We start from the raw sequence: 72,089 nt of genomic DNA, 5'->3' as shown, positions 1-72,089 counted from the left end.
TTCTGATCCAATCTCAACAGTGATCCTCATCCTCATTTATCGATTTACTCAATACCAGTGCTTCAATATTTAGTATTACTTAATACTGCTAGTATATTTATTGTACGACCACTTCTAACAATGAACCTGACAAATAAATAATTTACCAGAATTCCACTTCTATTCCTTAGCCCAATATCAAATTTGTTTCAATTTTGTACTTTGCACACACTAATTATATAATCGCAGCATCATTGCTATACCAACGTCAAATTTAATAACATTCAGTACATTTCGTATTTCTCAATAAGTCAGCCAGCCCTCAGCCTAATTTTGGAACTGGTATGCATTTTAAAAAATCCTTATCTAAACACCAACACCATACCTCATACAACAATTCGAAATTCCACCTTCATCCCTTCAAGCAACGCCAAACTGGTACCAAATTCAGTACTTATAATATGTATAAGTTAAAAAAATACTGCATTTTATCGAAAACTAAATCCCAAACGCAATTTAGTATTTTTCGTATACATAATACCGAATTTCACAATTTCAGCTCTACTAATTTACACAATAAAAAATTGAATCAAATTCTTCACTTATTGTACGTATATCCACTACCACATCTCTCTCCACATATCTCAACCTTACACATCAAGAGGGTCTTTAATACCTAATTTCCGAATTCCATCTCTATTCATAATACCATTAATACATTTCGTATGAAAGTACGAATTTCAATAACTGTCTCCAACAGTAATTCCAAATTTCAGGATTCTACTCTATCCGTCCATCCAAAATTAAATTGTACCAAATTTAGTACTTGTCGTAACCATAAGTACGAACTTCCAAAACTATCTCAGTCCTACACTCCAACAGTAATTTAAATTTCAGGATTCCGTCTCTCTCCGTTCACCCAAATCCAAATTGAACCAAATTTAGTACCATTTAGTACTATTCGTACCCATAAGTACGAATTTCCAAAACTTCCTTAAGCCTACACCCCAACAATAACATTAACTCGAAATTTCTGGATTCCTGCTCTATCCGTTCACCAAAATATGAATTGTACCAAATTTAGTAACATTTAGTACATTCCGTACCCATAAGTACGAATTTCCAAAACTACCTCAATCCTACACTCCATAAGTAATCTTAATTATAAATTTCAGGATTCCAGCTATATCTGTTCACCCAAATCCAAAACTTACCAAACTTAGTACCATTTAGTACTTTCCGTACCCATAAGTACGAACTTCCGAAACTACCTCAATCCTACACTCCATAAGTAATCTTAATTCCAAATTTCAGGATTCCAGCTCTATCTGTTCACCCAAATCCAAATTGTACCAAATTTAGTACATTTAGTACTTTCCGTACCCATAAGTATGAATTTCCAAAACTAACTCAATCCTACAGTCCAACAGTAATCTTAATTCCAAATTTCAGGATTCCAGCTCTATTCTTTCAACCAAATCTAAATTATACCAAAGTTAGTACCATTTAGTACTTTCCGTACCCATAAGTACGAATTTCCAAAACTACCTCAATCTTACACCACATAAGTAACCTTAATTATAAATTTCAGGATTCCAGCTCTACGAGAGCAGTTCGGAAACTTCTTAGCCTAGCACAAAAAGCGCGGTATAAACAGAAAAAAAGTTAAGTGTTTTGGAAACTTCCATCTCTGTTATGAACACATGTTAAATTTTGTTTCGATCTGGCAACTCTTTCATATAGAAACAGGTGTTCAAAAAAGACGCATCCGCAATTTTTATACCCTACACCACTATGTGGGGAGGGTATTATAAGTTGGTTTTGGCCAAAAAGTTTGTAACGCATCGAAATAATGGTCCTAGACCCATACTTATATATACCAAAATGAATGTCTCGACGAGCTGAGTCGATCTGGCTATGTGTGTCCGTCCGTCAGTCCGTCCGTCTGTCCGTCTGTCCGTCTGTCCATCTAAACCTTGTAATCACGCTACAGGTCGCAATTTTGATCGGATCGTCACCAAATTTTGGGTGTTGATGAGGGTCCCGGAGGGGAAGAAGCCTATTGAAAAATCGATTAGTTGTCAATGAGAGCCGTAAATTTTCTGAGCGACATTTTTGCAGAACAGTTCGAAGCTCAAACGTCATCTTGTGGTACTTTTATAGCGCCTCTTAAAATAAAGGACGAAAAGGACATTGAAGGAAGCTAGTTAGAATGTCGAAGCGCTCTACAAAAATAATCGTCATTCGATTTGACTGAAGACATGTCATCTCAAAAATAATCTAAAGCAACAGTGAACACAGAGATAACGCTAATTCCTGATGGCTGCAGGGTTTCTAGCAAAAACTTAATCATGCCATAACGCGGAAGTTCTACTCACGACGGATCTGTCCTTCGGGGTTCTTAATATACTTACCAAGGCCTTTCTTCCCCAAGAGGAATCTTCTGTGGCCCAGACTTTCATCTCCATTTTGTTTCACAGTGTAATTTAAAGTCAATTATGAATCTTTCCCTACGGGGAACCTGTAACCCCTATTGGGCGCGTCTCCAGGTGGGGGATAGGGGAATGCTTCCCAGATATGTGTGGTAAGACGGAAATCAAATACGTCTCGCGGACCAGGAAATAGTTGCGTCTGTCTTCAGTTGAAGCGGCAGCAAACTGCATGAGGAGCAGCTGAAAACTCGATGGAAAACTATAAACCCTTCAGAAGGCAACGGGGAACCAATTAATTAATTGCCCTTGAAAATCATACAATATGAACAACGCAAACCAAAACACATGGCCCTCAGTCTCCGGCCAAACGAGGTTGCTAAGAATCTCCGGAGGTAAAAACAACCAAAAACTAAACATTGGAATGTCCGAAGTTTATACCAAGTCGGTAAATTAAACAACGCAATCAATGAAATGAATCGACTTCATATTGATAAACTAGGTGTGAGTGAAACCGGTGGACAGAATGCGGCTATGTTCAATCCCAAAATGTAGTAGTATACCACTAAGGAAACATGGAAGGTATACATAGGAGAGGTGTAGGCATTATTGTCAAAAGAAGCAACGTAGACTGTGTGATTAGATCTATCCCAATCAGTGTGACCAGATGTGTTGCAGCTAAATCTGCTTCAAAATAATGCCAGAAAATGCTAAAATTATTATTAAAATGCCAAAAAATAATGCTAAATTTAAAAACGTCGTTTTTAATAATACTAGCAAAATGCCCGCTACTTCGTATGCGAAAAAGGAATAATATTCAAATAAACAATATTTAATATGGTGAACACTGAAAAGTTTTATGTACTAATACCTATTTCAATTGATATTTAATTTCTTTCAAGTACTGTTCGTACACGTTTTGTTCGAATCTCAAAAAAAGACCTCTAGACTTCAACAGCGGTCTACATTTTAAATGTCAGTCTATGTTTTATTAGAACGGTGTGGGTATTTTGAAAATTTTATCCACATTTTTCAACCGAATTTTGGAATTTGTGATATCAAAATGTAGAAAACCCATAAATTCCCGGGTCAGGCAACATCAAATTTTCGACGATGGTAAAATACCCCACAGTAATGTTGGCGACATTTCCTGAGTATTTCAGCCATGTAAAACTTCTCTACAAGTGGTGTCGTAAAGGTGGATTTTAATAAACATTCTGATCCAATCTCAACAGTGATCCTCATCCTCATTTATCGATTTACTCAATACCAGTGCTTCAATATTTAGTATTACTTAATACTGCTAGTATATTTATTGTACGACCACTTCTAACAATGAACCTGACAAATAAATAATTTACCAGAATTCCACTTCTATTCCTTAGCCCAATATCAAATTTGTTTCAATTTTGTACTTTGCACACACTAATTATATAATCGCAGCATCATTGCTATACCAACGTCAAATTTAATAACATTCAGTACATTTCGTATTTCTCAATAAGTCAGCCAGCCCTCAGCCTAATTTTGGAACTGGTATGCATTTTAAAAAATCCTTATCTAAACACCAACACCATACCTCATACAACAATTCGAAATTCCACCTTCATCCCTTCAAGGAATGCCAAACTGGTACCAAATTCAGTACTTATAATATGTATAAGTAAAAAAAAAACTACCGCCTTTTATCCAAAACTAAATCCCAACCGCAATTTAGTATTTTTCGTATACATAATACCGAATTTCACAATTTCAGCTCTACTAATTTACACAATAAAAAATTAAATCAAATTCTTCACTTATTGTACGTATATCTACAACCACATCTCTCTCCACATATCTAAACCCTACACATCAAGAGGGTCTATAATACCAAATTTCCGAATTCCATCTCTATACATAATACCATTAATACTTTTCGTATGAAAGTACGAATTTCAATAACTATCTCCAACAGTAATTCCAAATTTTAGGATTCTACCCTATCCGTCCATCCAAAACTAAATTGTACCAAATTTAGTACTTGTCGTAACCATAAGTACGAACTTCCAAAACTATCTCAGTCCTACACTCCAACAGTAATTTAAATTTCAGGATTCCAGCTCTCTCCGTTCACCCAAATCCAAATTGAACCAAATGTAGTACCATTTAGAACTTTTCGTACCCATAAGTACGAATTTCCAAAACTTCCTTAGCCCTACACTCCAACAATAACATTAACTCGAAATTTCTGGATTCCTGCTCTATCCATTCAGCAAAATATAAATTGTACCAAATTTAGTACCATTTAGTACATTCCGTACCCATAAGTACGAATTTTCAAAACTACCTCTATCCTATACTCCATAAGTAATCTTAATTATAAATTTCAGGATTCCAGCTCTATCTGTTCAACCAAATCCAAAATGTACCAAACTTAGTACCATTTAGTACTTTCCGTACCCATAAGTACGAACTTCCGAAACTACCTCAATCCTATACTCCATAAGTAATTTTAATTTCAAATTTCAGGATTCCAGCTCTATCTGTTCACCCAAATCCAAATTGTACCAAATTTAGTACATTTAGTACTTTCCGTACCCATAAGTACGAATTTCCAAAACTACCTCAATCTTACACCACATAAGTAACCTTAATTATAAATTTCAGGATTCCAGCTCTACGAGAGCAGTTCGGAAACTTCTTAGCCTAGCACAAAAAGCGCGGTATAAACAGAAAAAAAGTTAAGTGTTTTGGAAACTTCCATCTCTGTTATGAACACATGTTAAATTTTGTTTCGATCTGGCAACTCTTTCATATAGAAACAGGTGTTCAAAAAAGACGCATTTTTTTACAATGGAAAAATAAGAAATGCGTGCTGTCATTAAATATTTACATAAAAAAGGTTTATCTGGATAACAAATTCATAATGATATGGTGAATGTGTTAGGTGAAAGTGCTCCTTCATATGCAACAGTAAAAAATTGGGTTGCTGAATTTAAAGGTGGTCGTACAAGCATTGAAGATGAACCACGTAGTGGACGTCCAAAAACAGCAACAACAACAGAAATTGTAGCCAAAGTGCATGATATGGTATTAAATGATCGACGAATAAAAGTGCGTGAAATTGTTAATATCATGGGCATCTCAAATGATCGAGTCCATTTAATTTTGCATGAAGAACTACAGCTGAAAAAGCTTTCTGCAAGATGGGTGCCGCATTTGTGTACAGTCGATCAAAAACGCGTAAGAATGAACATTTCTCAAGCTTGTTTGGATCGTTTTAAGCGAAATAAAATGGATTTTAAGCGTCGTTTCATAACTGTTGTTGAGACATGGATCCACCACTATACTCCAGAGACAAAAGAACAATCCAAACAATGGACTGAACCTGGAGGAAGTGCCCCAAAGAAGGCAAAAACAATTCAATCGGCTGGTAAGGTTATGGCAACGGTTTTTTGGGACTTCAAAGGTATTTTATTGATTTACTATCTGCAAAAGGGTAAAACAATAAATTCAGATAACACAATGGCTAAATTCAATTCACACAATGGCTAAAATCAACGAATTAAAGTACAAGTTGCTTGACCACCCACCTTATTCTCCTGATTTAGCTCCCAGTGACTTTTACTTGTTCCCAAATCTAAAAAAAATCCTTGCTGGCAGCGTTTTACCTCAAAAGAATAGCAATTAGAGTTGTAAACCACTATTTTGAAGACCTTGAGGAAAACTATTTTAATCAAGGGATAGAATTGCTAGAAAAGCGTTGGACTAAGTGTATTGAAGTTTCAGGAGATTATATTAAAAAATAAAAATATTTTTGAAAAACTAACTATTCTCTTTCATTGATAGGCTAAGAAGTTTCCGAACCGCCCTCGTATCTGTTCACCCAAATCCAAATTGTACCAAATTTAGTACATTTAGTACTTTCCGTACCCATAAGTATGAATTTCCATAACCTTTATTCCAGATTTCAGGATTCCAGCTCTATGTGTGCATCCAAATCCAAATTGAGTACCATTTAGTACTTTTCGTACCCCCTAAGTACGAATTTCCAAAACTTGTTCAATCGTACTCCCCAATAGAAATCTTAATTCAAAATTTCAGGATTGCAGCTCTGTCCGTTTACCTAAATTTAAATTGTACCAAATTTAGTACCATTGTACCAAATTTAGTACTTTTCGTACCCATAGGTACGAATTTCCATGGCTAACTCAATACTACAATCCAACAATAATCTTACTTCCAAATTTCAGGATTCCAGCTCTATCCGTTTACCCAAATCTACCATATTTAGTACCTTTTAGTACTTTTCGTACCCTTTTAGGTCGCATTTCCAAAAACCCAGCCTTATCTCACCCCTACACACCGACAGCAACCCACAGTCAAAATTTCAGCTTTCTAGCTTTAGCGGTTTCGTCTGGGCGATGATATGTCAGTCACTCACTCACTAAGCGCTTTTATATATATAGATTATGATATATATTAGGAATACTTATAGGCGGAAAGGCTTTCGGAGGAGTGTTACCCCCTGAAACATACAAAAATACCATAGTAGCTCCATAACAACCCTGAATAGGTATATAACGCCTTCATATCTCCTATATTTATTCGTTAAAATATTAAAAACGTTTTAAAATAATTATGGCATTCCATTATATTTTATCGTAGTGGCAGCAAAGCGCACCGGGATCAGCTAGTTTCTATTAAAAATAATTTAAAACAAGTGAGGCAAGGCTATAGTCGGGTCGGGGCCGACTATGTGATACCCTACACCACTACCCCTGTTCATAAGCTTTTGACTAATAAAATTCAAAATTTTAAAATTGGGATAGCTTAGCGCCTCTGCTCTGAATGTCTTCATTAACACAGGTCAATTTTTTTTAAACGCATTTAAGTGCACCTACAGTACAACCCAAATAAAAAATGAAAAAGTGGGATGTATGCCAACCATCAATAGGCCTCTTTCTCTGTTAGACCCCCATCAACCCCCAACATTTCGTGAGGATCAGATCAAAATTTCGTAGTGTGATTGCACAAAAATGGAAAAAGGGATGCATTACTGACTATTGCGATATCTCTGTTGTTTGACCACCTATGACAACCTACTTCACATCGTTGTAAAGGTGATATTTTCTACTTTCCTTGCCAGGTTTTGCTTTCGATATACCTCCTACAGAAGGGAGATATTAACTTTGAAATAAAACGTTGGTCTTTTTCCAAATATTTTTTTTCACATTCTGACCCCTGAATAATATCCGACCATTATCAAAAATCAAAAGGTTTTTTCCTCTGTGGGACCCCCATTAACCCTCAAAATTTCGTGACGATCCGATCAAAATTGCGACCTGTAGCGTGATTTCCAAAAAAGTGGAAAAATGGGATGTTTTACCGACTATTGCGATATCTCCGTTATTTGGTCACCTGCGCCGACCTAGTTTACATCATTGTAAAGATGGGATATTCTACTTTTCATAGCCAGGCTTTGCTTTTGGAAAGTCCGCTACCAAAGCTGTGATATTCGTCATTATAATTAAAATCACAAAAATGAAAATTTGGGTTTTATTTGCGACTATTGTGATATCTTCGTTGTTTGATCATCTACGAGAACCTACTTTACATCATTAGAAAGGTGATATTTTCTACTTTTATTGTCAGGTTTTGCTTTTGGTATAACCCGTATAGAAGCTAAGATATTCGCTTTGGAAAAAAACGTTGTCTTTTTATCCACATAAGTTTTTTGCCCATTCCGACCCCTAAATATTATCCGACCATCACCAAAATCAATAGGCTTCTTCCCCTCCGGGACCCCATCAACATCCAAAATTTCGTGACGATCCGATCAAAATTGCGACCTGTAGCGTGATTACAAGGTTTGGATGGACAGCCGGACTGACGGACGGACACACATATCCAGATCGACTCAGCTCGTCGAGACATTCATTTTGGTATATATAAGTATGGGTCTACGACCATTGTTTCGATGCGTTACAAACTTTTTGGCCAAAATCAACTTATAATACCCTCCCCACATAGTGGTGTAGTGTATAAAAATTAAGTTTCAGTGTTTTATTTAGAAATGCACTTAAAACTAGAAAATAATTTGTCGCTTAGCCTCAATAAATATATTCTTTCCCATGATGGAATATCTCTAATAAAACGCTTGCCATTTAATTTTGCCACCATTTATAATTTAAATGCTAGCGTTTTATTTGAGAGATTCAATTATGAGAAGTGCATTTCTAAATAAAACACTGAAACTTAATTTTTATACCCTCCACCATAGGGTGGGGGTATATTAAGTTTGTCACTACGTTTGTAACTACTCGAAATAATCATTGTAGACCCCACAAACTATATATATTCTTAATCAGCGTGCAATTCTACATCGATATAGCCATGTCCGTCCGTCTGTGGAAATCACTCTAGCGTCCGAACGGATTGACGTAGATGGATGAAATTTTGGAAAAAATCTATTATATGTACGTAGGACATTTGGTATTGAAAGCGGGCTATGTAGGTCCACGCTTTCGTATAGCCCCCAAACAAAATGACACGTGACGCGTCGTCGTTTTAAGGAATTTTTAAGATACTTGTCCCATTTTACCACCGAATTGGTTGTAATTTGGTATTTTGTATCTCCAGAGGCTAAAAAACATTCCTATCAAAGTTGGTTTATATAGGTCCACGTTTTGGTATTACCCCCATATAACGCCCCATATAAAGTACGCGTCATTTTAATATATTTTGAATGTATTAGTCCCATTTGACAACAGAATCGGTTGTAACTTTGTATTTTGCATTTCCAGAGGCTAAGAAACATTTCTACTATAAGATGTTTATATAGGTTCACGTTTTGATATAGCCCCCATAGGACGATATCTTCCGATTTTCGGTATTTTGACGGTTTTGGCCTCATTATCACCCTAGGTGGCTGAAATTTGGTATTTAGTCTTCGTTTGGGGTATAAAACTTTCCCCCAGAAATTCGTAGGTATAGGTCCACGCCATCATATAGCCCCCTTAGAACATTACCTTCCGATTTTCGGTATTTTGAAAGTTGTGGCCACATTAATCCACCGATAAGGCTGAAATTTGTAGTGGAGGGTATAAAAAGTTCGGCCCGACCGAACTTAACGCTTTTCCTACTTGTTTTAAATTATTTTGTATTTTTAACTTTATAGAAAATACATTTTTTGAATTTTTTTAAATGTCTGAAATCGTATAGTACCGTTATATAAAGGCTATACCAAAACCTGGAGTTATGTCCATAATTTTTGGTGGGGAAGTTTCTGTACCATTGGAACCCCAAATGCTAAACTACAGCCTATTCGGGTTAAAAATGAAGACAAAATCCTTAAAACAAATCCCAAATGCCAAATGACAGCTAATTCGGTCAAAAATGAAGATAAAATACAAAAATATCTGAAATCGGGTGGCACCGCTATATGGGGGCTATAGGAAAAAATGGAACAATCTTTGTTTTAATTTCATATTCATGTATTGTCATCCAAATCTGAAAAGTGTGCGAAGTTTTAGTCCGATTGGTTAAGTGCTACTGTGTCGAAATTGAGTTACCAGATTTGAAATGCAATTTAAATAAACACATTTAAAACACTATAAAAATGGAAAAATATTGGTTTTGATTCCATATTCATGTATTGTCACCTAAATCTGAAAAGTGTGCAAAGTTTTAGTTCGATTGGTTAACTGCAACTGTGTTAAAAATGAGTTACCAGATTTGAACTAAATGGACACCAAAGCAAGTTAAATAAAACACTGTAAAATGTTATTTTAGAGAAAAACTTAATAATTTGTAAAAATAGCTTAAACATTTTTATACGACCAAACCATTTTGGTATTGGGGAGGTGGGGGGCAGTCCCCCTCTCCCCTGCGTACGTCCCTGATCTGATACACCACCCATCAGCAAATGTTGCGCCCCGGATCACCAAGGTATGAAAATGTCCGTTATTGATGTAGGAGGTCCAAATGCTTGGTCAACGTTGTCATGAAATCGTAACTTCTTATCAGTCATCTCTTATATCAACCACCATAAAATCTTGCTCCCCAGGAGTACCAAGATGTTTAAATGACAGTTATAGATGTAGGAGGGTCACAAGTATGTCGTGAACTTTGTATCACCCACCAGAAAATAATCACAACTATGGAAACAGAATTTCTTTTTGGAGTGTTTGAAACAGTTCATAGACCGAAAAGGTATGATATCAAATATTCTATCAGATATTATTCTAAAGAAATCCACGAACTTGAAACTAACATTTATCCCTTAGAATGTGTTTTACATGACAGCTTACTTTAATTGTGTACGTGAATGGTTGTGAACAAAAGTTTAACTAAGCGTGAAAGCATGAAGAAATGGACACATACTAAATATGTTGTTATTTTTGTCACTGTTTGTTGTTGGTATATGTGTTTTAGGTGAAACCATATTTAAGCTTATTTGTTTAGTTAGCAAATAATTATCTCTGTTCCGCTTATATGTCACACAACTGACCCTATAGACACGAATAAAAAAACAAAGAAAAAATGTCACATTAGGGTATTTTTTATGTTGTGATCATTTGAAGCGAAACATTCACCAAAGAGAAAGAAAAGTACATAGAGCATAACATATTGCTATTCTGCCAAAATATATAGGCATACAGTATTCCTTAAATGCATTCATAGTATGTCAATGAATAATTGAAAACAAAATAAATAAAATAAAACGAGTAAAAGAGAGCTATAGTCGGACGGGGCCCATCATGTTCTAGTTTTCCGCGGGATTTCTTTATATGATTGAGAAATCTCCTTTGTTCCTTCGGAAATGTTCTGGGAAAAAAGTATGTACGTATGATTGCCCCACATTTTATATAATATTTTTATTATTTCGTAATGGACAGATGGACCATTTTGGCTACATATACATACATATTTCTTCAAAAAATTAAAAATTTTAATTAAGAAAGAAAAAATACCAAACGTATTTAGAATTAGTTTTTGGTGACTTTATTCGATTCGATCAATGAAAGGGATCAATATTTCGAGGTATTACTTTACTTCTAATCAAAGGTGGCATAAAAACTTCAGAATCCCTTACAGCATCGTAATTTGCATCAATTAAACAAGAATTCCTCTATGATGATTTTAATACTTTTTATCAGGGTTGCGAAATTTTGTAGCATGGAAGGTAAACGTAGTTCTTTATAAACGAACCAAAACTATAAAGGAAAGCACACCGCCTGAAGCAACTTTAAATGAAAGTTGCTTATACCTAGGAAGTTTTTGCGTATTCTGCAACTACAATGTTCATAGAAAAAACATCAAATTTTAGGGCTCTTAGGTTTTCAGAATTGTGCATGGAAGCCACAAGTCCTATTGAAATGGGAATGGAGCAGTGAAAATTCACAATATTGAACTCTGTGACTTTTCCTAGGTTTTACCATTTTTGAGAAATTGAAGTTGAAATTGGGACAATGAACTGACTGTATCGTCTTTTCACAAAACAATGGTATGCACGGTGGGCCTTATCATAGAAGGTGCCTATACCTGAGAAGTGTTTTAAGATTCGGAATCTACAATGTTAATAGATGTGACAAATAATAAAACCAAAAAAATCGACTAAGGAATTTTTAAATAAATCGCGGCCAATGGCCACATCTTGGGAATCGCAAGTCCTATCGAAATGGTACTAAAGAAAATGTTGTAGCAGTGAAGATTCTCTACAACATTTTATTTAGTTCCATTACGACAGGACTTGTGGTTTCCATACAAAATCCTGAAAACCTAAAAAAGATTAAAAATGTGAAATTTGACAGCGATTTATTTAAAAATCCCTCCAGTATTTTTTTCTTGTTTTTGGATTTTTCTCATCTATGAACATTGTAGTTTTAGAATCCGCAAAAACTTCCCAGGTGTTAGCACCTTCCATTTAATGTTGGTTCAGGCATCACGGTGCGCCAGACAGTAGTTCTTTTATTTCACTGCTACATTGACATAATTTGCATCAAGTGAGAGGTCAAGAGTTGGTTTTCAAGGTTAGTTTTCGTAAGTTGTCCGAATATGCCTAAAGAATTTAAATTACTGATTAAAAAGTAAATTTGTATATTTTCCCACAAAACTATAACCTCGTGGAAACATTTGTCCGTATTGAACTATAACTGCGACCTCTAGCGTGATTACAACAACATAATTAGCATCAATGGAAAGGTCAAGCGTTCCTCTTCTAAATATAACTTACATGTGTTAAAATAGTTTCCAGAAATAAACATATAGTAATTTACCAATTTTCACACAAATGTTCTGGTCCATTTAACCCGCTAAATATTATGATGATAACGTTAAATTGCAAGCTACTTCTCTGTCGTAAAGCCAAACCTAACGGCTACAAAATTGGATAAAATTTTTGTTTTGGGCCATTTCACCCCCTTATTATTTGACGATCATATAGGGGTATATTCTGGTCTGAACCCGACCTCCATACAAAATTTCGTGAAGATTGCTCCATAATTACGGCATGTAGCGTGCGAAAAATTTTTAATGGATGGACAGACGGACGGACTAACGTCTCAAAATCGCTTTATCTAGTCGATATATGCATTTTGGTACACCTCATCATGCATTTTTCGAAAAACAGACTTATAATACCTTTTCCAAATTCTGGGCTTTCAGATAAGATTTATAGTTCTGATATATTATAGGACCTATAGTGAAATTTTGTAGCGAACATTTTTATGGAATATTCGGATCCGATTCGATCACGTTTTAAAGGGGATTTAAATCATTTTTGAAAAAGGGGCCAAAAAGACCCCTTAATTGACACGCTTGACGGTTAATTTTAACTAATAACTAAACACAAAACAAAAGTTGACTCACATTAACAAACTAAACGCACTAAAGCGACAACAACACTGTGAACTTAATATACGACACAACAGAGAATGGTTTGTAAACACAACAACCACTGACATACCCACCAATGTTGAGTGGCTATTGTCACTCGGACCAAAGTTCTCGCTACCAACTACAAAAATGTCATATCCTTATTCCCAAGTGTACCTGTTAATCTGGCAATAAATGCAATAAGAGAAAAGTGGACCATTATCAAAGAGCACACAACCATTCCCATTAACCTTTTCACCGACATTCTTGCAGTATGTATAAAGGATTCGCGGTATTTTACATACAATGACAAGATTTATGAGCAGCAAAGAGGGACACCAATGGGATCACCAATTTCACCTATAATCGCCGATATCGTCATGGAAAAATTACTTGACGAAAGTATGAACAAATTGACTGTCAAACCACGACTACTAACTAAATATGTAGATGACATTTTTTGCATCGTAAAGAAAGTGGAAATCAATAATACTCTTAATGCATTAAACGGATATAATAAACAATTGCGCTTCACTATGGAATGCGAATCCAAAAAACAACTCCCATACCTTGACTCAACAATACACAGACAAGGCAAAAAGTTATTGCTAGATTGGTACCAAAAACCTACTGCGTCCGGTAGAATAATCAATTTTCATTCGAAGCATCCCCGGCGCGTAAAGATAAATACTGCAACAAATTTTATTCGAAGGGTACTAAGTATCAGTGACAAAAATTTCCACCATAAAAATCTTAAAGTTGTCCGAAAAATTCTCAAAATAAACGATTTTCCTAACAAAACCATAGACAAACTAATAAAAGATGTGAAAAACAACAAAAACAGCAGTACCGAAACAAAAACCGAGAAATTTTACAAAAAATCCACATATGTACCTGGCTTCTCTGAACGATTTTCCAACTCGAATCTGTACGACAAAGACAAATATCAAATCGCACTAAAAAGTAACAACACTAATAATAAACAGCCTGATGAAAAATCAAATCTAGTTTACAAAATCAAGTGCAATGGTGACAATTCCAATATATGCCCAAAGGTGTATGTTGGAACAACGAAGACAAAACTGAAAACTAGGATAAGTGGTCACAAGTCTGATCAAAAGGCAAAGACTAGACCGTTAGAGCAAAAAACAGCAATCGCAGCGCATTGCGCCTTAACTGGGCATACGCCCAATTTTAAGGAGGTGGACATCCTGGCGCAGGAGACAAACTACAAAAGAAGATATATGTTAGAAATGTTGCACATTGTAAACGTCCCCGTAGAGTACAGAATGAACTATAAGACGGATACAGAACACTGTGCACAAATTTACCGAAGTCTGATTGAGAAACACCAAAAACATTAGTTGATATTCGCAATTTGAGAAGTGTGGAAGAAGAATTTGTTGTGTGAAATATCAATGTAATTATTGTTTTTCTAATTTTGTTTATATTTTTATATAACAAATGTTTTTGTTTTTTTTTTTTTTTTAAGTCAATCCCTGAGGATGATCATCAAAGATGATCGAAATATTGGATCAATAAAAATAAAAATAATAAAATAAAAACAAAAAAACCCATTTGTTTTTAATTTAATATGACCTCAAGCCAAAATAAATCTAAAGAAAATAATAACTAAAAGATTCCCCGCATTGTTGGCAGTAATATTGTCAAAGACACTATATGCCTAAAATGCAAGGATTTCACGTGTCTTCTATTTTTCGGTCCTATTTTTGGTGTTGTACAGTGTTATTAAGCTAGGACGCTAGATTTTTACACCCGAGTGTATTTTTGGCATAGACAGATCAAGTTCGAATATGGGCTACATAGGTCCATATTTTGGCAAAGCCCCCATATAACAGTACCTCCCGATTGTCGGCATTTTGTGGATTTTAGCTACAAGTTTTAACCGAACTAAAAAACTTTTTCGCCTATAATTTTTAAAATAGCTCCCGATTTTAGATATTCGGACGTTTTTAGCTACATCTTTAGACCGAATTATCTATGATTTTGCATTTAGAGTTCCTACTGGAATAGCCATATTTTAGAATAGCCACTACAAAACCCTACAGCTGCATTTGAGGTATTTTTAAGCCCTCCACCATACTTATACCCTTCACCACTATGTGGAAAGGGTATTATAAGTTTGTTTTGGGAAAAATTCATGTAACACCGCGAAATATCGTTCCTAGATTCCAGTATGGTATACCAATCTACATATCTCGACGAGATAAATCGATTTTGAGATGTTTGTCCGTCCGTCCGTCTGTCCATTATAAATTGTAATCAAACTCCAGGCCGGAATTATGAACCTATCGTCACGAAATTTTGCATGGAAGTCGGGTTCAGACCAGAATAGACACCTATTGTTATTGGTGATGATCGCGGGTGAAATGGACCAAAAACATAATTTTTATCTGATTTTGTAGCTGCTCTGTAGGTCTCAATAATAGTCCGATTGCCTCGACACTTTAACTAAGGTGAGAGTATATGACAAAGAAGAAACTTGCAATTTGAGACAGTGATCTGATAATATTTAGAGGGTTAAATGGACCACAACTTTTGTGTGATAATTGTGAAATTTTTTAATATACAGCTTATATATGTATTCCTGGAAGATACATTCCGCCCACGTAAATAACATGACCTTTCCATTGATGCCAATTATATTGATTTACGTGCCCAGATAACAGAGTTATAGCCTAATATATCGAGTTATTTGTCTGTAGTGCAATCGGATGCACGTTAGAGGTCGCAATTATAGATCAATAGTCACGAGATTTTGCACGATGTAGGAGTTTAGGTCGAAGAACATGCCTACAATTTTGGATGATGATTTCTTATTATCTAGCGGGTCCATATTTTACTTCCTGGAGGGCAAATACCAACCAAGTAGCCTACATATGGAAAAAAACTACTGACCTTTCCCCTGATACAAATTGCTATAATGTGTCTCCTGGGTAACTAACGGGGCTACTGCCTAATATATAACAGGTTTTGTGTAGAATACAACAGTTTCCTCCCATGCTTCAATTTGTCTTTATCATGATAGAGAAATTCCCAACATTATTGCATATTACGTGGAGCCATAGCATATTAATTTTCCAATTAAACTTTTTATACATATGTATATTGCAGCATGCGGTCGCCTGCCACCGTTTTATATCCTCAACCATAATACGGAGGGTATAATTGAATTTGTCATTCCGTTTGTAACCCATCGAAAAATTCATCGGAGACCTTATTAGTTATATATATTCTTGATCAGGGTAAAAGTCGATATAACCATGTTCGTCTGTCCGTCCGTCTGTTGAAATCAGGATACAGCTCGCAATTTTTAAGATAGAGCTTTGTATTTTGGTATAGAAGTTTCTATTACTCCTAGGATGTTTGTTATTGTAAATGGGTTATATCGGTCCACGTTTTGTTATAGCCCCCATATAACGGTACCACCCGGTATTTTTAAGGTTTTAGCTTCATTATCACACCGAAATCTTGAAATTTGGTCTTCGTTGGGGGTATACAACTTCCCCCAGAATTTTGTCGGTATAGGTCCACGCCTTCATATGGCCCCCATAGAACGGTACCTTCCGATTCGGTATTTTTAAGGTTGTGGCTTCAATATTCCTCCGAAATTTCTTACGTTGGGTATTTAGTGTTCCATTGGGATATAAAACTTTCCCCAGAATTTGTCGGTATAGGTCCACGCCTTCATATAGCCCCCATACAACGGTATCACCCGATTTTCGTTATTTTTTTAGGTTTTAGCTTCATTATCATACCGAAATGTTGAAATTTGGTATTTAGTCTTCATTTGGGGTATAAAACTTTCTCCTACAATTTTGTTGGTACATATAGTCCCCATAGAACCGTACCTCCCGATTTTCTTCATTTTGATCGTTGTGTCCTCAATATTCCGAAGAAATGGGGGAAATTTGATATTTAGTCTTCATTTGGTATTTAGTCTTTTCATACGAAATTTGTCGGTATAGGTCCACGCTTTCATATAGCCCCCATATAACAGTACCTCCCGATTTTCGGTATTTTGAAGGTTGTTGTCTCAATATTCCTCAGAATAATAATCGAAGTGGCTGAAATTTGGTATTTAGTGCTCGTTTGGGGCTATTTAACGTTCCCCTCTAATTTTGTCGGTATATGTCCACGTCTTTATACAGGTCCACGCCTTGAACGGTACCTCCCTATTTTCGGTATTTTGAATGTTGTTGCGTCAATATTCCACCGAATTGACTGAATTTTGGTGTTTAGTCTTCATTTGGGTTACAAAACTTTCCATATGGAATTTTTCGGTATAGGTATACCCCTTATTATAGCGTCATTTCGAGAAAAACACGTTTTTAGTTTCCATGTTACATACAAATCCCAATTATTTTTCCCCTTCCAACACTTATATCTCTGTCAATATTATTCCGATCGACTTGATACTTATACTTTAAAATAGGCCTGTAAAATGTTTTCGATTTTTTTCACCCCTTAAAGCAGTCGTATTTGGATGTAATTTGGAATTTAGGGTTCAAAGTGGTTAAAAATCGTATCCACCAAAAATCTCGGACATAGACAGACACACGTTTTGGTACGGGCCCGTATAACGCTACCACTGATTTCGAGTTTTTTATACATAGGCCCCCCATACAACGATGTCGCCCAATTTCTCATATACATATTTTCAAGTTTTTAGCTGACGGAATTATTTTACGGAATTTTAATTGTTTCATAGTGGCGTGTTATTCTTCGGATAGGTTACTAACCTAATGCCTAAACTAATGATTTTTATACCTTCCACCATAGTATGGAGGGTATATTAAGTTTGTTTTTCCGTTTGTAACGCATTGAAATACTCATTTGCGACCCTATAAAGTATATATATTCTTGATCAGGGTAAAGTTCTGAGTCGATCTGTTCCCATCCGTCCGTCCGTCTGTGGTAATCACTCTAGCATCCACAAAAATGGAGATAGAACGCTGAAATTTTGGGAAAATGCGTCTTTTGTTTGTTCGGCCCAAGTTTTGGTATAGCCCCCATATAACGGTACCCCCGATTTACGGTATTTTGACGTTTTTAGCTACATTTTTAGACCGATTTAGCTATAATTTGACATTTAGGGCTCTTAAGAGTCAATAAAATTATATAACAAAACTTGTGGACATAGGTCCACGTTTTGGTATAGCCCCCATATAACGGTACCCCCGATTTACGGTATTTTGACGTTTTTAGCTATATTTTCAGACCGATTTAGCTATAAATTGACATTTAGGGTTATTAAGTGTCAATAAACTTATATAAGAAAACTAGTGGAAATAGGTCCATGCTTTGGAATAGCCCCCATATAACGTTACCGCCCGATTTCAGGTATTTTGACGTTTTAAGTCACATTTCTAGACCGAGTTACCTATAATATGATATTTAGGGTTCTATGTGACCAAATAACTTATATTAGAAATAATTATGAACATAGGTACATGTTTTGGTATAGCCCCGTATAACGGTACCTCCAGATTTTCGGTATTTTGAGATTTTTACCTTCAATTTTTAACCGAATTAGCTGTAATTTGAACATTTGACATTTGGAGTTCTTAGTGGTCACCACACCTCTCCACCAAAATTGTCTGAAATTTTGGGAAAATGCGTCTTTTGTTTGCAGGCAGGTCAAGTTCTATGATGGGCTATATCGGTCCACGTTTTGGTATAGCCCCCATATAACGGTACCCCCGATTTACGGTATTTTGACGTTTTCAGCTACATTTTCAGACCGATGTAGCTATAATTTGACATTTAGGGTTCTTAAGTGTAAATAAACTTATATAAGAAAAGTTCTGGACATAGGTTCACGTTTTGGTATAGCCCCCATATAACGGTACCCCCGATTTATGGCATTTTGACGTTTTTAGTTACATTTACAGAACTATTTAGCTATAAATTGATATTTAGGGTTCTTAAATGTCAATAAACTTATATAACTAGTGGACATAGGTCCATGTTTTGGAATAGCCCCCATATAACGTTACCGCCCGATTTCAGGTATTTTGAGGTTTAAATTCACACTTCATGACCGAATTAGCTCTAATTTGATATTTAGGGTTCTTAGTGACCAAAAAACTTATATTCGAAATAATTATGAACGTAGGTCCATGTTTTGGTATAGCCCCTTATAACGGTACCTCGGTATAACGGATTTCGGTATCCCCATATAACGGATTTTCGGTTTTAACCGAATTATCTCTAATTTGAACATTTGAAATTCTTAGTGGTCACCACGCCTATCCACAAAAATTGTCAAGAAATGTCGATGTATTGATAAAGCTCCCATATAAAAGTACCTCCCGATTTTCAGTAATTTGATGATTTTAACTACAATATTAAACCAAACTAGCAGTAATTTGTCATTTGAAGTTCTTAGTGGTCACAACACCTCTCCATAAAAAATTGTCAACATAGGTCCATGTTTGGATATAGCTGCCATATAACGGTACCTCCCAATTTTCAGCAATTGGCAATTTTAGCTAAAATTTTTAACCGAACTAACTGTAATTTGACATTTGAAGGTTGTAGTGGTCACCACACATCTGTATCAACAATTTTCAACATAGCCCTAATATAACGATACTTCCCGATTTTCGGTACTTTGAGTATTTTACTTAAAATGTTTAAACAACGTAGGTACATGTTTTGGTATAGCCCCAAAACAAACCTCCCGATTTTCCTTACCTTAGCTTTATTTTTGGACGAACTTTCTGTAATTTGAAATTTAAAAGCCAACAAAAATTGTTCATTTAAGTTCATATTTTCGTATAGCCCACATACCTCCGAACTAACTGTTAATGACATTTGAAGTTCCCACGTTATGTACCGATTTTCCGTATTTTGAGAATTCCAGCTGCAATTTTTAACCGAATTAGGAGTTATTTGACATTAAAGGCTCTCATCAAAAACTGTCAACATAGCTATGCATAGGTCCATGTTTTATTATAACCCCTATATAACGGTACCTCCCAATTTCTAGCCCACCAAAAATTTTCAGCATACATAGTTAGATAAAGGCACCATAAAAAGGGCCTCCTGAATGGACCATTTTATGTACATTATCTGACATATTAACGTACCCACTTAAAGTTGGGGACAGGAATGAAAACTAATTATCCCATTTTAGTTCAGAATATTTTATGGTGGAGGGTATGAAAAGTTCGTCCCGGCCGAACTTAACAGTTTTTTACTTGTTTTTTTTTTAATTTTTGGGCATTCATTTTGATTTGGCTATACATTATCGTTGATTGTACATTTTATAATTAATTATAAATACATATTTTGAAAAATACATATTTTTAATTACGAGTATTTAATTTTTCGTAGTCAATGTAATTGCTCAGTTAGTCCCAATTTCGTTTGCAAAACTCTCATTTTCGAATAAATAAAATCCCAGTCAACGTAAGCCCCGATTAGATGACGTTTATTGTCTGCAGTGTCTTCAAATGCCGTACGTCCATGCAACATACGTCTATTATTGAAGACAAACACATCTCCAGGTGATGTTTTAAATTGAACAGCAGTATCATTGGCAATTTCCAGGAATTTATTATAAGCTTCATACCATATATCAACAGCTTCCAGTGGTACAGTAAAATGGCTATCACGTTTGATCGTATTGAAATTGATTCGATGATATCGACCATCAACATCCAAACTAAAACGTGAAACAGATATTTATTTATTATTGTTAATAAATATTTTAGTATATGTACTCACTTTATAACAGGTTCTCGCCAAATGTTATGGAATTCCAGATCTCCTTCTTTACCAATATCATGCCAATCAACAGGCGTTTTCAATAGCGCTTCATAATAATTGGGATAGTGTTGCCTAAGTTGATCGGCAACATAAAAACCATCAGTCAGAGTATTTTCTCCACCTTTTGTCGATTGTACCAAACAATGTAAAATATGTATGCCGGCAATATGTTCGTAGTAGGGTACATCAATGTGTAGTGGCAGTGGTACCATAAGATAAGCATAATTGGTAGGATTTTCTTTAGATTTAATTTCAAATTGATCACTACAGGTATATAGTTATTAAAAATTAATAATTAAGTTGTAATGATGTTTACCATACCCATATGTAGTTTTCTTAATTATTCCAATGCGTTTTCCTAGTTGCTGTACCACAGTTGTATCATGGGGAGCATTTTTCACGATATTAACACCATAAACAGCTAAACTGCGTAGCCATTCATATAATTCTAAAATGGAAGGAAACAAAATAATACTGTTAATTGTTGTTGTCAAGAGTGAATGTTTAACAAATAAGAACGATGTTAAATTCGGCCGGACTGATTTTTTATAACCTCAACCAGGAGTTGTATTGAAGCAAAGTGGACAGTTCGGTCACGTCAAGGCTTATTCCTAGCTTTCCTTAAAACAATGTTTTATTCGAATGAGACATCGAATTTTCTAACCATTCAAAATCCGAAATACAATGTTACAGTCATTCCATTTAAACGTAAATTCTGGAGGTATCTTAATATGGGATATACATGAACAAAAATATTTCATTTCATTTCATTTCATTTATTTCAAATAATATTACAAATTTTTGGATACAATTCATTAGGATTTAGAGTTCAAGAATACATCTTTTTCTTCTATGATATTAATAAAAAAATTAAAATATGTATACGTATTTAAGCATGACTTTTTGGAAGGAAAAAATTGGAAAAAACCTATTTGAAGACTTGAACAAAAATATGAACTTATATATGAACTCTCAAACAAACCAAGCACTGCCGTGTCTGCTTGCGCAAGTACCCAGGCATCGGAACCATACATCAGCACGGGTAGTATCAGTGTGTTTTAAAGCGTTATTTTTGTTTGGCGAGATGTGGCTTTGTTTTTAAACTGCTTATTGAAGCCAAAGTAGCATCTGTTGACCAATACAATTCATCTTTTTATTTCGCAACTGATGTCGTTTGTTGTGTTTTATAGGAACCAACTTCAACAGTTGGTCCGAGATCAATGGACGCATTGCGCGTCGACACCATCAACTTGGTCTTCCCGCCATTTACCGCCAGACCCACTTTAACAGATTCACCTTCGACCTTCATAAAGGTATCAGTTACTTCTTTTACCACTAGAAATCTTAAATTAAAAATTAGAGCCATTTTGGTATATGGTTGAAAAAACTAATTACTAAAAGTCAAATTTACTTATCTAACTGTTCACTTTAGTGATCAGTAAAAAGACTTTTAAATCGTGCGACATGTCTTAGTTAAAACAAGTAAAAAAGCGTTAAGTTCAGCCGGGCCGAACTTTTCATACCCTCCACCATAAAATATTCTGAACTAAAATGGAATAATAAGTTTTCATTCCTGTCCCCAACTTTAAGTGGGTACGTTAAAATGTCAGATAATGTACATAAAATGTTTCATTCGGTAGGCCCTTTTTATGGTGCCTATATCTAACTATGTATGTTGACAATTTTTGGTGGGCTAGAAATTGGGAGGTAGCGTTATATAGGGGTTATAAAAAAACATGGACCTATGTTGACAGTTTTTGATGGGAGCCTTTAATGTCAAATAACTCCTAATTCGGTTAAAAATTGTAGCTAGAATCCTCAAAATACCGAAGAATCCTCAAAATTTCATTAACAGCTAGTTCGGAGGTATGTGGGCTATACGAAAATATGAACTTAAATGAACAATTTTTGTTGGCTTTTAAATTTCAAATTACAGAAAGTTCGTCCAAAAAATAAGGCTAAGGTACGGAAAATTGGGAGGTTTGTTTTGGGGCTATACCAAAGCATGGACCTACGTTCGGTTAAACATTTTAAGTAATATCCTCAAAGTACCGAAAATCGGGAAGTATCGTTATATTGGGGCTATGTTGAAAGTTGTTAATGCAATTGTGTAATGACCACTTCAACCTTCAAATGTCAAATTACAGTTAGTTCGGTTAAACATTTTAGCTAAAATTGCCAATTTCTGAAAATTGGGAGGTACCGTTATATGGGAGCTATATCCGAACATGAACCTATGTTGACAATTTTTTTTACTGCTAGTTCGGTTTAATATTGTAGTTAAAATCATCAAATTACTGAAAATCCTGAGGAACTTTTATATGGGAACTTTATGAATACATCGACCTTTCTTGACAATTTTTGGTGGAGAGGTGTGGTGACCACTAAGGACTTCAAATGTCAAATGTTCAAATTACAGCTAATTCGGTTAAAACTTGTAGGTAAAAATTCAAAAATACCGAAAATCAGGAGGTACCGTTATATGGGGCTATACCAAAACATTTACCTATGTTCATAATTTTTTTGAATATAAGTTTTTTGGTCACTAAAAGCCCTAAATAACAAATTATAGCTAATTCGGTCTAGAAATGCGACTTAAATCGTCAAAATACCTGAAATCGGGCGGTAACGTTATATGGGGCTATTCCAAAACAGTGATCTATGTCTACTAGTTTTATTATATAAGTTTATTGACACTTAAGAACCCTAACTGCCAAATTATAGCTAAATCGGTCTGATAATTTAGCTAAAAACGTCAAAATACCGTAAATCGGGGGGTACCGTTATATGGGGGCTATACCAAAACGTGGACCGATATGGCCCATCATCGAACTTGACCTGCCTGCAAACAAAAGACGCATTTTCCCAAAATTTCGGCGTCCTATCTCCATTTTGTTGGATGCTAGAGTGATTACCACAGACGGACGGACGGACGTTCACAGATCGACTCAGAATTTTACCCTGATCAAGAATATATATACTTTATAGGGTCGATGCGTTACAAACGGAAAAACAAACTTAATATACCCTCCATACTATGTTGGAGGGTATAAAAATGTGTTAGTGAGGTCGTTTTAATGAGTAGTTTTGCTGGGCAAAGATCTCAAATTAGCCTAAATCGTGAGGCATAGTAATATGGTATGGTAATACCAAAATGTGGACAGACAGTGTTTGCAGGTCATGGGTCTCCTCCTTCACGTAATTCTACCCTGAATCTTTGAATGTGTTCGCAAATCTGGGATCGCCCCTTGCCCATTAACCCTTTGTAGACGGCAAGAGGTATTCGTAGTACTTCGTTGTGCTTTGTGAGAGGAGCTTCCTCGTACTCTTTGAAGTGTTGGAAACTCTTGCGGTTCATCCCCCGAGTCTTAACCAATTAATTGAACGTAATGTTTCTTCTTCTATTGAGGAACACCTCATTCACCTTGAGGTGATTGCTGTCGTGGATGAAAGCACACAATGTTGCCTATTCTGTACGTGTGCTCGTGAGCATACGGCATATCCGTTGCTGATCTACAATTCTATGTAGGACTGTTGTATTCCCATATCGAAGACTAAATACTAATTTCAGTTCGGGTAGATAACGTGCCTAATACCTTACAAATATCGACAATCGGGAGGCACCATTCTATATCTAAAGCTGGTCCTGTACCGAAAAATTGCTGAAGGAAAGTTTTGTAGCCCCTAAGAAAACTAAATACTAACTTGAAGCCAATCCTGTAGGATAATATGGCTTAACCTATAAAAAAACGAGAGGACAGTTCTATGATATGTACTGAAAAAATGTCTGGAGAAAAGTTTTGTAGCCTGCTAAATTTTAACCATTTTGGTGTGATAATGAGGCTAAAACGTGTAAAGTACTGATAATTGAGCGGTACCTTTTTATGGGGGGTATATGAGGCGCTCAAAGCCAAAACGGCCTAACCCTCATTCATATTCAAAAGAATTAAAAGGGCTATGCTATTGGAACCGGAAACTTTTAAAATTTATACTAAAAACTCCCTATTGCATAATTTGACCCTAGGTGATACTACATGCTGAAAGCTCTTTTTCGTCTATGCAAAGTTCGCAGAAATGTGGATGCCAAAACGGCCTAAGCCGCTTAGGCCAAATCAAATACATGAAATAAAAAATATGAGTGGGTTAGCCCAAAAACTCATGTTACGTTTAAATCAAGGGTATATTTAAACAAGTGAGCAAAGGCTATAGTCGGGACGGGGCCGACCATGTGATACCCTACACCACTACCCCTGTGCATAAGCTTCTCACTGGTAAACATTTACTTTAGGGAACACAATCCGACTACCACCAAACATATTTTGGGTTTTAATCAAAAACATATGCCTCTTTCTCTCTGGGACCCCCATAAGCAACCAAAATTTTGTGACCATCCGATCAAATATTCGACCTGTGGAATGGAATATTTTCTTCTTCCATTGGCAGGCTTTCCTTTTGGAATACTCCTACTAGAAGCGGAAATATTCGCATAAGAAAAAAAAAACTTTGACTTTTCTCCACATAAGCTTTTCGCTTATTCCGACTCCTGAATATTTTCCGACCATCACCAAAATAAATAGGCTTCTTCCTCTGTGGTACCCGCATACAATTCAAAAACTTCGTGACGATCCGATCAAAATTGCGACCTGTAGCGTGATTACAAAAAAAATCGGAAAATGGGATGCATTACCGACTATTGCGATATCTCTGTTGTTTGAACAGCTACGACAACATACTTTACATCATTGTAAAAGTGATATTATCTACTTTCCTTGCCAGGTTTTGCTTTTAATACACCTCTTAAAGAAACAGAGATATATGCTTTGAGATAAAACGTTGACCATTCTCCAAATAAGTTTTTCCCATTCCGACCCCTTAATATTATCCGACCATCATTAAAATCAGTAGGCTTCTTCCTCTGTGGGACCCCCATTAACCCCCAAAATTTCGTGACGATCCGATCAAAATTGCGACCTGTAGCGTGATTACAAACAAATCGGAAAATGGGATGCATTATCGACTATTGTCATATCTCTGCTATTTGACCACCTACGACAACCTACTTTACATTGTTGTAAAGGTATTTTCTACTTTCCTTGCCAGGTTTTGCTTTTGATATACCTCTTAAAGAAACAGAGATATTGGCTTTGAAATAAAACGTTGACTTTCTCCAAATAAGTGTTTGCCCATTCCGACCCCTGAACATTATCCGACCATCATCAAAATCAATAGGCTTCTTTCTCTTTGCGACCCCCGTTAACCCCCAAAATTTCGTGACGATCCGATCAAAATTGCGACCTGTAGCGTGATTACAAAAAATCGGAAAATGGGATGCATTATCGACTATTGCCATATCTCTGCTATTTGACCACCTACGACAACCTTCTTTACATGGTTGTAAAGGTGATATTTTCTGCTTTCCTTGCCAGGTTTTGCTTTTGATATACCTCTTAAAGAAAAAGAGATATTGGCTTTGAAATAAAATGTTGACTTTTCTCCAAAAAACTTTTTTGCCCATTCCGACCCCTAAATATTATCCGACCATAACCAAAATCAATAGGCTTCTTCCTCTGTGAGACCCCCATTAACCCTCAAAATTTCGTGACGATTCGATCAAAATTGGGACCTGTAGCGTGATTTCCAAAAAAATGGATAAATGGGATGTATTGCCGACTATTGCGATATCTCCGTTATTTGGTTACCTACGCCGACCTAGTTTACATCATTGTAAAGACGGGATCTTCTACTTTCACAGTCAGGCTTTGCTTATGGAAAGTTTCTAACCAAAGCTGTAATATTCGTCAATATAATTAAAATCGCAAAAATGAAAATTGGGGTTTTATTTGCTAGTATTGTGATATCTTTGTTGTTTGATCACCTACGAGCACCAACTTTACATCATTAGAAAGGTTATATTTTCTACTTTCATTGTCAGGTTTTGCTTTTCGTATACCCCATATAGAAGCTGAGATATTCGTTGTCTTTTTATCCACCTAAGTTTTTTGCCCTTTCCGACCCCTAAATATTATCCGACCATCACCAAAATCAATAGGCTTCTTCCCCTCCGGGACCCCCATCAATATCCAAAATTTCGTGACGATCCGATCAAAACTGCGACCTGTAGCGTGATTACAAAGTTTAGATGGACAGACGGACGGACGGACGGACACACATAGCCAGATCGACTCAGCTCGTCGAGACATTCATTTTGGTATTATTTCGATGCGTTACAAACTTTTTGGCCAAAACCAACTTATAATACCCTCCCCACATAGTGGTGTAGGGTATAAAAACAAGTAAGCAAAGGCTATAGTCGGACGGGGCCGACCATGTGATACCCTACACCACAACCTCTAGGAATTAGCTATGTGCAACCGATTTGGACGCTGATTGTCCAGGTTCGATTCCCACGCCTGGCCACATCAAATTTTCAACGGTGGCAAAATACCCCATAGTAATGTTGGCGATATTCCCTGAGTATTTCAGCCATGAAAAACGTCTCTACATCATCTTAGGACACGCCGTTCGGACTCGGCGATAAAAACTAGATCCCATATTCGAGAGGACTCCTAAATTTCACTTTTCCGAATTTTGTGTGGGACGTACCCGAAGGTGTGGACCGATATAGCCTTACCCGATCTATCGATCGAATGTTTACTTCGCCAGTTATCGTTCACACAGGCGACCCATGCTGCAATATTTGTATAAAAAATCCAATTGAACAAGTGAACTGAAAATTTCTCTATCAGGATAGAGACAATTTGTAGCATGGGAGAAAATTGAGGTTCTCTACACAAAACCCATAATATATAAGGCAGCCGGCCCGTTATCTAGCAGACACATTATGGCAATTTGCATCAGGGGAAAGGTCAGTAGTTATTTTCCCATATGTAGGCTACTTTGCCCTCCAGGAATTTAAATATGGACCAAAAATAAAATTTGTATATTTTTCATACGAAAATAATGGTCTATGTCACCCTCTAAATGATATCAGATCATCATGCAAAATTATAGGCATTTTTTTCAACCTAAACTCTTACCTCGTACAAAATTTCATGACTATTGAGCTATAATTGCCACTTCTAGCGTGTTTATGATTACACTACAAACAAAAAAACTGGATATATATACGGCTGTAATTCTGTTATCTGATCACGTACATCAACAGATTTGACATCAATGGAAAGGTCAAGAGATCGTTTTCCAAATATAACTCACGAGGTAGGAATGTGTCTTTCAGGAACAAAGATATAATCTGTTTATTAAAAACTTTCACAACTTTCACACAAAAGTTGTGGTCCATTTAACCCTCTAAATATTATCTGATCGCCATCTCAAATTGCAAGCATCTTCTTTGTCATATACTTTTACCTTTCGCGTTAATCCGACTATTATTGCGAACTAGAGAGCCGCTACAAAATTGGATAGATAATATGTTTTTGGTCCATTTCACCCGCTAAATATTTCACGATCATCACCAATAACCCGACCTCCATACAAAATTTCGTGACGATCGGTCTATTATTGCGGCCTGGGGTTTGATTACAATTTATAATGGACAGACGGACGGACACACATCTCGAAATCGCTTTATCTCGTCGAGATATGAAAAATGGTCTAGGACCGATATTTCGCGGTGTTACATGAATTTTCCCAAAACAAACTTGTAATACCCTTTCCACATAGTGGTGTAGGGTAAAATATATATTAGGGTGGGGCGATTTGTGTGGAAGGAAAAAAACCTTAATGAGCCCTTCGCGTTTCTGATTCCTGGGATTGAACTGAGCAAAAAAGTCCACTGGACCATATATCTGCCGTGAAAATCGAGCCTCCCGATTTTGACTTTAAATTTTTTATTGACGTTTTTTGGATATTTTGGCATATAACAGCCAAACCATTGAGATTTTCGATTCAACACAAAGACAAAAATTGTAGCCAAGACAGTAGTTGAAAACTCTCTAATATATCGCAAAAGCATTGGAACGCTTTTTCAGGCAGTTTTGGCCTTAACAATGTGCAAACTTTTCGGAAAATGTCGATAAATGACATTGTGCTACAAAATTTGACCAGAAAATTATTCAAGCGTTCTGATGCAAAATTCTATCGTGTTGGGATGCATGGACAACGAAAATGCCTTTATGTCGATTGGGTAACTCCGTTTTATTTTTTTATAACACTAAAAGTAGTGAAAATCTGGGTTTCTTACATTTTCAAATTTAAACGGACATATCTTCTTTTTTCACAACGGATTTCTAGTGAGCCTTCTTCTTTTTAAAGGGGTGAATAATATGTTTAGAACAAGTTATTATTTGTTTAAGTCGTTTAACAAATGGCTAAGTTATAGTGGTTTAAGTCTGAAAACCCTCTTCAAAAAAGTATAACTGAATTTCTCATAATTTTCAAAAATATAATGTTTTTTTGTTTTGTTCAATAATTATTTTCAAAATTATGAGAAATTCAGTTATAGTTTTTTTGAGGGGGTTTTCAGACTTAAACCACTATAACTTAGCCATTTGTTAACCGATTTAAACAAATAATAACTTGTTCTAAAGATATTATTCATCCCTTTAAAAGGCTCACTAGAAATCCGTTGTGAAAAAAGAAGATATGTCCGTTTAAATTTGAAAATGTAAGAAACCCAGATTTTCACTACTTTTAGTGTTATAAAAAAATAAAACGAAGTGACCTCAACGAACTAAAGGCATTGTCGTTGTCCATGGATCCCAACACGATATAATTTTGCATCAGGACAATTGAATATTTTTCTAGTCAACTTTTGTAGCACAGTGTCATTTATCGAAATTTTTCGAAATGTTTGCACCTTCTCAAGGCCAAAACTGCCTGAAGGAGCGTTCCAATGCTTTCGCGATATATTAGAGAGTTCTTAATTACTGTCTTGGCTACAATTTTTGTGTTCGTGTTGGATCGAAAATCTCAATGGTTTGGCTGTTATATGCTAAAATATCCAAAAAACGTCAATAAAAAACTTAAAGTCAAAATCGGGAGGCTCGATTTTCACGGTAGATATATGGTCCAGTGGACTTTTTTGCTCAGTTCAATCCCAGGAATCAGAAACGCGAAGGGCTCATTAAGGTTTTCAAATCGCCCCGGCCTAATATATATATTTACATGTCTATATTTAAAAATTTAAATAATTATCATGTATACAAAATGTCTTCGTCGAATACCGTAGTATTGTAAAACTTCTCCGAAGTGCTACATACATAAATTCGGGTATAATTTCGTTTTTTAATAATTTTATGAAATCTGGAGGATTTAGTGGATACTTCGACTTCTCAAATGTATAATTCCGCTTACTTATATTTTATAATTATAAATATATAAATCTATTTTTATAATTACAAATCTCAAAATTACGCAAAGCAATAATTTTGAAATTAAGACAAAAATCGTTGGGAGTATTGTCCGCTATTTTTAGGGAGTTATGTCCGCTTTGCTTCACAGACATAACTCCCAACGAATTTTGGGAGCTATGCCCGCAAAGCAAAGCGGACATAACGCCCAAAATCATTTTGGAAGTTATGTCCGGGCACCGAAATACAATTCTATGGTAGGGCGCCACGTGGTACAGTCTGTGCTACAATCTCTGACCAAAACATTACAAAATACATAAAAGACACATTTTGCGAGATACTATGGCTGAACAGTGGATATGTCACATTAAAACCGATCAATCCCATTGTTTAGTATTATCCACCACCTATATTCAACTAGACAGAATATAAATATATAATATGAAATATTTGTGCAGCTTTATACAGTTTTTTCACTATCTAAAATATAACTGGCAAACTAAGTCAGACTATCGTTTTGATCACTGTCGTACAGCTTATTTTATATCGGATTCAGACAAATATATTCTAAATAACAAGCGCCGTGGTGGTTACCGTAACTTTGTTTTACAACACCAATCACCAGCTTTGGTCTGAAAGCCATTATTTATGTACAGCTACTATAACATAGTGATACTACTACAAATAATTCAATGTGTACCTATGTTTGTATGCCACGGTGCTCTTGAAACAATTTTAATTGGAAGGTGCTTACACCTTGGAAGTTTTTGCGGATTCTGAAACTACAATGTTTATAGATGAGAAAAATCAAAAAACAAAAAAATCGCCGTAGCGCTTTTTAAATAAATCGCGATTTAAGTTGAAATTTTTAGGGGTTGGTTAGATTTTCGCGAATTTGCTTAGAAACTGCAAGTCCTATCAAAATGGATTGAAACAAATATTGTAGCTATGAAAATTCTCCTCAAGATTGACCTTTATAGTATTCTCGTCTGTTTTACCGTTTTTAAGATATAGAAGTTCAAATTGGGACACTTCAAATTCAATTCAATTCTGTATCGCCCCCTTATAAAACAATGTCATGACTGCAAATTCCCAACTTAAACTTATATATCTAAAAAAATGCTACAACTTAGGATAAGTTACTTAAGTCAGTCTTGTAGAGAATTTTCACATCTTTAGGATTTTCTCAGGTCCCATATCGATAATACTTACCGTAACAATTGATAAAGTCAATCCTCTAGAGAATTTTCACAGCTACAACATTTTCTTTAGCTCCATTTCGATTGGACTTGCGGTTTCCAAGCAAAATCGTAAAAACCAAAAAACACATAAAAATGTGAATTTTGACCGCGATTTATTTAAAAATCCCTACAGCGATTTTTTCTTGCTTTTGGATTTTCCTCATCTATGAACACTGCTGTTTCAGAATTCACAAAAACTTTCCCTGTGTAAGCGGTTTTCATAAAAAGTTAGTTAAGGCGCACCCTTCATGACATTGTTTTATAAGGGGGCCATACAGTCAGTGCATTGTCCCAATTTGAACTTCTATGTCTCAAAAATGGTAAAAACTACGAAAATACCATAAAGGTCGATCTTGTAGAGAATTTTCATAGCTACAACATTTGTTTTAGTCCTATTTTGATAGGACTTGCTGTTTCTAAGAAATATCGCGAAAACCTAAACAACCGCTAAAAATTTCAACTTAAATCGCGATTTATTTATAAAGCGCTCCTGCGATTTTTTTTTTGTTTTTTGATTTTTCTCATCTACGAACATTGTAGTTTCAGAATCCGCAAAAACTTCCGAGGTGTAAGCAACTTCCATTTAAAATTGTTTCAAGAGCACCGTGATGCACATTCACCTTTTGTTATTTCTAAAATAATAGTGTAATTTAATTAAAAATTAATTTATATATAGCTATACAAAACTTATTGTCAAACGATTATTTACTCAATTACATTTTGCCAGACATTTTCATTGCTCTTTTGTTTCTGTTAATGCCATAAAAATGCGGATTACGTGGATTTTCTCACACGAAAGTTTAAGCTCACATGCATAACTTGCACAATTTTTTAAATATAAACCTTAACGAAAAACCATTATTGGCATCGTTTTCCACCAGGTCACTGACACACAAACACACATACACAACAACAGTTTTAACTGTGGTCAATGCGCATATGGATGGGTGTATGTATGCTTGTGCACACAACTACATAGTTCGACCTGACCTTACCTGTATCATCGCCAATAATCTTATGAAAATCGTAAATTTTCAATATATCGGCAAATTCCTGTTTGCTCCAAACCATTTCCTTCGGCTTATAGACACCTTCAATGTATGCCTGACGCTGTTCCGGAGAAAAGTCGCGTTTTCGCAGCCATTGCAAATCGTACACGGATTTATGGGCATCTTGCCAATCTATGATTATTGCATTCTTTTCGGTATTGGCAGCTACTTTGGCTGCACGTGCTGCAGTATTGTTGCAAGGCTTCCAATTGGTTTTACGGCTTTTGGTCGTGCCATGAAAACATTCACTACACTGGCAATTGTCGCGTAACCATACAATTGGAAATTTCATGGAGCGCTGTGAATTGCTCGAATCTTCCTCAACTACCAACAACCGACCATCGTTTATCAGTTGTGTTCCCAATAAACGGTTTAGGGCATTTGCAAAACAATTGTTGGAGTACAAAAGCAATTTTTTCGAGGTACTGCGATTTGTATAATTGAAATTTGCTGCTTTGAATTGTCGCCAGAGCAGCATGTTGGCGTGAGAGATTTTCGAATAAAACTGCTACACTCAATTATCATGTGTGTGGTGAACACTTATTATTGCTTGCCAAAATCCGTACACTGTGTAGTAATACCCACGATGTTGGATTAAATGTTGGAATTATCGGTTTGTTGTTATTGTTACTGCTTGCTGTTGATTGCATGTCAGCTATGGCGGCAGCGGACAACAATAGCAAGTGAATACAATTGAACTGATAAGGCGCTATAAGTTTAATTTAATTGTTGACAATGTTAAAATGTATTCCATTGATAACACAGTTGTTTGAAGTGCTTTGTTTTGATATGGGAAATGTGTATTTCACATCGATTCACTTTTAACAATTTGACAAAATATAAAACCTATTAATTTAATTGTAATGTTAATATTTAACTATGACAACGCATGTTAAGTCAGTAAGAATTAAATATATAGTCGAATGGACCGACCATCTGTTACTCTTCACCACTACAACTAGTCACAACAAGTTAGAGAGAGCTTTAGTCGGACGGGGCCGATCATGTGATACCCTACACCACATACTTTGGGACCTTTTTTCACGGAATTTATTTTATATGATAGCGGCACTTAATTTTATTGACATAACTGTTTCATTTGAAATTATAATTATTTTACTGTAATTCGAATTATTGCATTTGTAATTCGAAATATTCCATTTCTAATTCGAAATATTTTATTCGAAACAAAAAAATATTTTTTCCATTGATTTTATGCCTGGTTTCTTCTAATTATAAATAAAATGATTCGAATTACAAATTTAATAATTCGAATTACAAATGGAATAACTCGAATTAAATATTCAAATTTCAAATCGAGTAATTCAAAATACAAATAGAATAATTTGAATTTCAAATGGAATGATTCGAATTACAAATATAATAATTCGAATTTCAAATGGAATAATTCGAATTACAAATGAAATAATACGAACTATTCCATTTGAAACTCGAATTATTCCCTTTGTAATTCGAATTATTCTATTTGTAATTTCAAATGAAATAATTCGAATTACAAATTTAATAATCCGAATTACAAATAAAACAATTCGAATTGCAATAAAAATAATTCGAATTACAAATAGAATAAATCGAATTACAAATAGAATAATTCGTATAATTTGAATTTGCATATACTGCATGGGGGTCTACGACGAATAATTCGGGGTGTTGCATGAATTTTGGACAAAACACTTATTGTGGAGTAGGGTATAACAAGAGTCTTAACAATTCCATGATATTGGAAAATTTTTAATGAAATTCCACTGTGTATTGCAATGCTTGCTTATCTGATTTTTGATTGCATGATCTTATCGGCATTATTATCACCAATTTTAATCGACAATCAAAGCAATGTTTTTTACCTTTCTACACAATTTCCATCTTCAATACAAAAATGGATATCTTGGATTATAAAGTTTTGTTCTCCAAGAGAATGCGGATTGTACTCTAACAGCGTGTTTTTGTAAAAAGTTTTTGCCCATTCGTTGGTCGATTTCATGAGTGAAGACACAATTTGGTTTTCATAGCGGTTGACGTTTGTATTCGTGCGAAAAAACAAATGAAAGCTTTTTATCTTCGTAATTTTTTTGGTTTTCGTAACAAAATCAGACGAACGAATACGTCAGAAATAAACGAATGGAAAAGGCCCATCGTTTTGAATGAAAAAGAAATAATTTGAGTAATAAATGACACAAAACACACGAAAACTGAAAGGGAATGCATTTTTGTTTATTTCCATAGAAGCAAACGCGTATATGTACATCCGTTTCTTCATATTATCACAATTATTTTTGGACATATTTGATTAAAATTTTTTCTTATTTTTTGTTTGTCATCTGTTTATCGGGGTTGCCATCAAGTAACACATATTACGTGCAGCTGCCTATGCAAAATTCACAAAATCATCATTTAAACCCTGAAATATGAAAGCTTTTCTGAAATAGACGAAAGCTTTTAGATAAAAACGAATGGTTCGTAAAATTTTACAAGAACCAAGTTTTGAACGTATACGTTTTATTACGAACGGTTCGTGTGGCAGGCAAGCATTTTTAAAAAAACTGGCTGTAAGTCGGTGCACTTTAAGTTTTATTTCACGAAAGTAATTTTGAAAAGTTAAAACCTAATGTACAGGGGTTTATATAAAACATTTTGTAATTGCATTGTACACGAGTATAACGTGAAGATCAAGAAATGCATTAAAGAATTTGTTTGTTTGAATTTTTATGCTCCTACCATAATATGGAACGCGAAATCGCGAAATATTATTCCTAGACTTCCCTTTTGATTCAGCGGATCAATAGCTACGAAATGTTGTATGGCTGTCGGATTCCGACCAAAGTAGACAACCAAATTTATTGTTGATGATCCCAACGTATTTAGGCTGTGACATGGACCAAAAACATAATTTAATTCGATTTTGTAGCAAATATATTCGCAATACGAGGGTTTATCAAGCCTAATAATGAAAACACGAATATTTACAATTAATAATAGTTTTATTGTTTTCTTAAATAGTCTCCACTATGCTTTATCACGGTGCGAATGAGCCAACCATAAATGGCTGGTGGTTACCCCTGGGAAGTTTTTGCGGATTCTGAAACTACAATGTTCATAGATGAGAAAAATCAAGAAACAAAAAATGTCGCCGGAGCGCTTTTTAAATAAATCGCACACACATTTTTAGGATTTTTTAGGGTTTCCCGATTTTGCTAAGAAACCGCAGGTCCTGTCGAAATGAGATTAGAAAAAATGTTGTTGGAGTGAAAATTCTCTACAAGATTTGGCTTTTTGATACTTTCGGAGGTTGTACCATTTAAAGGTAGTTAAGGCGCACCATGACGTTGTTTTAAAAGGAGGCGATACAGTCAGTGCATTGTCCCAATTTGAACTTCTATATCTCAAAAATGGTAGAAAGTACGAAAATATCATAAAGGTGAATCTTGTAGAGAATTTTCAATTTTACAATATTTTTTAGTCCCATTTCGATAGGACTTGCTGTCTTCAAGCAAAATCGTAAAAACCCTAGGAATGAGAACTTTGACCACGATTTACTTAAAAAGCAATCCGGCACTTTTTCCACTCCGATTGAGACACATCCAAAACACAGTTGAATCTGCTAGCGATTTCCGGTATTTTTCGGGCTCATTCGCATAGTTCCATGATTGGCCACCTGGGACCATCTTATAAAAGTATTTTGAAGCACCGCGATCGTATATTTTCGAAAATTCTTGCACCGCTCGACAAGAAATCAAACAAGAAACTCCATTTTGGCGGCATGTTATTTCCGCCGAAAGAGTGTTTGTAAGCGTATGCATAATATAAATTGTGAACAACTGTAATCCACTATGCACAGAAAACTATGCACGAGAGTAACCTTCATAATTTTTCCGTTTGTAACGAAATAACCAGGTGTTCATGCAATATCGAGTGTTGCTGGTGAAAGAAATACCCAAGGATGCCTCTATCTCACAGCATGCAACTTGCCGATCTTGCATTATCCGTCCACGCACGGCTTATATTTTTTTTCTGAACGAGCGCCGGCCACTATTAAATTCATTACACCAGTTTTTCACAGTGCTATAGGATGATGCTTGATCGTTTTAGGGATGGCGATCCCGAAATCACGAATCCCGAAAACCCGAGTTTTTTCGCTGAACGGTATCCAGCACTTAAAAGATTAAGAACGAAATGTTTCCAGAAAAGCGAATTGAATCGTGTAAAAATAGTGTCTCGATTAAATGGTGGTGAAGATATTTCCTGGTTTTGTTTATATCTATACATATTAATAAAAGAGTAAAGTGATTGACTGACTGACTTAATGATTCATCAACGCCCAGACCAAACGGCTGAAGCTAGAATCTTGAAATTTTTGGGTGAGGGTCAGTCTTGGTCCGAAGGTGTTAGGTAAGGCTTGGTTTTTGGAAATTTGAACTATAACGGTACGAAAAGTATTGAAAGGTACCAGATATGGTACCCTTTGTATTAGGCAAACGGGAAGAGCTTGAATTCTGAAATTTGGAATGAGGGTCACTGATGGTTTTTGGAAATTCGACCTATAAGTGTACGAAAAATACTAAAAGTTACTAAATTTAGTACCAATTGTATATATTGGACGGATATAGCTAGAATTTAGAAATTTCTATGGAATGAAGGTTGGGAAGTGATGTTGATGTAATTAAATGGTTTTGGAAATTCGTACTTATGTGTACAAAATTTACTAAATGGTACTAAATTTAGTATAATTTGGATTTGAGTGAACTGATAGAGCTGGAAACCTGAAATGTGGAATTATGATTATTGTTGAAGTGTGGGATCAGATATAGAGGTAATTTTGAAAATTCGTACTTATGTGTACGAAAAGTACTAAATGGTACTAAATTTGGTACAAGTTGGATTTGGGTGAACGGACAGAGCTGAAAAAATAAAAGTTGGAATAGTGATTACTGCTGGAGTGGAGGAGGCAGTATTGCAAATTCTTACTTACCGGCACGAAAAGTACTAAACTTGGAACAATTTGGATTTGGGTGAACGAAAAGAGCTGTAATTCTGACTGTAGGACTGTAGGATTGAGAAAGTTTTGAAAATTCCTACTTGTGTGTATGAAAAGTACTAAATGGTACTAAATATGGTACAATATGGATTTGGGTGAACGGATAGAGCTGGAATCCTGAAGTTTGGAATTGAGATTACTGTTGGAGTGTAGTCTGAGGGAGTTTTAGAAATTCGTATTTATGGGTACGAAAAGTACTAAATTTAGTACAATTCAGATGCAGGTGAACGAATAAAGCTTTATTCCTGAAATTCGGAATTAGGGTTACTGTCGAAGTGTAGGATTCGTACTTATGGGTACGAAAAGTACTAAATATGGTACAATTTGGATTTGAGTAAATTTATAGAGCTGGAATGCTGAAATTTGGAATTAAGATTCGAGTGTAGGATTGAGGAAGTTTTGAAAAGTCGTACTTATGGGTACGAAACGTACTAAATGGTATTAAATGTAGCACAATTTGGATTTGGGTGAACGAATAGCGCTTGAATCCTGAAATTTTGAATTAAGATTACGATTGGCCTGTAGGATTGAGGAAGTTTTGAAATTTCGTACTAATAGTTTAGAAAAGTACTAAATTTCGTACAATTTGGGTTTTGCTGAATGAATAGAGCTTGAATCCTGAAATTTTGAATTAAGATTATGTACTGTTAAAATGAAGGATTGAGGTAGTTTTGGAAGATCGTACTTATGTGTACGAACAGTAGTAAATTGTATTGACTTTGGTACAATTTGAGCATGGACGAACGGACACAGCTGGAATCCTGAGATTTGGTCCAAATGTTGTATCGGGTGTATTAAATGAGATGGAATCTAAAATGTGTTCATAGAGTCACTGTTGGTATGTGGGGTTAAGATATGGATATGGTTTTGGCACCGAATTTGGTATAGTTTGTTATTGTGTAAAGGAGTTAGTAGGAATTTATGAAATTTTAAGAAGAGGTTTCGGAAATTCCTTCTTATGTATTTATATGCAAAGTACTATTATTGGGTTTGGGGAACCGAGGGAGCTGTAAGTGATAATAGCGGTTGGTATATGTTGTCGATATAAGAAGGTAATTTTGTTTAAGGTTATATTCAAGTGTACGGAAAGTACTAAATTTGGTACACTTTTATTACTGCATAAACGATAATATAATGCGTACAAGAAATTTGGTATGAGTTTGCAGCGGGCAGAAATGATATTGGAAATACTAACTATAAAGCTAAATGGTACTAAAATTGGTCTTGGGTTTATTTTTTTACAAGAAATGCCCCAAAAATGTGGCTCGCTGTTGATGTGTAAGGGTGAGATACGGCTGATTTTTTGAAAACCGAACTAAAGTAGTACGAACAGTAGTTAAATAAAAATAAATATTAATTAAAATTGGTACTGATACTACCCAATTTTCAGTGTTCCGTATTAAAATGTCTTTATTTGTTGTTTATATTCTTTCCGCATACGAAGTAGCGGGCATTTGGTAGTATACATATAAAAAAAATACAAGGATATAATATATAATCTTGAAAATTGCTTAAAAATAAAGAAAAATAACATCTGGTGATAGTGATCATCTGTGTATTGTATTCTTATTACTTCGACAAATTACATAATTGGTCCGCAAATGTTATTTCTGATTGTTGGAAATGCAGATCTAAAGCATTGGTAAAAAATGTCACGACAATGAACTGGTGCAAAATGCGATGACCATGAACTGGTGCAAAATGCAATGAAAATGAATTCGTAAAAGCATGCGTCACTCCCTTGCAAATTTCATCGGTGATTCGCCCGAATTTTCATCAATGCCATGTCACTTGCACCCATGATTCAACTCATGATTTGTCATCGAACATTTTGATGGGATATTTTTAGATACATTTTCTAACCTAATTTAGGCATTTAGTCATAGAATATCTCCACCTTAAATTGAGAACAAGAAATAATGCAAATTATTCAAAATTTTCTGTATGCGGTAACTAGGATTGCCATTGGTCAGAAAACTTCCCTACAACAAATTGTGGGCAAGGGTACTTTCGAAAGAGAAGTTTCAATTTATGAATATTTCATGGTGGAGGGTGTAAAAAGGATAAAAATTTCGACATATGTAATTGTTTAAAAATGTGTATGTAGAATATGCTGCTACACCAAAATAATATTATTTAATCAAATATTATTTAAAAAGAAACTATAGACTTAAGAGATCAATATGTATCCCAAGTATTGTAACGATTGAAATGAATTTAAATAAATGGCAATTTTAAAAGTAAAGTAAAGTAATTGTTTATAATATTTTAAATGTTTAAATTGTTAAATACTTTAAAAGGTTGTTCTTAACCCGTCGTGTATAAATTAAATAATGGAGTTCGTACGAATGTCAACATCTTTGTATTCAAAAGAAAGAAACCATCCATTCACTCCATTAGGCATTCCTTAACCTTCAGTATTTTGTGGTTATTTTTGCACAAAGTTTTTTAAAAAACCATCCTGATGTATGTATGAACATCGTAGTGAACATACATTACCATTGTTCACTCCTTGGCAGCCAGTATATTTCAAATCTTTTTTTTTGTCGAATAGGTCCGCTTTGTATATTTTGAATGTGTCTGGGGACGATAAGTGCCAGTGCCAGTACCAGAGAATTTCTGTGGCCACATTGTAAATGGTTCTATTGAAAAAGATTTAAATCGCAAATGAAGTTGAAATATTAAAATACCATAGCTGTTTGTGTTTACAATCTGAACAAAGCCTAAGCGGCATGAATACAACTACACATACAGAGAGCGTATTCATTCATTTATGTTGTATGCCAATGGCACAAATGTTAAAGACCCCCGCAAAAACCCCAAATCTCTGTTGTAGACTAAAAAAAATAGATAAATAGTCAAATTATTTAGGGAGCATTTGTAATCAATAGGCAATTTAGTGAATACATTTTTAGTATTTTTCAAAATCGATTGCAGACACAGAGGACTAGGAACAGCAGCCACTACAGGCAATCGTTTGCTTTTGTGGTTTATTTTAAAGATATATGTTTCACTTATTTATTCCACTGAAAACAAATGGAAAAAAGAGAAAGAGTCTGAATGCTATCAGAGGTTGCATTTAATACCCTGGGAAAACATCATTTATTTAACTTTGACTTTGAACAATGGCCTTGTAAATAACTGACAACCGTTTCAATGTGGTTATAAGAAATCATTTATATTTAAAGTATACTAATTTTAAAGGAAGATTTCTAAAATGTAAATATTTTTTCATTTCATGTGAACTGTTACACAAACAGCATTTTATACATTATATAGAAAAGGTGTCCTTAAATTGTAAAAACTGCAAGTAAATACTCGTAGTTAATGTATAATGTGAAAATATACCGAGGTAAGCTTCTTTTAACACCATACATTTTATAAGCAGCATACATGTTGGTGATAAGTAAACGATTAACTTTTAAACTACTATTGAGAGCTGAGAGCTGCTTAAGACATTTACAACTAAGATGTATATTTAATCTACTTCTAGGAATATTTTGAGTCCCTAAGGGCCATTATTACATGTGTTCTTTTACTATCTGATGGATTTGAAAATGCAAAATAAACTAACTTGGAGGCATTAAACATACAATTTTCACATTGAAAGTTAATGACAAGAAGCTCCTCCCTGAAATTCCATCATCACTTTTAACTTTAAGTTAACCGGAACGCTATAAATCTGTTCGGTAAATCCAAACTATAACAAAAGAAGACTTGTAATAATGGGGGTAAATATGCTTATTTTTGTTATTTAATTCTTTATTAAAGGTATCAAATATAAAGACATTATTTTCCTATAATTTATGAAAGTACAAATATCTTCCACAACGTCAAGGCTTATTTTTAGGAGAAGTGGAATATGCTAACGGAAGAATATCAATTACTTTTAAACAAAAACTAATTCTAATGAGACATCGATATTTTCTGTCCATAGAGAATCCATTATAGCCTATTCAGTGGAAAAAATCTTTACTTTATCTGTACCGCCAAAAAAGACTAACTACAACATTTTAGCCTTTGGCTAAAACCTTCAAAATACTGAAAACAGGGAGTTACTGTTCTATGCGGGTTATATCAAAACATGAACCTGTACTAACGAATTTCTGCGAGAATGGCTTGTAGCCCCCAAAAGAGCTAAAAATAAAAATTTCAGTGGGATAATGAGGCTAAAACCTTCACAATACCGAACATCAGGAAGTAGGTTCGATAGGGGCTATATCAATACGTGGACAATTCTCATCAGGAATATTGTATATTCCCCAAGAAGACTTGCAAGCTGTCGGCACGATTCAACTAAGACCCCATCCAGTTCTTTAAGTTGAAAAACATTAACACAGTTACCTGGTAATGTTCACGAGGAAGCGTAAGCTCGGCGTCTTTGTACCACCAACACTGGAAGGGGTACAGCTTCAGCTCTCGCCCGAGGCAAAGTACCTTGGTACAATCCTGGACTGTCAATTACGATTGAATAGGAATGCTGAGGAGCATGCGAAGAGATGACTGATTGAACTCTATTCATGCAAGAATTCTGTTGGGAAAATTTGGGGTCTAAACCCACTGGTTGTATAACACAATGGTGAGACGTATCTTATCCTATGGTTCTCTTGTTTGGTGGCACTCACTGCCCCAAAAATCGACATCCAGCAAAATAGACAAGGTGCAAAGAGGTGCCGCGATTCTTATAACTGGAGCCACCAGGAGCACACCCCAAGCTGCTCTGAACGCAATGCTGAACCTAAGGCCTCTGAGCCTCAGCATTAAGTGTCAGGCAACTCGTAGTGCCCTAAGGCTGCATGAACAGAATCTCTGGCACGAGTGTGCCTATGGGCATGGATGTATCCCGAACGAATCAGGTATCAATGTAAACCAACGTGGAAAACTAAGCGACTATATATCATCAGTCCTGACATTTGACGATATAAATCGTAGGTGTCATGCTTAAGTGTTACATACGCCATTTGCCTGGTTCGAGAAAAACTCAAGTTAATGTTTAAGGCCATACAGGATACAAATGGTGCAATAATCCAATACTTTAAGAGCTCAGTTCTACTTAACTAAACTCATAGAATATATCAGTAGTTTATTTTAGTCAAATATCTGTGATAGTCTAGAAGTTATGGTCAATTTTTATAATTGCAAAAAGTTGCTGAATTGTTCCATGGATTCTTTTTTTTCATGTTTTTGACAGTTTGTGTCACATGGAACACATTTTGTCACATTTCAACCAAAACTCTTTTTATCAATCGTGTTCCACCTCCCTTTAATGAAGTGCTACAGTGGAGTTTAAAAATCAGGACTTTAAATGAAACATTTATTTTTCTCATATAAATACAATAATGACCATTATTATAAGTTTCCTTAACATTTATTTAAGGAATTGCCTCCACTTATCACTATTTTTTTGTGATAAAAAATTCGATCGGACAAAACGGATTGATATTTTGTATTTCTAAGGTAACATAAAACATTTAAACGCGTTTTTCTTATAATACCATTTTTGTAGTTGATATCCACACAACCTTCAAGTCGAATTGACGTTTTTGCGTATATTTTTGTAGACTTACATCCAAATTTTGTCTTTAAAGTAAGGATGGTTTGTTTAAACGATTGATAAATTGTCGTTTTCATTTAATAATACAATATTCAAAAATATTTGGAACTATTATTCTTCAGTTTTTAAACCAAGTCCTTTAAAAGAATTTATTCCATACGCCACATTATTCGTAACTTTGCAAAAAATGGCATTTTTATACCCTCCACCATAGTATGGAGGGTATATTCAGTTTGTTTTTCCGTTTGTAACGCATTGAAATACTCATTTGCGACCCTATAAAGTATATATATTCTTGATCAGGGAAAAATTCTAAGTCGATCTGAGCACGTCCGTCCGTCCGTCCGTCCGTCTGTGGTAATCACTCTAGAATCCACAAAAATGGAGATAGGACGCTGAAATTTTGGGAAAATGCGTCTTTTGTTTGCAGGCAGGTCAAGTTCGATGATGGGCTATATCGGTCCACGTTTTGGTATAGCCCCCATATAACGGTACCCCCCGATTTACGGTATTTTGACGTTTTTAGCTACATTTTCAGACCGATTTGGCTATAATTTGACATTTAGGGTTCTTAAGTGTCAGTAAACATATATAACAAAACTTGTGGACATAGGTCCACGTTTTGGTATAGCCCCCATATAACGGTACCCCCCGATTTCCGGTATTTTGACGTCTTTAGCTACATTTTCAGACCGATGTAGCTATAATTTGACATTTAGGGTTCTTAAATGTCAATAAACATATATAACAAAAGTTGTGGACATAGGTCCACGTTTTGGTATATCCCCCATATAACGGTACCCCCGATTTACGGTATTTTGACGGTTGTAGCTACATTTTCAGACCGATTTGGCTATAATTTGACATTTAGGGTTCTTAAGTAGCAATAAACATATATAACGAAAGTTGTGGACATGGGTCCACGTTTTGGTTTAGCCCCCATATAACGGTACCCCCCCATTTACGGTATTTTGACGGTTTTAGCTACATTTTCAGACCGATTTAGCTATAATTTGACATTTAGGGTTCTTTAGTATCAATAAACTTATATAACAAAAGTTGTGGACATAGGTCCACGTTTTGGTATAGCCCCCATATAACGGTACTCCCCGATTTCCGGTATTTTGACGTTTTTAGCTACATTTTCAGACCGATGTAGCTATAATTTGACATTTAGGGTTCTTAAATGTCAATAAACATATATAACAAAAGTTGTGGACATAGGTCCACGTTTTGGTATAGCCCCCATATAACGGTACCCCCGATTTACGGTATTTTGACGGTTTTAGCTACATTTTCAGACCGATATAGCTATAATTTGACATTTAGGGTTCTTAAGTGTATCTAAACTTATATAACAAAAGTTGGGGACCTAGGTCCACGATTTGGTATAGCCCCCATAAAACAGTACCCCCGATTTACGTCATTTTGACGTTTTTATCTGCATTTTCAGACCGATTTAGCTATCAATTGACATTTAGGGTTCTTAAATGTCAATAAACTTATATAACTAGTGGACATAGGTCCATGTTTTGGAATAGCCCCCATATAACGTTACCGCCCGATTTCAGGTATTTTGAGAATATTACCAACAAGTTTTAACCGAATTATCTGTAATTTGAACATTTGACATTTGAAATTCTTAGTGGTCACCACACCTCTCCACCAAAAATTGTCAAGAAAGCCCCCATACAACGGTACCTCCCGATTTTCAGTAATTTGATGATTTTAGCTACAATATTAAACCGAACTAGCAGTAATTTGACATTTGAAGTTCTTAGTGGTCCCAACACCTCTCCATCAAAAATTGTCAACATAGGTCCATGTTCGGATATAGCTCCCATGTAACGGTACCTCCCAATTTTCAGTAATTTGGCAATTTTAGCTACAATTTTTAAGAGAACTAACTGTAATTTGACATTTGAAGGTTGTAGTGGTCACCACACATCTGCATCAACAATTTTCAACATAGCCCCAATATAACGATACTTCCCGATTTTCGGTACTTTGAGGATTTTACTTAAAATGTTTAACCGAATGTAGGTCCATGTTTTTGTATAGCCCCAAAACAAACCTCCCGATTTTCCGTACCTTAGCTTTATTTTTTGGACGAACTTTCTGTAATTTGAAATTTAAAAGTCAACAAAAATTCTGCAACAAAAATTGTTCATTTAAGTTTATATTTTCGTATAGCCCAGATACCTCCGAACTAGCTGTTAATGACATTTGAAGTTCCCACGTTATGTACCGATTTTCGTTATTTTGAGGATTCTAGCTAAATTTTTTAACCGAATTAGGAGTTATTTGACATTAAAGGCTCCCATCAAAAACTGTCAACATAGGCCCATGTTTTATTATAACCCCTATATAACTGTACCTCCCAATTTCTAGCCCACCAAAAATTGTCAACAGTTAGATATAGGCACCATAAAAAAGGGCCTCCCGAATGAAGCATTTTATGTACTTTATCTGACATTTTAACGTACTCACTTAAAGTTAGGGACAGGAATGAATATTTTATGGTGGAGGGTATGAAAAGTTCGGCCCGGCCGAACTTAATGCTTTTTTACTTGTTTTTGTTCCAAACGCCATCATTTTTTGTGAGGAACAATTTGTTTTTGTCTCTTTTTGTTCCATACGCCAAACGACATGGATATGGAACTAAAAAGTTCAAAGTGGTTTTGTTCCATACGCCGGGTTTTATGGATATGGAACAAAACGGCAAGATTTTGTGGGTCACAAAGCGGATATGGAACATACTGGCATCTGAATATCTCAGAAACTATAAGAGATAGAGAAAAACTGACCAAAAAATCTGAAAGAGCATGGTTCAAAAACCTGTAAGGTACCTTTATCTCAAAATGTCAAAAATGGCTTATAGAACACTTAAGCATGACACCGACGAAATGTCATTATACCTAGTAGAGATGACTGGATCCGCAGTAACCCCCCCCACCCCTCTGGACGGTCTGACTTTTTATACAGACGGTTCCAAAATGGAGGAAAGTGCGGGGGCTGGCGTCTACTGTGATAGGCTATGTCTTGAGTTTCCAGGCTGAAATCTTCGCGATCTGGAAGGCAGCGGAATTGATAAAAAGTTTCGATGCAGAAATCTTTGAACCGGTGACTATCTTTGTGGATGTTGTTGTTGTAACAGTGTTTTTTATTATATTCGTTCCTCTGTTCAATCTGGCTCTGGGTGTATCTCCAGTTCCAGAAAAATGGCTGCTTCGGTGGGATGTAGCCACAGATCCACTGGAGTTAGATGGGTAGGTTTGGCGGGGCAGTTGAAAAGGTGCTTTGTGTCGTGCGGGTCCATGCCGCATACTGGGCAGATGTCTTTCACGACAATATCCCGAGCGTAGTTGAGCCAAAACCACTCTGGTTTGTCGTGGCAGCTGACGCTCCTCAGCTGCGATAGATGGGGGATGAACTCCGAGTACTTTATTCACACTATAATTGCTTAAGGCCTTGGCAACTGCGTCCGTGTGAATGCTATTCAAACCTGATTTATATGCTTGTTGATCTAGGGGTTCTCTCCTGTATCGTTGGACCTCTCCCTCTAGAGTATGGATATCCTTCCTGATCTCCCTGAACAGGGCGGGCCTACCCACAAGATGTTGATTGGGATGGCTCACGCGGTAACATCCAAGCAGGTACTGCAACGAAAGCATCTCATTGTGTTGCTTTACTGGAAGAATCTTTGCCTCCTCCACTGAAGATTTGAGGAGGCACCGTGTTGCTGTTCCCAGGGCGGCATTCTGGCAAGTTTGAATCTTTTTCCATTTCGTATCACATAATCTCGGGGACCAGACTGGATCCGCATAGCTTACCACAGACCGACCTATTGCGTTATGTGCGGTCAACAAGGTTTCTTTATCTGCACCCCAAATGCTGCCGGCTAGGGACTTGAGGACCTTGTTCCTACTTTTCAGCTTGTCGCAGATAGCTGTGGCGTGTACGCACGACGTGAATGTAGTGTCGAATGTGACCCCTAAAATTGTAGGGCAGTTTGTAGTCGGAATTCTGCTACCGCCGACCACGACATTCAACTCACGTCCAAACTGCGCTGTCAATGTGGTGAACAGAGTGGCTATATATTTTGTGGCGGAAATCTGCATATTCCTCGTTGCCATCTGGAGAGGGCGGAATACAGGGGAGGTAGAGGTTAAACAGTTCCGGGGATATCACCCCACCTTGGGGGACTCCCTGTTTCACTCTACGGGGTTTGGACTTCTTATTCCTGAATTCCACGTACGACTACCGTCCACATATAGAGTTGACTATCCAACGTTTCAAGCTTGGCCGTAGTGTTGTCTGCTCAATGTTCTCAAAAAGCGTGGAGTGCCTGACTGTATCAAAGGCTTTTGATAAATCAAGCGCCACCATCACTGTTCTATCGCACGGTTGTCTCTGGGTGAGTCCTTGACAGATATGTGTGGAGATGGCGTGCAGCGCTGTTGTCGTGCTGTGCTGCTTACGGAATCCATGCTGATGATCGGCAACTTGATATCTATTTCTGATACTGGGGAGGAGCAAGGCCTCAAGTGTCTTTGCTACGGGCGACAAAAGCGAAATCGGCCTGTACGATTCACTTTTGCTGGCATCCTTGCCTGGCTTCCGTAGTGGGACCACCCTGCCCATTTTCCAGACTTCGGGAATAACTAGGGTGGCTAGCGACAAGTTGAGAACTTTAGTGAGATACTCCACACCCGGCTCATCCATCTGCTTCAGCATTACCATGAAGATTCCATCAGGGCCCAACGCTTAGGATGATTAAGCGTTTCTGATGGCATTGGTAACATCATCCATTGTAAATTGTGGTGGTTCATCCTCGGCAGGTAGAGATCTCATGCGACGTAATACTCTTCTCTTCGCCCTGTCACTCTCGGGGTGCTCGACAAACTGTCGATTGAAATTACTTGCACATCTCTTCAGATCAGTCAACGTAACGTCGCCAAACGTGACTGAGGTCCAATCTTCCTTTCTTCCAGGGTTCAATGTTGCAGATCTTCAGATGATTTAACCATTTGTTCCGCTTATGCTCGCCGACCAGTCTGTTAACTTCCAGTGTCAGCTCCTTGACTCTGGGGTCATTGGGGTTGGCACGACGAAGCTCATCACGCTCATTTGCTAATCCCGTCGCCTCTGCTGGAAAGTTTGGTCTTACTTCGGGTATTCGACCAGCAGCGATATGGCGAGCGGCTGCAGCAGTGATGGACATCAGAAGATTTGGGCAATTCTCTGAAGCGGTAATTGGTGAACTCTCTGCAACTCGGCCAATCAGCTTTCTTATGATTGATGAATGTGTGGCCTTCAGAGGTGATAAGGTCGGGTGGTCTGCTAATGGAGACAATTATGGGGAGATGGTCTGATCCAAGGGAAATGACGGGTTGCCAGGTAACGTCATTTGTCAGACCAGGTGACACGATGGTTATGTCTGGCGAACTGTGACACTCTCCTCTAATTCTGGTAGGGGCGTCCTCGTTGACCGTGCAAAACGTAGAGCTATCAATCTGCTCAGCCAGCGCTGTACCTCTCTGGTCGTTTCCGAGGGCGGAATGCCACTTCTCATGATGCGAGTTAAAGTCCCCCAGGACCAGACGATTATGACCTTCCAAGAGCGGGCTAATGCCAGACCTATAATCTGAGATACAGCTATTTCTCGGCGGGATGTATACGTTCAGCAACTCTATCTCGGCAGTTCCACACCTGACTGCTACCTCCATACATTCCATGTACGGCTGTATTGGACAGACTGGTGCAATAGGAAAGCTAATCCCCCACCTCCACTTCTTGTGCGATCTTTTCTTAGCACATTGTAACCATCACAATGCTCTAAGCTGTGGTTGTCGTTCAGCTTGGTTTCTTGCCCCACCGCGGCCTTGATGTTCTTCCGACACATGAAATCTACTATTTCCTTGAACTTACCTCGGAGTCCATTGCAATTAAATTGCAAAAAGGATGCATTCTCTGGGATTAGGGCAATAACGGCTTGTGTTAAAGGTGTCGTGTGCGGTTGTTGTTGAGGAGACTGGAGGGGAGTTTCGAAGTCAGACGACGAGGGAGCTTCGTAATCCGACGACGACTCACTGGGTACTGTGTTCACGCAGCATGCAGCAACGTAGTCCCTCACGTGGACAAGTCCAGAGGAACCGCTTAGATGCACCCACTCCTGACATCTATTGCATCTCGCCGAAGGTTGGATGTGGGTGATGATGCGGATGTGACAAACTGAGTACAGATATATTGGTCCTGGGTTTTCTTCCGTCCCGGCACGGACCAAAAGAATTCGGAGCAGGCATTTCGGGATATGCTGCTCCCAACACAGAAAAATGAAACAAATACAAACATATGTACACTGAGGTGGCAGCCGCTGGCCGGAACGATGATTTTGTGTTGTTCCAGGTCAATCCGGTACGAAAGAACCCGCTGCCGTGGGATAGTCTAGCGGTTCTTAAAGCCATCAAATCCTACAAAATCAAGTTCGATGTCATCATTAAGTGTGGAACAGCCTTGGGAACGCTAACTAACGGCTATCGACTATGCTGGGTATCAGGACACTGCGACTATATGGGTAATGAAAGAGCAGATGAATTAGCTAGACGACAATCGCAGTCTACAGATCTAGCAATCGCTGACTCCATCAAACCACCCATTTGTCACTTTTTCCAAAGAATTGAAACGTTCTCTGACGAAAGAGCCAGTGAATTATGGCATAATAAACCTAGGTACATTGTGTCAAGATCTATTTGGCCGTCTCTGTCAGTCAAAAGAACGAATTCTCTGTTGAGCCTGAGTAAAGCAGAAGTTAGAGGAATGACGGTAGTTATCACTGGACACTGATATATAAGGGCCTTTTACATCAAATAGGATGATAATGTGCCTGATTATTGTAGACTCTGTGAGGATGAAGTGGAAATTGAGACGATCGAGCACCTCCTGTGTCGATGTCCAGCCCAGGCTCGTAGGCGGCATTAGGGGGTGTTCACTGTCGAGTCGAAAGTTTCGACCGTGTCTAACGTTCTATTCATCTGTGGAACCTGTTGTAATCTACAACATCATCAGAAATCTGAAGTGGCTGCGACAGCGCAACCTGAACACGTGAACCCTATTTCAAATATTCTACCAACCATCACCACCAAAACTTTTTCTCCATTAAAACTATTTCTCTTTTCTAAAACTTTCTACTCAATTACTTCTTTTACACTTTCATATCTTCCTTTTTATTTTTTTTTTTGTTGCCTCTTTCCTCTTTTCAATATCATTTCCGTTCTTTACAGTACATTCCTCGTTTTTTCCCCGGATGATCACAATGGACCGGAAGGTCTCCGAGTGACGCAGTCACAAATTAGTGGCTGCACACCCAAACCTAACCTAATCTACCTGTGAGTGAGTTGCTAGAATTTATTTAAAACTCCCTTTGCGCGTTCCATCGCTGTTTTTTCTGTTTTATTATTGTTGAAGATTCAATCGTATGATTGCTTTAAGTCTGGAGTATTTCCCTTGGCTTAACTTCATCATTAATTAACTTACTTACTTACTTACTTAGCTGGCCCATTACAGAACATTTGTTCTATAGGCCGAACTAAGAAGAGATCTCCATTCCTCTCTATTTGTTGCTTTGCACTCTGGAATACCGCGCCTTTTCATCTCATCATCCACTTGTTTGCGCCATCTATTCCTTGGCCTGCCAATTCTGCGTGCACCGCCATGTGGCATGTATTCATACGCCTTTTTAGCGGGTTCATCATCGCTCATTCTTTTGATATGGCCTAGCCAACGCAATCGCTGCTTCTCGATACGTTTAACAATATTGATGTCGTTGTATAGCAGATACAGCTCGTGGTTCATACGACGTCGATATTCACCGTCAACGCAGATTGGTCCGTAGATCTTTCGAAGAATTTTTCTCTCAAACACACCAAGCACTGCCATGTCTGCTTGCGCAAGTACCCAGGCTTCGGAGCCATACATCAGCACGGGTAGTATCAGTGTTTTGTAGAGCGTTATTTTTGTTTGACGAGATGTGGCTTTGTTTTTAAACTGCTTACTTAATCCAAAGTAGCATCTGTTGGCCAATACAATTCTTCTTTTTATTTCACAACTGATGTCGTTTGTTGTGTTGACGGAGGTGCCGAGGTAGACGAAGTCTTTTACTACCTCAATATTATAGGAACCAACTTCCACAGTCGGTCCGAGCTCAATGGACGCATTGCGCGTCGACACCATCAACTTGGTCTTCTCACCGTTTACCGCCAGACCCACTTTAGCAGATTCTCCTTCGACCTTTATAAAGGTATCAGTTACTTCTTTTACTGATCGACCCATGATGTCTATATCATCAGCATAAGCAAGTAACATGTGACTATTGGTGTAGATTGTGCCACTTCTTTTGACGTTTGCCTCTCGTATAACCTTTTCTAGCAGGATGTTGAAGAGGTCACACGAAAGGCTGTCTCCTTGTCTGAAACCTCTTTTGGTACCAAACTCTTCGGAGAGGTTCTTTCCTATTTTAACTGAGGACCTCGTGTCAGTTAAAGTAATTTTACAAAGCCGGATGAGCTTTGCGGGAATACCAAATTCAGACATGGCTTGGAATACCTTTGAGCGCAGCGGACTGTCGAAGGCTGCTTTATAATCGACAAAAAGGTGGTAGGTGTCGATCTGCATCTCTTGGGTCTTCTCCAGGATTTGCCGCAGGGTAAATATCTGGTCAATGGTGGACTTGCCAGGTCTAAAGCCGCATTGGTATGGTCCAATAATCTCGTTGACCATTGGCTTTAGTCGTTCGCACAATATCCCTGACACGATCTTGTAGGCAATAGGGAGTAGACTTATGCCCCTATAGTTAGAGCATACAGTCTTATCTCCCTTCTTGTGGACAGGGCACAGGATACTCAGGTTCCAATCGTCGGGTACTCGTTCTTCCTGCCAGATGGTGCTAACTAGCTGATGAATACACCTTATCAGCGTGTCGCCTCCGGTTTTGAACAGCTCGGCTGGTAAGCCATCGGCCCCTGCTGCCTTATTATTCTTCAGCCGATTTATTGCTGTCTTTACCTCATCTTGGCTGGGCGGTATACATTCAATACCATCTTCTGGGATTGGGACTGTGGTATCTTCGTCGTCTTCGCTGCTATTGGATACCAACAGATTTGAAAAATGTTCTTTCCATATCCTGAGTACACTATCTGTATCAGTTACCAAATTACCTTGCTGGTCTCTACAGGAGGATGTGCCTGTACCAAAGCCATCAGTTTGATGCTTGACTCTTTGGTAGAATTTTCGGACTTCATTCTGGCTCCTGTACATCTCGATTTTTTCACACTCCCGCTTTTCCATCTCTCTCTTTTTCCTGCGGAAAAGACGTTTCTCCTCTCTCCTTTTCTCCCTGTATCTCTCTCGTGCGCTACGCGTTGCTACGGATTGTAAAGTAGCCTTATATGCCGCATTTTTCTCTTCGGTGGCAGCACGACACTCCTCATCATACCATGGATTCCTTGGTGGAGGTCTCTGGTATCCAAGTATGGATTTTGCGGCTGTTTGCATGGAGTGGGCAATGCTTTGCCATTGCGCTGATATGTTATCGGGATGAGGAGGGCTTTGATTAAGCAATTGGGCTAGTTGAGTGGAATATGCTGTGGCTATCTGTTGTGATTGCAGCTTACCGATGTCTAACTTTCGTGTTGTGTCTGTTCGTACTTTGTTTGCTACGTTTAAGCGGGTGCGTACCTTTGCTGCAACAAGGTAGTGGTCCGAATCAATATTTGCGCCTCGGAACGATCGTACATCCAACACGCTCTATGAATGTCTTCCATCTATCACAACATGATCAATTTGGTTTCTTGTTTTCTGATCTGGAGACAGCCAGGTGCCCTTATGAATATCGAGATGATTAAATCTGGTACTGCTAACTACCATGTTTTTTGCAGCTGCAAAGTCTATCAGTCTCATACCATTGTCAGATGTTTCACTGTGGAGACTGAATTTCCCGACTGTTGGGCCAAAGATATTCTCCTTTCCAATTTTGGCATTAAAATCGCCTAGAATGATTTTAATGTCATGGGCAGGGCAACGGTCATATGTTTCTTCTAAGCGCTCGTAAAATATATCTTTGGTCTGTTCGTCCTTTTCTTCAGTGGGAGCATGAGCGCAAATAAAGCTGATGTTGAAGAATTTAGCTTTTATTCGAATAGCAGCAAGTCTTTCATTCACTGGAGTGAAGCTGGATACAAGATGTTTTAGTCTCCGACTAACTACGAATCCACAACCAAACTCATGCTTTACGTCATGGCAGCTATAATACAGTGCGTCACCTTTAGGTGTTGTTGTGACGCCTTTCCCAATCCATCGTATTTCCTGTATGGCAGTAATATCGGTCTTGTACTTTTCAAGTACGTCTGCCAATGCGAAGACTGCACCTTCTCTATAAAGAGTGCGAACATTCCAGGTGCAGATTCGCAGATCATGGTCCTTAAAACGTTTGCGGGGTTCGTCAACTTTAGAGGGGTTTGTTTTTCTTTTCTTTCGTTTTTTCATAGTAGGCTGTTTTTTCTAGGGGAGGGTTACTAACCCGACGCCCAAACCCAAGTTTTTAACGTTCTTATGGGTGAACGCGCGGCACATGTTAGCTCACTACCTTTAACGGGTGTTAAAGGCAGTTCCCCAGGTGACACCACGGGGAGGTCAGTGTCCACTTGGGATGAAAGAGGGACCAAGATAAATCCTGGGCTTTGCCATGTTAAAACCGGTCAGGACCGTTCCTTGGTATCTTCCATCCCCTACGTCACCCACATTAATTAATTGATAATTAATTATAGAGAGTAATGTTTACAAAAGCCTCAACAAGTATATTTTTCTTCATAATGCGATCCCTTAAATAAAACGCTTGCCTTCTGTTTTGTCACCATTTCTAATTTAAATGCATGAAGAAGAATATGCTTATTGAGGCTAAGAAAAAAAGTATTTTCTAGTTTTTATGCATTTATAAATAAAACACTGCAACTTATTTTTTTTAAATATTTGTATACCATCCACCATAATATGGAGGGTATATTAAGTTTGTTTTTCCGTTTGTAACCTTGATCAGGTTAAAATTCTGAGTTGATATATGCATGTCCGTCCGTCTGTGGTAATCATTCTAGCATCCACAAAAATTGAGATAGGACGCTGAAATTTTTGGTACCACCCGATTTCAGGTATTTCGAAGTTCTAAATATATATTAATTATACATTAACTCTTTAATGCCATCTTTGCGTATACGTTAATTTTTATGAAGGCTTATAATTAAGTTATCCAAATATTTTACATGTATGTATTCTTTATACCCCCTTTGCACTTAACCGGATTTAATAAACCCACTGGGTTCCAAATGTCAATTCCATAGCGCAAACGTGAAATAAATCCTCATAACGAAAAAGCTCTAGTGCAAACGCCGTTTTACATTGCTTTATTTTTATCGCACGATTTGTGTATGAACCAAATTTGAATATAAAAACATCGTCAAATTTAATTCAAATGCATAAAATATAATCTGTATAAAAATATCAACCCAACATTTTCTTTTCATTTTAAAGAAAATCAATCCATTTGCTATTCAAGTGAGCGGCAGTAAAGCAATATATCAATTCCTATCCATATATACCCTTTATTAGGTTATAAATCTGGCAAATCCATATATTCGCCACATATGACGTATGTTTTTATACATTACACTGTGCTACAGTGAAAATTTGCAGGGGTTCTAATGCATAAATTCGGTTTTGTGGGAGTCCACAGAAGACGAAAATACCTTTGGTTTCTTTGGATCACTTCGGTTTTTCATTTTATAACGGTAAATGTAGTGAAAAATAGACTTTCTTGGATTTTCAACTTTAAACGGAAATTACTTCTTTTTTCCACAACCGATTTGCACACACTGTTTTTCATTATAAAGGGGAGAGTAATGCCTTTCGAACAAGCCATAGATTTTTAAAATTGGTTAACAAATGGCTAATAAATAGTGGTTTAAGTGTGACAAAAACGCATTAAAAAACAGTAAAATGTTTTTCCTTGTGCTCTAGGGTGCGTAAATGACACCTAACAGTACAATTATTTACAGTTAGCAACAAGGCTTTAGTTGGCTTTCCAAAATGGGAAAACCCAACAAAATCCGTTGAAAAATGAATGCGTTATGGCATTTTTTGTGTTTCAACTTTTTGGTTTTTTTTCATATTTTCCTTTATAAAACATTGATACCTTGTGCGTAATTGTTAAGCAGGATAATCACAATTAGAGTCGTACATGCTAAGATACCCATATTTTATAAAGGAAAATATGAAAAAAACCAAAAAGTTGAAACACAAAAAATGCCATAACGCATTCATTTTTCAACCGATTTCGTTGGTTTTTCCCATTTTGGAAAGCCAACTAAATTTCCTACTTGGTAACAGTAAATAATTGTAACGTTAGGTTCGTTTACGCAGCCTAGAGCACAAGGAAAAACATTTTACTGTTTTTTAATGCGTTTTTGTCACACTTAAACCACTATTACTTAGCCATTTGTTAACCGATTTCAAAAATCTATGGCTTGTTCGAAAGGCATTACTCTCCCCTTTATAATGAATAACAGTGTGTGCAAATCGGTTGTGGGAAAAAGAAGTAATGTCCGTTTAAATTTGAAAATCCAAGAAAGCCCATTTTTCACTACATTTACCGTTATAAAATCAAAACCCGAAGTGACCCAAAGAAACCAAAGGTATTTTCGTCTTCTATGGACTCCCACAAAACTGAATTTGTGCATCAGAAACCCTGCAAAAAAATTTTGTCCACTTTTGTATCACAGTGTTATTGTTAATCTTTTATATTCGTATAATTCTTTTTATGCGTTTTTAATTTGTGTTATTTTTCTAATTTACATATTGGTCAAATAAATCTATTTGAAATTCACCAAGATATATTTCGAATTTGATTTATTGAAAAGGGGCATCATTAAATTATCTTACAATTCCACAGTCGTATTCGACATACCTATCTTACGTCTTTAAGGCTGTGAATAGGATCTTTGCTTGATGTTAACAAAGAACAAAATGGAAAATAACACTAGAAAAAAAAAAACAACATCCATATCATTTTTCATTTCCCCATGTCTTGTGATTGTTTATGTTCCATTCAGTGAAGATGAAGAGTAAAGAAAATATAAAACAGAAATAACCTGTCAATTTATACAATTCAAATTCCTTCGATACACACTTTATTTGAATGTTGATGTAAATGTTGAAGTCAATTCAAAGGGCACGGGAGAGAAGCATGAAAGTAGGGAAAGAGTCATCACTACTGAAGAAAAATAAACAAAAACTTGAATACAAAGGAAAGTTAAATGTCTTCATGTTTATTTATTACCATTTGATGCTTATTCACTTCCTTCTTTGTGGTATCTTACGAACCACCAGTCCGTATAGTACATTGAACATCTTTTGAATGTCCAAAGCAGATACAGCATAGTACTTATGGATGATTTAAGATGATATATTTCAGATATTGAAATTCGATTGCAAAAACAAAACAAAAACAACAAAAGAGAAATATATAAAAAACAAAGAAAATAAGTTTTTTAATTCAATTCTTTGATCTACTACTAAAAAGCACATAGTCTAAGGAAATCTTTGTTATTCAATTTCCTAAAACTAGTTGGTGCATTTTGATAGACTTAGCTTTCAGAGCTAGTTGTCATTTAATTAAGACTCTTTATTCTCTTTAAATGAAACTGTTATTCTTTGAAGTACTAAATAAAACAAGTAAAAAAGCAATAAGTTCGGCCGGGCCGAACTTTTCATACCCTCCACCATAAAATATTCATTCCTGTCCCCAACTTTAAGTGAGTACGTTAAAATGTCAGATAATGTACATAAAATGCTTCATTCGGGAGGCCCTTTTTTATGGTGCCTATATCTAACTGTTGACAATTTTTGGTGGGCTAGAAATTGGGAGGTACTGTTATATAGGGGTTATAATAAAACATGGGCCTATGTTCACAGTTTTTGATGGGAGCCTTTAATGTCAAATAACTCCTAATTCGGTTGAAAAATTTAGCTAGAATCCTCAAAATATCGAAAATCGGTACATAACGTGGGAACTTTAAATGTCATTAACAGCTAGTTCGGAGGTATCTGGGCTATACGAAAATATGAACTTAAATGAACAATTTTTGTTGGCTTTTAATTTTCAAATTACAGAAAGTTCGTCCAAAAAATAAACTAAGGTACGGAAAATCGGGAGGTTTGTTTTGGGGCTATACAAAAACATGGACCTACGTTCGGTTAAACATTTTAAGTAAAATCCTCAAAGTACCGAAAATAGGGAAGTATCGTTATATTGGGGCTATGTTGAAAATTGTTGATGCAGATGTGTGGTGACCACTACAACCTTCAAATGTCAAATTACAGTTAGTTCTGTTAAAAATTGTAGCTAAAATTGCAAAATTACTGAAAATTGGGAGGTACCGAACAGGAGGTATATCCGAACATGGACCTATGTTGACAATTTTTGATGGAGAGGTGTTGTGACCACTAAGAACTTCAAATGTCAAATTACTGCTTGTTCGGTTTAATATTGTAGCTAAAATCATCAAATTACTGAAAATCGGGAGGTACCGTTATATGGGGGCTTTCTTGACAATTTTTGGTGGAGAGGTGTGGTGACCACTAAGAATTTCAAATGTCAAATGTTCAAATTACAGATAATTCGGTTAAAACTTGTTGGTAAAATTCTCAAAATACCTGAAATCGGGCGGTAACGTTATATGGGGGCTATTCCAGATAATTCGGTTAAAACTTGTTGGTAAAATTCTCAAAATACCTGAAATCGGGCGGTAACGTTATATGGGGGCTATTCCAAAACATGGACCTATGTCCACTAGTTATATAAGTTTATTGACATTTAAGAACCCTAAATGTCAATTGATAGCTAAATCGATCTGAAAATGTAGATAAAAACGCCAAAATGCCGTAAATCGGGGGTACCGTTATATGGGGGCTATACCAAAACTTGGACCTAGGTCCACAACTTTTGTTATATAAGTTTAGTTAGACTTAAGAACCCTAAATGTCAAATTATAGCTATATCGGTCTGAAAATGTAGCTAACCCGTCAAAATACGGTAAATCGGGGGTACTGTTATATGGGGGCTATACCAAAACGTGGACCTATGTCCACAAGTTTTGTCACATAAGTTTATTGACATTTAAGAACTTCAAATGTCAAATTATAGCTAAATCGGTTTAAAAATTTAGCTAAACCCGTCAAAATATCGTAAATCGGGGGGTACCGTTATATGGGGGCTATACCAATACGTGTACCTATGTCCACAACTTTTGTTATATAAGTTTATTGACTTTTAAGAACCCTAAATGTCAAATTATAGCTAAATCGGTCTGAAAATGTAGCTAACCCGTCAAAATACCTTAAATCGGGGGGTACCGTTATATGGGGGCTATACCAAAACGTGGACCTATGTCCACAACTTCTAATTTATAAGTTTATTAACATTTAAGAACCCTAAATTTCAAATTATAGCTAAATCGGTCTAAAAATGTAGCTAAAAACGTCAAAATACCGCAAATCGGGGGGTACCGTTATATGGGGGCTATACCAAAACGTGGACCTATGTCCACAAGTTTTGTTATATATGTTTGTTGACACTTAAGACCCCTAAATGTTAAATTATAGCCAAAGCGGTCTGTAAATGTAGCTAAAAACGTCAAAATACCGTAAATCGGGGGGTACCGTTATATGGGGGCTATACCAAAAAGTGGACCGATATAGCCCATCATCGAACTTGACCTGCCTGCAAACAAAAGACGCATTTTCCCAAAATTTCAGCGTCCTATCTCTATTTTTGTGGATGCTAGAGTGATTACCACAGACGGACGGACGTGCTCAGATCGACTTAGAATTTTACGCTGATCAAGAATATATATACTTTATAGGGTCGCAAATGAGTATTTCAATGCGTTACAAACGGAAAAGCAAACTTAATATACCCTCCATACTATGGTGGAGGGTATAAAAACCTTTGTTTTACTAAAACAGTAGAAGAAGAGATGTGTGTAAAGCCATTTTGTCACAAAAATTAGGGAAAAGTTATTAGAACAAGTAATAAAGTATCAGTCGACTTTGCCGGCAGGGATATACCCTCAGCCTGTGTGAATTAAAACACTTTTTTCCAAAAAATGTATGTATTTAGAGGGGTTTCAGAATTTTGGGTATACAAACTAGCCGACAAAAATATGGATTTGGATTAAAGCTCAAAAGCGTAGGTACCTAAAGGAATGGACCGACGTAGTCCATATTTGGAGTGGGTATTATTTTGGGAGTCATTCCTCTTGATGGTTATCGTGCCCATCAGACATTACAGTTGGTCATAATATAATTTAGTGACAATTACCAAAGGATCCTCAAGCAGACCCTTAACCGCACAAAAATTTTACCCCAAGAAATGGACCGATAGGGCTCACTTTCGCATATAAACTAAGTTTGGAAAAAATATTTTGAGATCCAAAGTTTTGAACAAATCTGTTGCTCCGTTTATGAGATATCTCGCGTACTATTTTAGCGAATATTTCATAACTTTTGTGGGGGAGGTACCAGAAGGAGTGGACCTATAAGCACCATCTTGGAATTTTATTTAATATTCGAAGAAATATTACGATATGCAAAGTGTGGATCAACGAAGTATTCGCTTCGAGAGAAGCAGTGCGCGTGGCGGGTGGTGAAATTCGTAGGTGGTGATTGCTGGTCGTAGTGGTTTTTTACAGCTTCCGAGCCATTTTCTCAAGAAGTATGCAATTGCCACTCAAACAAGTAAAAAAGTATCAGTCGGCTTTGCCGACAGTTCGAGAGTTTTCGTGTTCTCAGCCACTACATAAGGTACCATAGGGGTTTTTACACTTGCCTCTGAAAAACATTTACCGTCGTAATTGAGACAGCAAATGCAAGTTGCTTCAACAGAAATCAAAGTGATTCGAGAGCAAGTCTTAAAGTGAACTTATCCGAAATTTTATCTGGGAGGTACCCGAAGGAGTGGACAAATATAGTCCATATTCAAACGTGATCTGGTTCTGGAAGATATATTAGGATGTGTTAAGTATCGAGCAAATCGGTCACTCCCTTCAAGAGTTATCGTGCGCACAATTTTTCCGAACATTTATGAAAAATTGTGGAGGAGGTACCTCAAGGAAGCGACCGATATGGCTTGTCTTCGATCTTAAACTAAGTTTGGACAAAACATTACGAAGGCCAAATTTCGGACCGCGTCGGCAGATCCGTTCGAGAGTTATCTTGCGCTCCAACCACTACGTACAGTGTTATATGGGTTTTTTGCATCATTCAAGCTTTTTTCTCAGGAAGTATGAACGTGCTCCAGATGAAACTTGGACCGTAGTATAGCGATTCGAGAGCTGGTCCTAAACCGAACTTTTCCGAAATCTTGTGTGGGAGGTACCCGAAGCAACCATATTGGAACCTCATCTACGTCTGGTAGAAATTTTACGATATGCAAAGTATGGACCAAATCGGTTGCACTCTTCAAGAGTTATCGTGCGCACAAATTTTCCGAACTTTTGTGGGGGAGGTACCGGAAGGAGTGGACCGATATAACCCTTCTTCGAACTTAAACTAAGTTTGGACAAAATATTACGAAAACTGGACCGAATCGGTTTATCCATTCGAGAGTTATGGTGCGCTTCAGCCAGCCACACAGACAGACAGACAGACGGACGGACATGGCTAAATCAACTCCAAATTGTCTGAAACGGATTTCGTCTAAACTTACCAAACCATACCAAACCAATGTGAAGTGAAACTTACATCTACGGACAGATCGAATGTATTTAGGGTCTCTTCAGAATTTTGTGGCCATTTTTTTGAATATTTGAACTTGCTGACAAAAATGTGGATTATGAATTAAATGCACAAAGACACAAGTGTTGAACTTTAGTGGGGGACGTACCCTTAGGAAGGGCCGATATTGGCCATTTTAGAAGTTAAACTAAATTTTGACAAAATATTGGAAATCCAGAGTTTGGACCATTCAAGTGATATCGTCCTAGCATTTTAGTGACATTTTTAAATATTGGGGAGAAGTACCGGAGGTTGTGGACCGGTATTGCCCCATGAACCTAAGTTTGGTTAAAATATGACCAAGACCAAATGTTGGACCAAATCGGCAGAACAGTTTGAGACTTATCGTGGCCGATACATATGGTGACATAAGGCTTTTTACACTTTCCGGGCTGTTTTCCCAAGAAATATGGACTTGCCCCTGAAAAAACTTTTACCGTCGTAGCAAAATTTTTCAAAATACCGAAAATCGGGAGCTACCATTATATGGGGACTATACGAAAATATGGACCTATGTAGACAATTTGTGGTTAAGAAGTTGTGGGACCATTAAAACTTCAAGTGCCTTGGCTTGGTTAAATTTTAGCTCAAATACTAAAAATACCAAAAATCGGGAGGTATGCGGGCTGTACGAGTACATAAACATTTTCCTATGTTGACAATATTTAGTGAAGAAATATTGCAACCACTAGAAAATGCCAAATTACGGCAGTTCGATTAAAATGTGTTACAAAAATGCTCAAAATTCGTAAAATCGGAAGCTATCCTTATTTGGGGGGCTATACTAAAACATGGACCTATGTTGACAATTTTTGGTGGAGAAGTTTAGTAGCTGCGCGAATCTCATATGTCAAATTACAGGAAGTTGGGGCATAAAATATACCTATTATCTTTAACATACGTGCCCTACCAAAACATGGACCTATGTTGAAAATTTTTGGTGGAGAAGTTGTGTGATCACTGAGAATCTCTCGTTAGCATAAATGCTGAGGGTATAAAAACTTGTACCATGATAATAAGGGCCTTTAGTGCAATATGTTGAAAGAAAAATCAAAACGATTCCGGAGGAGATCTTAAACTACACTTTCCGAAATTTTTTCTGAGAGGTACCCGAAGGAAGTTCATACTCTATCCTGATCTATATCTCATAGAAATATTACGATGTGCAAAGTAGAGAGCAAATAGGTTACTGCCTTCGAGAGTTATCGTGAGCACCATTTTAACGAAAAGTTATGAATATTTGTGGAGGAGGTACACAGTGGAGTGGACTGATATAGCCCATCTTAGAACTTGATTTATGTTTCCGCAAGATATTACGTTCGCCAAATTTTGGATCGACTCGGTTTGTCCGTTCGTGAGTTATTGTACGCTCCATTCACTACAGTACATCCAGTAAATTTTCTTAGAAGCATGGACTTGCCACTGATTAAGCTTGCACCGTCGTATGGTGCAGTGAATACAAGTTGTTGCAACAAAAACTAAAAAAAAAACTGAAATTTTCCGTAATTTTGTGTATAGGAGGAACCCGGAGGAGTGGATCGATTGAGTCCATATTGGAACCTCATCTAAGTCTGGTAGAAATGTCACGATGTGCAAAGTATGGAACAAATCGGTAACTCTCTTCAAGAGTTATAGTGCACACAAATTTTCCGAACATTTTCGATCTATTGTGGGAGAGGTACCGGAAAGAGTGGACCAATATAACCTATCTTCGAACATAAACTTAGTTTGGACAAAATATTACGAAAGCCAAATTGTGGACCGAATCCGTTGATCGCGCTCCAGCCAAGCAGACAGGCTAAATCAACTCCAAATTGTCTGAAACAGATTTCGTCCAAACATACTTTGGGTCTAAAACAAGCATGGTCACATTTGGCACGGCGGTGCCGATGATTTTCGGCAATTTACACGCACACGACCCGAATGCACAGAAAGAGCGTACAAAAGAGAACAAATGTTTTGATTTGTTATTGTTTTATAGCTTGCGTGAATACAAACTTACAAACACACTGTTATATGTTGCCAATATTTGAATACATTTACATTTTCTCCGTTCTCTTTTTGGTCATGCATGGTCAAAAACCAATATTTCGATGAGGCACATTTTGCCCGTATGAAAGTGTGTTTACCCTCATAAGCATAAATGCTGAGGGTATAAAAAGCCATAGAAAACCTAATGAAAAAGGTACTGCGGTGGAGGTTCCTTAAATATAAAAGATCAAATGGTTTCGAAAACATATACCTATACAATCAGAAATTATTGTGGATGAAAGTTAAGTATACCCTCCATATTATGTTTGCATAAACACCTGAAACTTTTGTTAAATAAGTGTTTGTGCGGTTTTAGAGATAGAGAGAACGAAAATTGTAACCTGAAACTTTTGTTCAATAAATGCTAGTCTAGTTTTAGAGTTAGAGGGAGAGAGAATCTTTTATTAATATCAAAACCTGAAACTGTTGTTAGATAAATGTTATCGATTTGTTTACACGAAGAGGAAGAACGACATATGTAAACGGAATATTTTTGATATGAAAACCTGACAATTTTGTTAGCTAAATTTCAGTAACTTGTATAGAGCAAGGGAGAGCGAAATACGAAGAAGATTTAGTAAAAAATCTTGAGAATATAAAACCTTCTGAAGATATGTTTCGAAAATAGTCCACTTAGTTTAAGGAAATAAATTTCATCCTATAAAGAAAAATACAACGATATTGCAAGTTCCTTTGCCAACATTCAAAACGTTGCTAATATACACCCAAGAAATGGCAGCAGGGAAAATCTTGTAGACCGTATGCTTCAATTTGGACCTGAATGCCTTGCAAATGGCACAATAACAAACTCTAATAATAGGCCTCTAATTAATCTTGCAACAGCAGCAGAAATTGGTTCCATACTAAAATCCATTAATAATAAACCTTAGGGATAATAAAATCCCTAATTTCATCCTCAAAAAAACTAGATCAAAGGGCACGCCTTTCTCACTCTCAACTCAACGATTGTATTAATATCGAATATTATCCAAAGAAGTAGAAACGGCTACTACTAGTTATAGACCAATTTCGCTATTACCTTGTATGGGAAAATATTTGAAATGGTCATACTCGACTCGAAGCACAGACTCTAACAAATAGCCAATTAGGATTCAAAAACACCATTCGACCAACCATGCACTGCTAACCTTAAATTATAAAATAGTAGCTGGCCCAAACAAAATATGCCCTAAAATAGCTGTAAGCTTAGACTTTAATAAAGCTTTTGAGACGGTGTCACAAGAAGGAATCACAGAAGAGAAGAAAAATTCATATATTCTTAGCCCCTACCTAACCAGACATAGTCATAAATACCTGAAAGACAGAAAGTTATACGTTTATGTTGACGAAGAAAAGCCGGATATAAAATTGGTCAGAGCAGGTGTTCCCCAGGGATCGGTTTTGGGACCTGTACTGTACAACCTATTTCTGACGGATATAACCCACCCACCAAATGACATTTTAATCGCAGCAATGCATGCTATAGCCGACACACATTTGTGTCCAGAGCTCCGATTTACTCGCGAGTGAAAATTTGGGGAGAGGTGGTAGTTTTTTGTTGGTCCGGTTTTTTTGGTGGAAGTGGAGCTAGTCTATTTGCGGGTGGGGTACGTTTTTGTTTGGTGGTGGGAACGGGGCAAGTTATCCCCCTCAACTTGCTTGAATTCGAAAAGAGTTTCACTCACGAGGGGAATTCGAGCGAATTCGAGCGAGTATTCGGAGCTCTGGTTGTGTCAATATCTTGCAATTCTTAAAAACTATTTTGACAAGTGGGGACTGCCACTTATATAATTTTTGAGGGAAAAGGAGCAAAACTTTATAAAAACGCAAGACATTATACCCCAAATATGACATTCGTTCAAATACAGAAACACTCAAATAGTTTGGAGCTGTGTTCGAGCAGGACATGAGTTACATCAGGCACGTCGGCCATGTTATTAAAAGGGCAGATCAGAATATAATAACTACCAATAGTCATTAAACAAAAAAAACGGGCTTAACAAAAACGTTAAACTATTAATATATAAACAGATAATACGACCAACAATGTGCTACACATTAATATCCTCTCACCAAATGGAGAGGATAAGAGTGTTCTTCAGCCCAATCATGAACATCATCTCACCGTGAGTTTTCTCACTCTCGCCTCCTCCCTTATTATAAACATCATAAGGGAGAACAAAACTCACGTTCGTGAGAAAAGTAGCTATCATAAATGTCAAAAAAGTGAGAATGTGAGGCAATTTTCTCTCACCACAGAAATCAAGGTGAGTTGAACAAAAAAATGTAACTATGGAAATTTTTTATAGAAAAAATAGACAAGAAACGAATCTTTTGCAATGATAATCAATTGTATTTATTTGTGTTTTACGTTAAAGGTAACAAATAAAAAACAATTAGAAATTCTTTTGGCAACTATACATGCTCATCCGTGTATCAATGAAGCAAGGAAGACCTCAATCGAGTTTGGCGTAATTTGGAGGTGGAGTTGAAGTTGGCCAAAAATTTTCAGATATGGGAAGCGGTTCAGAATCATATGATGAAAACAGGAATGGAAGAGGATCCTATCAGGAGCAACACCTTTCTAAAATTTTTTTGTAGGTACTTCGCTAAGGTTCCCAGCAAAATATTCGATGCCAAAGATTCTATTCAAGCATGAGTGCAAGTAATAGGTATGTAACCTTTTTACCACCTTCGCCCATTCTTTTTACAAGACTGTGACCCCTAAAAGATCCAAATCATTTTGGATGGCATCTTCAATAACCCAGTGGAATGGTATCTTAACAACCACCTTGGCATGGCATATTCCACGAACAAGCCACAATAGGAAGGATTAAATTCATAAAAAGGGCATGTTTATATTATATAGCCTTTTGCAGGGTTAACCTTCTTGAAAATTGAGAAATTGTATTTAAAATCCATGAAATTGGTTCAAATGTTGAATAGGATCCGAATTTCACGAATTGTACTTAGCATTCATATGATTGGTCCTATTGCTGGAGAAGAGATCGGATGTTTCACGTATTGTATTTATTTACAATTCTTGAAATTCCTTCCAAATGCTGAAAATGGGATCTTTCACAACTTCATTTGAACTAATACAAAAGATCCAGTGAGATATTGGCATCGCATGGAACGACTTCCACAAAATTTTGCTTGGTTTTCTTTGTATTCCTCAGCGTTTGTCGTTTCGCACATCATTCAAAATGCAATATTAAACATATTCATTTCTTTTTGCCATTTAATGACCTTTAAACGGTTTTTGTTCACTTTTTTGCAAATTGCAGAAATTCTTCGGGCGTAAATAAACAATTTTTACATATGTATGTATGTATATGTCAAAACAAAAACAGCTGTTACAGATGTTGCCACATATCAAACATTTAATATTTTTATCAATTACCAAGTATTTTTAAAGTGGATTGTTGATAAAAATTATTTTTCGTTTTAAAAATATTAATTTAATTTAAAATAAATGAATGTTTTATAAAAAAAATTACGAATTTAGTTATTGCAAAATTATTTGTAAATAAAATAACGATATGGCAACGCAAATTATATTTTCAAGGGTTCACAAAATGCGGCACTATTTTCAATTTTCAAACTTGTGAACCCCTCTTCATTTTTTCGCTCCTCCCTTGTCATTTGTGATAGGTCGAGACGTGAGAAGTGAGCTGCAACTCACTCGTGAGAAGCTCCCTACGTGAGTATTCATGATCGTTATGCTTAAGAAAAATTTTGGCACGTTGCCTCGACCTTGGTAGGCAATTGACTAAACAAGGCTTCTATAAAAGTCCTTCATTAAAAAAAAAATCTACCAAGAAGGTAAATCGAGAGATTTTATAGTTTAGCAATTCGTACATCCATCGATTGCCTTAAAAAATGCAGCAAACGCACTATCTAAGTGATACAACATTTAAGTTTCTCTAGAGAAAAATTCAAAAGAATAAAAAACAACTAGATTTACTTCCCGTCTATGAGCCTCATACATTTAGCAAAAACTGGTAGACTACATATATGACACCGCAGGCAAACAAATTTTTTTACCATAGAAGAATTAAATATTTTAATCTTGATGATCTTGTCTATCGAACTGATCAATAAACTTACCATAATTTGCGACTATGTCATTAAAATAAATAATAAATACTACGAGGGCAGTTCGGAAACTTCTTAGCCTAGCACAAAAAGCGCGGTATAAACAGAAAAAAGTTAAGTGTTTTGGAAACTTCCATCTCTGTTATGAACACATTTTGTTTCGATCTGGCAACTCCTTCATATAGAAACAGGTGTTCAAAAAAGACGCATCCGCAATTTTTTTACAATGGAAAAATTAGAAATGCGTGCTGTCATTAAATATTTACATAAAAAAGGTTTATCGGGACAAGAAATTCATAATGATATGGTGAATGTGTTAGGTGAAGGTGCTCCTTCATATGCAACAGTAAAAAATTGGGTTGCTGAATTTAAACGTGGTCGTACAAGCATTGAAGATGAACCACGTAGTGGACGTCCAAAAACAGCAACAACAACAGAAATTGTAGCCAAAGTGCATGATATGGTATTAAATGATCGACGAATAAAAGTGCGTGGCATTGCTAATATCATGGGCATCTCAAATAATCGAGTCCATTTAATTTTGCATGAAGAACTACAGATGAAAAAGCTTTCTGCAAGATGGGTGCCGCATTTGTTAACAGTCGATCAAAAACGCATAAGAATGAACATTTCTCAAGCTTGTTTGGATCGTTTTAAGCGAAATAAAATGGATTTTAAGCGTCGTTTCATAACTGTTGATGAGACATGGATCCACCACTATACTCCAGAGACAAACAATGGACTGAAGCTGGAGGTAGTGCCTCAAAGTAGGCAAAAACAATTCAATCGGCTGGTAAGGTTATGGCAACGGTTTTTTGGGACTTCAAAGGTATTTTATTGATTGACTATCTGCAGAAGGGTAAAACAATAAATTCAGATTACTATTGTAACCTTTTGGATCAATTAAATGTACAAATTCGAGAAAAAACGTCCTGGCTTACAACACAAAAAATAATTGTTCATCAAGACAACGCACCAGCGCACAAAAGTGTTTTAACAATGGCTAAAATCAACGAATTAAAGTACGAGTTGCTTGACCACCCACCTTATTCTCCTGATTTAGCTCCCAGTGACTTTTACTTGTTCCCAAATCTAAAAAAATTCCTTTCTGGCAAGCGTTTTACCTCAAATGATGATGCAATTCCAGTTGTAAACCACTATTTTGAAGACCTTGAGGAAAACTATTTTAATCAAGGGATAGAGTTGCTAGAAAAGCGTTGGACTAAGTGTATTGAAGTTTCAGGAGATTATATTGAGCAATAAAAATATTTTTGAAAAAGTAACTATTCTCTTTTATTGATAGGCTAAGAAGTTTCCGAACCGCCCTCGTATATAAACATTAGGTTTATAATTTTTATGAAAATTTTGCAAACTATTATGAAATACGGTGTCATTTTTTCTCTATCGCGAAAAAGTTTCCGCACCAAATGCATTGAATTTCAGTAATGCATCATTTAATTGTATTTGTTATAATGACATATACGCTTTTCGTAATAAATTATTAATAGTTTTAATCTAATTTATAATCATTATCAAACCATTCTGGACCAATTTGTTGTCAAATCGCGATATTTCTGAGCATTAGTGCACATTTAGTGCACCTTTGACAACACTGCAATTTGGTATTGAAAGCGGGCTATGTAGGTCCACGCTTTCGTATAGCCCCCAAACATAAGACGCGTGACGCGTCGTCGTTTTAAGGAATTTTAAAGATATTTGTCCCATTTTACCACCGAATTGGTTGTAATTTGGTATTTTGTGTCTCCAGAGGCCAAAAAACATTCCTACCAAAGTTGGTTTATATAGGTCCACGTTTTGGTATAGCCCCCATATGACGCCCCATATAAAGTACGCGTCATTTTAATATATTTTGAATGTATTAGTCCCATTTGACAACAGAATCGGTTGCAACTTTGTATTTTGTGTTTCCAGAGGCTAAGAAACATTTCGACCATAAAATGTTTATATAGGTCCACGTTTTGATATAGCCCCCATAGGACGATATCTCCCGATTTTCGGTATTTTGAAGGTTTTGGCCTCATTATCACACCGAGATGGCTGAAATTTGGTATTTAGTCTTCCCCCCAGAATTTTGTAGGTATAGGTCCGCGCCATCATATAGCCCCCATAGAACGGTATCTTCCGATTTTCGGTATTTTGAAGGTTGTGGCCACATTAATCCACCGAAATGGCTGAAATTTGTGGTGGAGGGTATAAAAAGTTCGGCCCGACCGAATTTAACGCTTTTCCCACTCGTTCTTTATAAACTCGCGAATTTTATGTTTATATTTATTGTACCTTTATTCAAACATAGCAAATTTAAATTTTTAAATAGAAAAAAATCGAAAGGGCTTTAGTATTCGCAGTCGGTGCGGAAATTTTTTTTACCGAATCGAACTAAAACACGCCTTTTCGTTAACAGGACAAGATTCCGCACATGGTACTGGCGTGGTATTTTCTTGGTTATACCCCTGATCTATATTTGCTTTAATAACCCTAAGTTAGGGTACTTGGAAGTTATTACCAAAATGTTCGTCCTAAATTGCCTGAAATTTGGCATTCTAAGTTCAAGGTTGTCAAAAATGTATTCACCGAAAATTATAGACAATAGCCCCTTCACAGGTTCCCGTTTTGGTATGAAATTTGTATACCCTACACCACTATGTGGGAAGGGGTATTATATGTTGGTTTTGGCTAAAAAGTTTGTAACGCATCGAAATAGTGGTCGTAGACCAATACATACAGTGGCGGCCAACTAATTAGGGACAATACATTCAGTATAGTAGATTATTCGATTTCTTTTAGAAATGTGAAGATTTTGATGAAATAAATTTTCTATATAAGGTATTGCTAGGAGCACTATCGAGTGATGTCACAACGTACTGAGATTCCCCATATGGGGGGGGGGGGGGAAGTACAACCAACTTTTCTAAAAATGGTCCATATTAGCCTGGCCAGCTAATTAGGGACATTAGTAGTAAAATCAACTTTAATGTTAACGGATGCACATTTTTGTACAACAATTGCTTGTATTAGTTAGTTTATAGTGTATTCAACTGATTTCATGCTTTACACCTACCGCAAGTCCTTAAAGGAGCCGAAGTATTTCTATAATCCCTAATAATGTGCTTTAGGCCCTTTTTTCCGTTAATGCACCAAAAATTTATTTGAGAGATCATTTACATGCACAATTTTTACAAAGGTTGAAAAACACCTAACAGTGATGGAAGCCCCAGGGATCCTTGTGTTAGCTTTTGTATGGAACAAACTACATTTTCACATCGAAACCAATCGATACTATTCATTTTTGAGGGAAAAGAAATTTATATTGCTCGAAAAATTATCCGGTGCATATAAACAAAAAGTTGGTTTAATTGTATAGTTTTAAAATGGCACACACAAATTTTTCTCTATGCCGAAAAACTTCACTTGTTGAAATAAGTGCAAAATATGTTTAACACATTATGTTAGCATGCTAATGATCAGATTACCAAATTTTTTTGATTTAAAAAAGCCCCATATCTCATCCAATTTATCCAAACTGGTTAATAAGTAATTTTAGGATAAATGTACTCCCAGTATGGAGCGGTAATTGCAGTATATGGTTCGGAATGATGTCTGGGGTTTCTAGAAATATCATTTTTGTTTAAAGAGCCAAATAAATCTGCATATTCATGGTGTATTAATGAAAAATAAAGCCAAAAGCACATTATTATAGATTATAATAATATTTCGGTCCTTTAAAGCATTTGCGGTGGGGGTAAAGCATGAAATCATCTGAATACACTATAAATTAACTAAATACAAACAATTCTGGTATAAAAGTGTGTTCCAATTAACATTAAGTTGATTTTACTACTAATGTCCCTAATTAGCTGGCCAGGCTAATATGGACCATTTTTAGAAAAGCCCCCACATGTTGGGAATCTCAGAATGTTTTGACACCACTCGATGCTTATAACAATACCTTATATACAAAATTTATTTCACAAGAATCTTAAAATTTTTTAATGAAATCGAGTAATCTATTAAACTGAATTTATTGTCCCTAATTAGCTGGCCGCCACTGTGTATGTATATACCAAAATAAATGTCTTGACGAGCTGAGTCGATCTGGCTATGTGTAATCACGCTACAAGTCGCAATTTTGATCGGGTTGTCACGAAATGTTGTTGGTTAATGGGGTACATCTCATTTTTACATTTTTTAATCATGCAATTTTGATCGGATCGAAATGTTGGTGGTTAATAGGGCTTCCAGAGAGAAAGAAGCATATTGAGTTTGGTGATGGTCGGATAATATTAAAAAATCGGAATGGACAGGAAAATATCACCTTTATTAATACAGAATGTGGCATTTATGGTAAAATATCATAGTTATTGAAAAAGGGACTAAGCTATTACAATTTTGATATTTCGACGTTTTTACTTTAATGACAAATACCTCTGCTACTATTTGGTGTATTAAAGAGATGTAAAATGCTAATCAAGAACACCAGGAAAGCTTTCAATCAATACCAAGCAGAGAGCAGAGAGTCCTTGGTGAAAACTTTATTATCTCCCTAAAAGAAATGTTTACGAGTGAAAAGCTTATGCTCAGGGGTTGTTGTATTGGGTATCACATAGTCGGCCCCGTTCCGACTATAGCCTTTTCTAACTTGCCTTTAGGCTAACGAGGTTATATACACTTTCATACGATCAAAATGTGTCTTATCGACCTAATTATTTCAGACCCCATCTCCTTCCGTCTGGCTGCCTGGACACACAATAAATCTCGAATGGATCAACCTATTCGGTCCAAATTTTTG

At 36.5% G+C, this 72,089-nt stretch overlaps 1 protein-coding gene across 1 annotated transcript; it reads right to left on the bottom strand.

The window, feature by feature from the left end:
* Positions 1-20,544: 20,544 nt before the first annotated feature.
* Positions 20,545-33,545, bottom strand: LOC141400134 (gamma-butyrobetaine dioxygenase-like). The gene is made up of 4 exons (XM_073979578.1): positions 32,613-33,545; positions 21,387-21,513; positions 21,024-21,329; positions 20,545-20,961 (listed from the first exon to the last, which is right to left on the bottom strand). The coding sequence occupies exons 1-4, from the start codon at positions 33,142-33,144 to the stop codon at positions 20,631-20,633; spliced, it is 1,296 nt and encodes a 431-aa protein (XP_073835679.1). The 5' UTR covers positions 33,145-33,545; the 3' UTR covers positions 20,545-20,630.
* Between the last annotated feature and the right edge of the window lie 38,544 nt (positions 33,546-72,089).

Source organism: Musca autumnalis, unplaced genomic scaffold (genome assembly GCF_047663935.1).
Source record: "Musca autumnalis isolate F117 unplaced genomic scaffold, ASM4766393v1 scaffold_3, whole genome shotgun sequence".
Lineage (NCBI taxonomy): Eukaryota > Metazoa > Arthropoda > Insecta > Diptera > Muscidae > Musca > Musca autumnalis.
Note: the sequence above shows the minus strand (reverse complement) of the source record. Positions and strands in the feature narration are given on the sequence as shown.

What these genes read in the sequence shown, in the direction of transcription:
- LOC141400134 (XM_073979578.1), bottom strand. Translation starts at nt 33,144, where the DNA reads ATGCTGCTCTGGCGACAATTCAAAGCAGCAAATTTCAATTATACAAAT. An exon ending in GATTATTGGCGATGATACAG is followed by an intron (nt 21,514 to 32,612) that starts GTAAGGTCAGGT and finishes CTTCCATTTTAG; the next exon opens with AATTATATGAATGGCTACGC. An exon ending in TGGCGAGAACCTGTTATAAA is followed by an intron (nt 20,962 to 21,023) that starts GTGAGTACATAT and finishes TTCACGTTTTAG; the next exon opens with TTTGGATGTTGATGGTCGAT.